The sequence below is a fragment of the Pangasianodon hypophthalmus genome, chromosome 20, assembly GCF_027358585.1.
Source record: "Pangasianodon hypophthalmus isolate fPanHyp1 chromosome 20, fPanHyp1.pri, whole genome shotgun sequence".
NCBI lineage: Eukaryota > Metazoa > Chordata > Actinopteri > Siluriformes > Pangasiidae > Pangasianodon > Pangasianodon hypophthalmus.
In genome coordinates this window covers 6,783,478-6,841,540 of record NC_069729.1, presented here as the reverse complement: position 1 = coordinate 6,841,540, position 58,063 = coordinate 6,783,478, and the positions used below count along the sequence as shown (strand labels likewise).

At 38.1% G+C, this 58,063-nt stretch overlaps 6 protein-coding genes and 1 long non-coding RNA gene across 9 annotated transcripts; 5 read left to right on the top strand and 2 right to left on the bottom strand.

Moving 5' to 3' along the window:
* The first annotated feature begins 5,879 nt into the window (after positions 1-5,879).
* fmoda (fibromodulin a) lies at positions 5,880-8,571 on the top strand. Of its 3 annotated transcripts, none has more exons than XM_026935633.3 (3): positions 5,880-5,999; positions 6,518-7,426; positions 7,875-8,571. In XM_026935633.3, the coding sequence occupies exons 2-3, from the start codon at positions 6,547-6,549 to the stop codon at positions 8,024-8,026; spliced, it is 1,032 nt and encodes a 343-aa protein (XP_026791434.1). In that variant the 5' UTR covers positions 5,880-5,999; positions 6,518-6,546; the 3' UTR covers positions 8,027-8,571. The 3 variants fall into 3 exon arrangements, with proteins under 3 accessions (XP_026791434.1, XP_026791436.1, XP_053083309.1); XM_026935635.3 differs by lacking the exon at positions 5,880-5,999 and adding an exon at positions 6,069-6,226; XM_053227334.1 differs by lacking the exon at positions 5,880-5,999 and having other exon boundaries at positions 6,487-7,426.
* A 3,063-nt stretch (positions 8,572-11,634) lies between these two features.
* On the top strand, positions 11,635-21,068 carry slc6a14 (solute carrier family 6 member 14). The gene is made up of 14 exons (XM_026935240.3): positions 11,635-11,720; positions 11,908-12,076; positions 13,918-14,049; positions 15,528-15,689; positions 16,070-16,205; positions 16,829-16,961; positions 17,177-17,317; positions 17,431-17,659; positions 18,150-18,275; positions 18,563-18,681; positions 18,775-18,874; positions 18,967-19,076; positions 19,192-19,359; positions 19,600-21,068. Exons 1-14 carry the CDS (start codon positions 11,664-11,666, stop codon positions 19,735-19,737), a joined length of 1,920 nt encoding a protein of 639 aa, XP_026791041.1. The 5' UTR covers positions 11,635-11,663; the 3' UTR covers positions 19,738-21,068.
* Positions 21,069-21,453: 385 nt separating this feature from the next.
* LOC113539624 (acidic mammalian chitinase) lies at positions 21,454-24,675 on the bottom strand. Its single transcript, XM_026935532.3, has 11 exons — positions 24,605-24,675; positions 24,152-24,181; positions 23,776-23,977; positions 23,595-23,651; positions 23,356-23,521; positions 23,032-23,156; positions 22,814-22,937; positions 22,544-22,729; positions 22,324-22,446; positions 22,052-22,190; positions 21,454-21,860 (listed from the first exon to the last, which is right to left on the bottom strand). The coding sequence occupies exons 1-11, from the start codon at positions 24,627-24,629 to the stop codon at positions 21,589-21,591; spliced, it is 1,449 nt and encodes a 482-aa protein (XP_026791333.1). The 5' UTR covers positions 24,630-24,675; the 3' UTR covers positions 21,454-21,588.
* A 6,758-nt stretch (positions 24,676-31,433) lies between these two features.
* On the top strand, positions 31,434-32,880 carry LOC113539502 (gastrula zinc finger protein XlCGF26.1). Its single transcript, XM_026935268.3, has 2 exons — positions 31,434-31,796; positions 31,987-32,880. Exons 1-2 carry the CDS (start codon positions 31,610-31,612, stop codon positions 32,664-32,666), a joined length of 867 nt encoding a protein of 288 aa, XP_026791069.3. The 5' UTR covers positions 31,434-31,609; the 3' UTR covers positions 32,667-32,880.
* A 1,698-nt stretch (positions 32,881-34,578) lies between these two features.
* LOC113539565 (zinc finger protein 761) lies at positions 34,579-57,731 on the top strand. The gene is made up of 9 exons (XM_053227275.1): positions 34,579-34,878; positions 36,113-36,876; positions 41,222-41,369; positions 42,734-42,943; positions 44,628-45,121; positions 49,434-49,746; positions 51,377-52,125; positions 54,728-54,821; positions 55,464-57,731. Exons 1-9 carry the CDS (start codon positions 34,698-34,700, stop codon positions 56,219-56,221), a joined length of 3,711 nt encoding a protein of 1,236 aa, XP_053083250.1. The 5' UTR covers positions 34,579-34,697; the 3' UTR covers positions 56,222-57,731.
* Positions 41,112-47,251, top strand: LOC113539563 (zinc finger protein 177). Its single transcript, XM_026935388.3, has 3 exons — positions 41,112-41,369; positions 42,734-42,943; positions 44,628-47,251. The coding sequence occupies exons 1-3, from the start codon at positions 41,165-41,167 to the stop codon at positions 45,470-45,472; spliced, it is 1,260 nt and encodes a 419-aa protein (XP_026791189.3). The 5' UTR covers positions 41,112-41,164; the 3' UTR covers positions 45,473-47,251.
* LOC128317095 (uncharacterized) lies at positions 53,251-55,486 on the bottom strand. Its single transcript, XR_008300583.1, has 3 exons — positions 55,111-55,486; positions 54,506-54,591; positions 53,251-53,448 (listed from the first exon to the last, which is right to left on the bottom strand). It is a non-coding gene; the product is annotated as an uncharacterized LOC128317095 (long non-coding RNA).
* Positions 57,732-58,063: the final 332 nt, after the last annotated feature.

The following is a 58,063-nucleotide window of genomic DNA, read 5'->3' as shown; positions in this document are numbered from 1 at the left end:
TCCAATAAACAGATATAAAGAATTTCCTTTACAAAAAAACTCTTTTCATAGACAGCTCTGCCGGAGTTTTTTCAGTAAGAACATTTTAACCTCATGTTCTACAGGACAGAGCAATACAAAAAAGCCTATCAAGTCCTTGTGACTCACAAATTACAGATTCTCTTGACTCTCCCATATGTGAGAACCAGAGGGCGCCCTATACCCCAAACTACAAGCACCAGGCTTTAAGGCTTATTAAACTCAGTATCTTTGTATATTGTGTGTGTTTGATTATCAACTGTCTTACAGTGGATTTTCCACCCTTTTGTTGCTCACATGTTTCTGATCTATTGCTTTTTTATGTTTTGGGGAAAGAATGAAGTGATTTTGATGGGATCATAATGATTACCACATGGGCAGGGAGGAAGTGTATATCCAGTTCAGAAGGGAATGTATATGCTTGATTGAACAGCACTGGGAAACTCCGCTTTGGCTAAAAACAGCTGTGAGAGAGTTGAGGAAATAAGACCTTATTTTACCATCATTATAAATAATAAGCTGCTTAGTGAACCATGTACCTGCTGCAAATACTGGCATGGCAGATTGGTTTAATTGTGTTATAAATATAAATAAATCATTATATAAATGAATTAGTGTAAAGTTTACTGCTTTTTAAGTTGTGCTTACAAGTCAAGCTCATTGTGAAATGATTTCAGTAACAGAACTGAACTGCCATGGGGTCTTTTTAGTCTTTAAAAACCTCAGGGGTTCAGTATACTGGCTTTATATGTGAATATATATAACGGTGTGTAAAACACAGAAAAAAATGAAACTAAACATGGACATTTCGTTCTGTGGACTATTTATCAGCTTTCTATTAATGAAATAAGAAAACATAAACAAGTCAGCTTTAGTATTACTTCTATGGAAAAATGCACAAACATACTATTGAAAATGTGTTTGTTTTGCATGTGTGCTGACATGGCATCTGAATGTTATGGACATGTGTTTTGTGTTGGGACTCCTATGGTGCTCTTTTAGGGGTCAAAGGTACACATTGCAGCTATGCAGTCAGTCTGTGAGCAGTGCTTACTGGCCCCTTGAGATAATCCTGAGTTGTGAGTACTTAAATATACACTGCCCGGCCAAAAAAATAGTCGCACACATTAATATATCATTGAGCTTTGATTATGGTGCACATTCGCTATGCCACTCTTTCAAAAACCTCATACAACGTCACAACATTTATTTCCATTCAGAGTTGCATGAATTTTTTGACAAGATCTTGTACTGACTATGGGAGAGTCGAACCACTCCATAAAGCCTTTTCCAGCACATCCAAAGACAGCACATCTCAAATGGGGTTAAGGTCAGGACTCTGTGGTGGCCAATTCATGTGTGAAAATGATTCCTCATGCTCCCTGAACCATTCTTTCACAATCTGAGCCCTGATTTTATGCCCATGCCATCAGGGAAGAAAAAATCCATTGATGTGATAACCTGGTCATTCAGTACATTTAGGTAGCCAGCTGACTTCATTTTATTGCCCCATAACGTTGCTGAGCCTAGCCCTGTCCAACTGAAGCAACCCAAGATCATAACACTGCCTCCAGAGGCTTGTACAGTGGCCACTATGCATGATAGATGCATCGCTTCATGTGCTTCCCTTCTTACCCTGACACACCCATCACCAAGGAATACGGTAAATCTGGACCTATCAAAACACATGACCTTTTCCTTTAGGGTTTTTTTATGGCCACCCACTGTTTAGTACCAACCCTGTGAGTTCTCATCACATTGTGAGTGCGGAAATGCTCTTAATTTCACTATTAAACTTAGCCATGAGTTCTACTGTCTATTTTTTATGATTTGACTTCACCAAGCATTTAAGTGATCTCTGATCATGGTCAGTCAGGATCTTTTCCAGCCAAATTTTTTCTATGAAGTTGGTGGTTCACCACTATCCTTCCAGGTGTTAATAATGCATTGGACAGTTCTTAACCCAATTCCAGTTATTTTAGCAATCTCCTTAGTTGTTTTCTTGCTTGATGCAGGCCACTAATTTGACCCTTCTGAAACACAGTAACATCTTTTCCATGAGCATGGGATACGTCTTCCAACAAGGTTGTTAAAGAAATGAGAAGCTACTAACTGCATCAGTTAGGGTTAAAAGAATTGTTATCAGCTGAAACACATTAATCACTATAGTAATTATCCAATCAACAGCTCTTAAGTATTTGCTGATTTAAATCCAAATGGTGACTTTTTTTTTGGCTGGGCAGTGTATATAATGAGCATGAAGCTAGATCCAAAGATAAACAGCCTTAACTTAGCTGGTTTAAGACTCAGCATTATATTTGCATATCTGCAAATTTAGTTAACTCATCCATCTAGAAGAAGAAGAAGAAAATGAAGAAGAAGAAGAAGAAGTCTCAATAAATCATAATGTTATATTGAAATGCACTGTAGGCACCTGGCACACATTATAACTTATTCTTTATTTTAATGTCATAATAAAGTGTATTGTACAAATGTTTTTACTGACCACCACAGTTCTCTCTATGTTCATGAGAACAGTAAAACAGTAAAGCTGTTCCAGTTATAGGCACTTTTCTTTTGTTATATAAAAATTGATGCACCAGAGCATGACATGTCCTGATGACTCACTTCAAATATGTAAACACCAGTCAATATGTGGAACAGTGTTTTTTAGGTAATTATCCTGCAATTCTGGTAGGGCCACATGCCTATGGCATAATTTGCTAGCACCACATGCCAATGACACAACAAGGGCTTCAGATTGTGAAAGTCCTCTGACGCGATTTGCTTTCCAGTAGATGACATCTGGCTGTTGCACACTTTTCCTTATCTTTAATGATGATGACTAAAAGCCCAGGTTTCCCCACTACAGTGCTATTATTTTATTTATTTTATTTATTATGCTATTATTTTTTTTTCTTTCATGAAGGCTAATTCATTCATCGATCTTCAGTAGCTATCCGGTTAGGGTCACAGTAGATCTAAAGCCTGTACACTGGACATGAGGTGGGAAAACACCAGGGCACTATGCACACACATATTCACACACTCATTCACACCTCGGCAATTTAGAGTAACCACTTACTGGCATGTATTTTTAGGAAACTGTAGAAGACCAGATAACCTAGAAGAAACCCATACAGATGAAGGAGAATGTGAAACTCCACACAGACAGTAACCCGAGCTCAGGCTCAAACCGGTTGCTAATTTTATTTATTGTATTTTTCAAATAGGTACTTTGTTATTTTCCTGGAGTTTTTGTTATTAATGTCACCAAAGAAGAAGTAAAAAAAATGTTAGCTACATCCTGTTTAAATTTTGAAATTATTAAAATGCCTTTTACCTTCAGAAAATCATCATTTAAACAAAAGTAACATGGAATGACAATAACAGTCTTTGGTAAACTCAGGAAAAGTAGGCTTATGGCACATTCGGCATTATGCATTTGAATAGTTAATATACAAAATAACACAACATATCAATGTTTTCTTAAAAAAACACTAGCATATAAGCTCACTCATGCTTTGCTTGAGAACAGTAAATGTTGCTTTAGTCAATCCTAAGGACCTACAGACTTCCTGTCGGCTGACTGCTTGTCCCATTGTTGCTGGGCCCCTGTGATCCATGTATTACTACCACACATGCAAATCCACACATCATTCACAAAGCTTGCGACTGGAGAGAGTTTATGGTCCAAAGGCACAGAGCAGCAGGAATATTAAGTGTTTCCTGATGTTGGTATTAACTCCATATGGGAACATCAGTGCCTGCATGATGGGGCCACTAAAATGGGAAAGCCAGAGGATGAATTTTGACACTCTTTTCTGACTGTTTTCTGAGACGACTGTTTATTGTCTCTTATTAGTGGTCTTATGTATAAATTAAGTGAATGTGGCCAATAAGTCCAAAAATCCATATCACAATACTTGGAAACATTTTGATATTCTCAAAATTCAGGGGGTGTGTTAGCATTTTGAAACAAACACTCCACAATTTGGAATATTTATGACACTTGCAGCTGGTTAGTATTATCATTCATTCATTCATCATCAGGAATGACTTTATCATCACTTTAGAGTTGTTGTGGACCCAGAGCCAACACAGTGATTTATAGCAATTGAAACAATTGAACAGTTGAAAGCTAATGGTGATTTATAGCAATCGAATTGACATGATTTCTACGAATAAAGATTCTACAAATAAAAATGCTCATAATATATGAAAGTACATTCCGATTATGAAGAGGATGAGAGAAGGCTATTCCCAGATTTGTAAGACAAGATACCTATATCTTTGACCATAGTCACAAGCTGTTAAGCAGATAGCTCTACATGTGTATATCTGGTCTGATGTGTCCAAGGTCTACATGACACCAGTGTTTATTGTCAAAACTGCATCTCATGTCACTATGTGACTTTTTACATTGAAATACAGTAGGATTTTTTTACTTGTGTCCTGAAGCCCATTTAATATTTAATAATTTTTTAACATTAAGGGCTTAGTAATTAATTAGCTGATGATTTCAATCATATGTGCAGGAGTAGTGGTCAGAACTGATTAAAAGAAATATAATAATTCATAATAGTATGTCAGTGAGACTTCTAAACACTTTCAGTAAACAATCATGAGTACTGGACCTTGCTGTTTTTCAGTTTACTAATACACATCTGTTTCATAGATAGTCATGGAGTCCCATGAGTTCAGTTATGCGAGCTATATAGATGTAAGGACTAGATTAAAATCTGAAATTATAAAGTGTCTATACCATAGTTTCTGCATTTGTCTCTATTAGAATGCCTGCATGTTGTTATTCTATTGAAAATGGATGGCTTTTGTGGCATTTTCACAAGGATTATGTATTTGAAAGAGATTTCTATTCCATTCTATTCTATTCTATTCTATTCTATTCTATTCTATCTCTTATGGTGTAAGATTATGGCTCTTATGGTGGTGAAATTAATTTCATTTCATTTCTGTCTGGACAGTGACCTGCCCTGTGTAAATTATCCTATTATGTTTAATTAGTCTGTTGATTCTGGTTTATGTTTCCTTGTATAATACTTCTGTTTTTAGTCATGTAGTATGCATGCAGAAACATGCTTTGATTTGACTTTACATCTCTGAAAATTGTGGATTCATGCCATGAAGAAACTGCAGGAAATTCCTCCAACCTGAGCCTCTGTCAAAATCTATTAAAGCCCAGCTCCCCTGCCTCCATAGATTTGCTTATCTGCTCCGGTCAGGCATTAAAGAGGCCTCTGGGAGTAGGGAGGGATGAGGCATTCCCCAGCAGGACAGGCAGCACATGTGGATTAAGGAGGCACATGGCAAATCAGACAGAGACTCCAAGAGAGACTTTGGTTGGCCACTAGCCAGTGACAGATCACTTTAGTTTTTATAGGCCAACAGTGTCTCAATAGGGGCTCAAAACATTTGAAAAATAATCATGCTTTAATGCCCTGGATAGTACACAGTGTAGCACTATAAATCATGATGCATTCAGGCATTCATTCTGGATTTTGCTGAGTTTATAAACACCTCTTTATGAGTCCAAACCCAGATGTTTCCTCCACCTGGTTGGCAGCTTGGATGGTACCAAACTCTGGAAATGGTCCTCTGGGACCATGTTAATGGGGCCAGTTCCGGCACAAGATCTACTCATTCCATAATGTGAAAAACCTGGCATGTGTAAGAAGAGCTGTCACTATATCACATATCTCACATGTCACTATATCTCAAGATGTTCAGCAGCTGGAAGTGAGCAAGACCAGCTACCCCACTGAGTGGACTAAGGATGGAGAGAGAAGTGTGCAATTATTGGGCAGGGCTTCTGAGGGGGGCTTCAGGAATTTTAGGGGGGTGGAGGAGAAAACCTTGAAAGGGAGAGGGTGTATTTATAAAGTTTTTGGCAAAGTCACAGTGTTACAGTGGCTTGCTAACTGAGTGGGCTAGAAGGAGGGAGTGCCATTTAACTTAATCAGGTAGGTGTGTTCCTATGTGGTCTGTAATATGTTAGAGGAAAAATTACAGTGTTTTATGGTTTTGTTACTCATCTGCATTAAGGCCCCTTTGTTCAACATCTCCCTCCCTCGTTTGTGGATTTGATTCCAAGAAGACTTTACACTCGTTGGCTGGATTTTTTTGGATATCGATGTTTTTTTTGTTTGTTTGTTTTTTTTTACATTGCTTGAATTCAGTGGGATATCTTGTAAATTTTTATATTTATTATTAATCTTGTTTATTTTGCAAATTTTTATTTAATGCACAACTGATGTATGAAGAAATGCTTTAGGGAAGCATATAGTGTTTCTGTATTCTCAGCTTGTATCTACACATGCATAACTCTATTGTTTTAGACTTTCTACTTTGTACTCGCATTAAACTCTATATTCATTTTATATATCTTGTGCACATTTTACTTTATTTTATTATCTCTTTTATTGGATTTTCTTGATTTCTTGGAATAGTTATGAAGGTGAACATATGCTTTCTTCTCCAGTTCCTGGGCGTCTTACATTTTTCAAGACAATGGACCCAGCTTCTCTCTTGCTGATGGCAGGATTCCTGCACCTTGCTTTTGCCAATGGGATTGACCAACTGTCCTGGTTCTACCGCATGCAACCCTTGGCCATCATGGATCCTGACAGCACTGGAGGAGACTGTCCAGCTGAGTGCGATTGCCCTCCAACCTTCCCCATTGCCATGTACTGCGACAACCGTGGCATGAAACAGATGCCATACATCCCTTCTCGCATGAAATATATCTATCTTCAGCACAACCTAATAACTACAGTCTCAGATGAAGCCTTTAAAAATGGCACCAACCTAGTGTGGGTTATGCTGCATGAGAACCAGATTGCAGAGATAGGAAAAAGGGCCTTTGCCAATCTGGTGAACCTAGACCGCCTGTACTTGAGTGGCAACAACCTGACTGAGGTGCCGTCTAACCTTCCTCACTCCTTACGTGACTTGCGCCTCAACCACAACAAAATTGATAAGGTGTCACCCAGTGCTTTTGAAGGCTTGGAGAATCTGACCACCTTGCTACTCAATGACAATTCCATCCAGGACATAGGCAGCACTCTGAAGGGCCTGAAGTCTCTCACCTTGCTCGATGTGAGCAGAAACCAGTTGAAGAAAGTTCCGGATGGCCTTCCCGCTATGCTGCACCAGCTCTATTTGGGCTCCAACTCCATTGATGCCATCCCAGGCAACTTTTTTAACCACTTCACCAACCTGCAGTATGTGCGCTTTTCCCACAATGCCCTCACAGATAAGGGTATTCCACCAAACACTTTCAATGTAAGTGGTCTGGTAGAACTGGACCTCTCCTTTAACAAACTGGAGAGAATCCCAACAGTTAGCACCAGCCTTGAACACCTCTATCTACAAGCCAACCAAATCAAAGGTATGGTTGTTTTGGATTTTTTATTGATGTTTTCAATTTGTTCTGTCAGGAATCTTTGTTTTGCCACTAATTAGTGCGTGATAAGTTTGTTTTTGAAGGTTGTTCTATGTCTCTGTGAATGTCTTAAATTGTGAAACAGAGGATTTCCCTTTAAGGCAGTGTTCCAAACTTTAGGAAGCTAAGTTTCTTTAGAAAGCTACTATATATATATATATATATATATATATATATATATATATATATATATATATATATATATATATATATACCAAGGTTGCCTCCTTAGTAATTTGAGCATTTCAGCATTTTCCACTTGGATGAATTGGGTAAATGCCCATAATTGATTAAATGTCATGTTTTGCCTTTGGATTACTAACTCATTTGCAAAATTCTGGACCTCTTGAAACTTCATAAATAATCTGATTCTGATTTCTCTGCTTGATCACAGAGTTTTCCCTGGGCAGTTTCTGCAGTGTGGTAGACGTGATGAATTTCTCCAAGCTAAAGGTCCTGCGTCTGGAAGGCAATGAGATCACACGTAGGGATGTCCCATCTGACTCGGCTATGTGCCTCCGCTTTGCCTCAGACATCGCCCTGTAACTGCTCCAACAGGGCATTAGAGGGCAGTCTCCTTACATTTGTCTTTTCTGTAACTATTCCACCAAATACCCAAACATTTCTTACTGTTTTGATTGTTTACTCCATGTATTGTGAAATTTAATGCTGTTTGTGTTTATCTCAACAAAGGAGTAACAAAGGAGCTTGTGGTGATACATGTGTATGGTTGGTGCATATGTTTTGACCTGATTTGTGGGTGTTTGCTTTAGTATGCTTTGCGTTATAGCTAAGAATTATGTCTGCAACATTGTTTGTATGTGTGCATGTATCTCTGCATGTTGGTCATGTTTTGAAGTAGGAGCAGAAGGAAAAGACATGATGAGTCGGTTTGTTTTCTCATTTTAAAATGATCTGTTTACTTTCTGAACATGTCGCTCTTAAGAATAACTTGAAGATAATGCATTTTTGGAATGTTTATTATGTATTGTATGTATTGTAGGCAGCATGTTAGGAGACTATGCTCTGGACATGTTTAGAGAACCTTAATCTGAGTAAACAAAAGTAATAAATATTTTTAGTAAGAAAAACTTCGTGAATTTTTACATTGCTTGTTTATTTACTGACTTTTATTAAACATAAAAGTTACAATTTGCCTACAAGCAATTAGGCAAACACCAAGTTCAGAACAAATCTGTAGGCAATACCAAATGTGCCTTCCTATACCTAAACATCAATAAGGAAATTTGGCTCCACCTTCTGGTCACACTAGTTTGCTTATGGCTAATGAAAGGAAAACATGACAAGGATGTAATAACTATACTATATTGCACTAAACTATACTGTTCATCTCATAGTATATCATATCTTTAAATTTATTTGTGTATCAGACAAATGAGGTGGAATGTAACTTTGAACATTACAATGCTACTACTTTAATAAGTTTAAAAAATGTTTCAGGGACATACAAATCATAAAAGAACACTAAATGCCCAATGAAATATTATTGAGTGGCACCTGTCAAGAGGTGGGATATATTAGGCAGCACTTGAACAGTCAGTTCTCAAAGTTGATGTGTTGGAAGCAGGAAAAATGGGCAAGCGTAAGGATCTGAGGGACTTTGATAAGGGTCAAATTGGAATGGCTAGACGACTGAGTAAGACTATCTTCAAAACGTCCCAGGAAGGACAACCAGTGAACCAATGAGAGGGTCATGGGTGCCTAAGGCTCACAGATGCATGTGGGGAGCGAAGGCTAGCCCATCTGGTCCGATCCCACAGAAGAGCTACTGTAGCACAATTGCTGACAAAGTTAATGCTGGCTGTGATAGAAAGGTGTCAGAACACACAGCTTGCTACATATGAAGCCGCAGACCGGTCAGAGTGCCCATGGTGACCCCTGTCCACCGCCGAAAGTGCCTACAATGGGCACGGGAGCATCAGAATGGACAATAGAAGAAGGTGGTTTTAATGTTATGGCTGATCAATGTGCATGTTGTGATATAATAAAACAGTTGTGTGAATGGGAGGTTTTTAGTTTTGTGCAGGTGTGACAGATCCTATATGATCATATATGATCATATACCCTGCTTAGGGTTGCGGTGCTTTAAATTAGGCTACTAGTTTGTTTACATTTTGTGAAATAGCATCAAAATATCATGGGCAGGTACAACAACAAAAAAATAACTGCTTGAATGGGATCATAAAAAACAATCCCACACACAACTACAGTTGAGATCAGTTATGAACAGTTATGACTGATGAGGAATCTGTCAGAGCCAGAATTCAAAAGCAGTACTGGCATTTCTACCTCTGTTTTTCTCTTTTTCTAGTGTTTTCCAGTGTTTCTAGGGGCATACTGGTTTTTGATCTCTGAAATAATTACCTCAACATTGAAAAATAAGATATTACTGAATGAAAGCATGATAAACTAATGAAATTGCACCAAGGGAGAAAGCAAAATGAAGGAATTTGGTGACACAGACATAATCACGTACTTAGCTGCAGTCTGAAGAATGTGAAATTGCACAATTGATACTTATCAGTTTACCAGTGTGTCTGGAAAAGGAATTTACTCTGTGCTGAGTGTTAGTCAAACACTTGTGTTAGTTAAAAGTTTTAGACAAAACATCTCACACAGCGGTCAGTCAGCATTTTGGACTTGATGTTGACAGGGTTTCAGGTCATTTGTCCATAGTAAATTCCTTAATAACACCTTGTCATGAGCGTAATAAGGGACCATCCCACAAAGGATTAGAGCCACAAGGGGCATAAAATGAATTGGGTACCTCACACATAAATATCTTCTGGAGTGAGCTGGACACATTGCCTACTTTTTATATTTAAACATATACACTAAAAGGTGTTTTTAAATTTGCCTGGAATAAGAGTTGTACTATATTAACACTGAGATTTCTACAGAATCTCTACTGAGAGTGTAAGGCAAGGCAGAAAACAGTGACTACAGACTGATGTCAAATTACTCTCTAACCTAAATGGTGTAAAGGTTAGTTAGGAGTTAATTTAGTTAGTTAATTCCATGATCTAGTTAATATTGACAATTTTACAAACAAGAATTCTTATACACACAAGCACCGTTTAATGCCTTCTTGGTTTTCTGATGTCACTGAAGGTTAACTATATTTTTCTAAGGCTGAAAATTACTGTAATAATGGCTTTACTAACCCACCATAATACCACGTTTGACTCATGTCAAACTCACATAACACTGTCACCAGGTGGTTTTTATGCATCTATGAGCACTATAATTAGCTGCAGAAAAAAACATTGAGTTTGATTAGTCATCTCCTTAGTTAATTGATTAGATTTTCACAATACAACTATTTTAATATTGTAATCATTAATAATTTAGATGGTACAAAGAATGAGTCTGCTTGTCAAGTACACAGACACAATTCAAAGAGCCTGGAAAAACCCAAGAAAGTCAAGTTCCAATAATTCAGACCTATGCCTCAGTATCTCAGTATTATCTTTTAGTAGATAAGAGACAGACTGATTTGCTTCCTTTAAAGTTATATATTAAAACTAAGTGTTCTTGAAATTTCTAACTTTTCATCATATAAAAATTTGGGGAAAGCAATTATAATCAAAAGATAAAAATGTGTTAGATAAATTGTAACCACTTTAAGCAATATAGCCCTACAATGGAATAGATAGTGTTACTGAGCTACTAGCATTAAAATATATTGGCACAAGCCTACATAAAACAATATTTTCAATCTGCAGAATATTTTTTTTAAACCATAAACTATTTGACTATACTTGACTCTATATTTGCATTGCAACAAAAAAAGAAATCATGAAATAATGATATTGAAAAGTGCCTATGTCCACTACTTCTTGACTTTAACCTTAAAACAGTTATGGGTGTTTAGTTTCCAGTGTCTTAAGTTGATTTATTAACCTGTTCCCAGCCCCCCCCGACCCTACACACATTCCAATAAATATATGTAAAAAGGGAAAAAGAAAGGAGGTGTCTGGAAAAGGTTAAATAATGAGTGTTTTTTCCCTGAAATATGTTAATATCCCTAACGTGTTATACACTGCCTAACTGAGTATATGCCTTCGGAGGGAGGAGGGTTGTGGTTATAAAAATGCCATGGCTTCAACGTACTGTTTACACTGCCATTCATGTTCATCATTACTGTGTGCTGCATTCAAGTATGAGGGAACATAACATCACACATTTAGTGCTCAAAAACAGCATTGCAGATGATCAGGTAAAAGCTACGAATTGTATTTAATTTATTTAAAATCTAATTTGTATTTAATATTCAAGGGTTGAATATGTTGGATCGAACATGTATATGTGTTTCATCACATGTTAATTGATATTCTATTTTGTGTGTTAATTCATTAACTGTCTATAGTTTATAGTAATATGTACACTTTGTTTCACTGCTTTAGGAAAACATTGCAGGTAAGAGCACAGACTCCCATGTTGGAAGCAAGGATGAAAACGCAGACAGGGGGAACTGGAGCAATAAGAGAGAATATCTGTTGTCTATGATTGGATATGCAGTCGGACTTGGAAACGTATGGAGATTCCCATACCTCACATACAAACACGGAGGCGGTGAGTAAGCTTGGTTTCATCATAGTGTATTTGTTACACTTTACTATAAGGTCAACAAATAAGCTATATATTAATACTTAATTAATGCTTACATAATTATGAATTAATATATACACGCTAATCCTTAGCATAATGTATACATTAAGAACCTCTGAATCATATATAAATAGCCATTCATAATAGTAATAGTTAAGTATTAACATGTCATTAACACATTCTGTTAATTAATATCATGACTTATGCAGTATTAATAAAGATCATTTACATTTTGTAAACAATGTGGATTAAACAAACCTTTAGGCTATTTAAGTAACTTTTTTCAGTTTGAAGCCAACACCACTAATGATCCAGATCACTTTATCAGTGTGTGAAAAAAAAACGGCCATGAGGATGATCTCCTCATCTTTATATCACACTGATAAAGTGATTTGGATCATTACTTTTATATATATATATATATATATATATATATATATATATATATATATAACATATGCCTGGAAATCAAAAGGGCCTACTTAAGTGCCTATTTAAACCTACATTACAGCCTATAATTTGAGATAATCTAGATTGTTTCCAAACAGACACTTCATAATGTAAATTACCTTTAGCAATACTGTGTCATGATATTTACAGAATGAACACAATGTGAATACATAAATATTACTTTATGAATGGCTATTCATACTGTATATGACTCAGAGCCTGTTAGTAGATATGATTCATTATTTCCTGATGTGCTATGGATTCGTGAATGTGATTAGTTCATTATTATCATTAGTTTAGGTATTAATATGCTGCTTATTTGTGGACGTTGTAGTAAAGTGTTAACAGTGTGTCATATTCATATGATAGACTCTTTCCATTATGTCCATATTTTTCCATTATGACCCTTGGTAACCCTTTAGCTCATAACACTTCACTAGAACCCTGCATCATGATACAGACATAACCATGTGATACACATGACTGATGCAATACGTTGTCATAAGCTGATGTACGGTAAAGTTTCCATGAATAGTAATAGTTATGATAGTTGTATCTAGAGCAGACTTGACCTAAGCTGTCAAGTCATCAAATGTTTTTGGCCTATCATTATAATTACAGATAATAGTAACATGACACTCATATCACTAGACATCAGCTGCTTATGACACCATGTGACATCAGGCGTGACAAGCATATAACATGGTTACGCCTGTGTCATGATGCTGGGTTCAAGTAAAGTGTTACCCACTTAAACTAATGGTGGGGTTAATGGAGATTAGACACCTGAAGTATGTTATGTCAACTGACATAAATCTGCATAATCATTTAAACAATTTATGATGGTTTATTTCAACAGGCATATCCTACTGAAAAGACTTTTGTCAATTTTGATGTCAAGTTAACATCAAGTTATAATGTGTTATATTGTTATGGTTGAGTTATTTTTTAACCTTTTGCATATCAAAAGCATGTAATGGTTATAATGTGAGGTAATTTGCAAGTGAGATTAATTGGGAGGTTAGTCCTAAACTCAGGACTTGGTAGTTACCTAAACATGAACTCCTGCTTCATAATACTGCTGTATAGTGAAGAATTTAATAGTGACAATGATGACACTGTAATAACATTTATTCATCTTCATTAACTGCTTTATTCTGATCAGGGTGGCTCTGGAATCTACCCGGAACACTGGGTGTGAGATGGATGGATCTGCAGAGCACTGTGCACACACACAAACACACACTCACACATAGGGGTCATTAAAAGCCAAACTCCTCACAGACTTATAAACAGCACCTTTCAGTAAAGTATTAACCAAAATTGTACAATTTCCCTTGATTCTCTGTTTTTAGGAGCCTTCCTCATTCCCTACGTGATCATGCTGTCAGTCGCAGGGCTGCCACTCTTTTTCATGGAGAGCTCCATTGGACAGTTCTGTAGCCAGGGACCCATTAATGTGTGGAAAGCTGTGCCAATATTGCAAGGTAACAAATTCTTGCTGCCTAATCAGTGATTATGATATATTACACATCTACTGTATAATATTTTACACAGTGATTGATAATATTTTCGTCTGAGTGATCTGTTTCTCCTTTATACATATAACTCAATATACATACAGGTGGCAAATCAAGGCAACATTTTTAAAAAGTGGATCTGTTATGCTATAAGGGGAATTCTACTGGCATGGTTTTGATCCAGGTGTCCCTTTAAAAGGGAAGAGGCACCGCAAATCAATACAAGGTTCTTTTGACCTTTATCTTACAATGAAACATCACTTCCTGGATGACCCCGCCCCATCCACAGGACGTGAGAGTTTGAATTGTTTGTCACTGAATTGTTTGATCAGCATGAAAATGATGTAAATCATATGGCGTATGGCATATCTCAACTCAGTTATTCAGCTGTGAAATATTTTGGAACTAAGTGTTAAAAAGCACTCCACCATCATCAAAACACCAACTTGTCAAGTTTGACTTTGACAAACTTAGACAACTACAGGTTAAATATAACCAAATCAGGTTTATCAAACAAAGCCCAGAATGGCAGAAAAAAGAGTGTTCTGAGAACAGAGCAGGAATGAAAACCAGGAAAGAAACAGTAACCAGGGTGTATTGACAAAAGAAAAATAAACTGTGAAAATCCAGAGCAAAGATCATACATGTGCAAACAAACCAATAGAGAAATATTAACACAGCTGCAGAGCAAAAAAACGAGCAACGAAGTGAACAGTAAAGAGAATTGGCTAAAGATGTGAGCAATTAGAAAGCAGGTGAAATTGAACATGGGTGACTACAAGAGCCCAGGTCTAGAGGCTGAGGGGTCTCGGAGTTGAGGTTCCTTGGGGTTAGAATAGCTGTTACACAGTTGAGGGAATATCTTTTGGAAGGATGGTGTTCATTCCAGACACTTGTAGAATGTTATAACTGTTGTTATTACTTTCATTTTGCCACCTGACGGTATTTGCGAATAGGGTACATGATTCAGTCTACAGAAGTAACTGGGTGATATGAAAATGTAGTCAATTTTTAAAGTGCTTAGGCACTACAAGAGCACTTTCTTGTTGTTGTTTAGGTTAGAGGTTATGTTTGGAAGATACGTAATGGTTAGAGAAAGGAGCAATAGTTTAGAATGTTTTACGCTTGACATTTCAAAGTGTACTATGGTATTCTTGTATGTTGATTATAGCTATCGGCATGTAGATAAAGAGAAACTTGAAAGAATGTGTTGCCATTTATCCCGAATATGCTTTCTGGATATTTAAACAGAATGAGAATACTGATTATTCTACATAAAAATTAATGTGCATTCTCACCTTGATCACTCCAGTAATGACTTCATTAAATGCATAATAATGTTATGGCTGTTTAATTTACTTTTGAAAAATAGAATCAAATGCAACCCCCAAATAAAAGTAATACTTGCTATACATTTGAACTGCCGAATGTCATATCTTTTTCAGGTGTTGGAATTACCATGATGCTGGTTAGCACTTTTGTGTCGATCTACTACAACGTCATCATCGCATATAGCATCTACTACATGTTTGCATCATTTCAGTTCCCATTGCCATGGAGTGATTGTTCAAGCTGGTCAGAGATGGATTGTAACAACACTGTTAGAGGTTTGTCAAGCACTTGTCTTCTTCACTGTTACTGAAATGTCACATTATTCAGTGCAATGCTCTGTAGCGTGTACTTTCTCAGAAATCTCATAAATTTGTATCACTTTTAATTTAACATAAGTAAACAGCATTTCTCTTGGTTGGAATTTCACTCCTCATATTGACCCATTGAACCTAAAAACATTAGATTAATGGAAACTCCCTTGTAAACAGAATGTTTCCTTTAAAGAAAAGGTTTGGAAAAAATGTGACCATCTGCTACTTATTGAAACTCCCACAGGCAATTGCAGCACCTGCATGTTATGCTTAACCATGGCCAGGGGCTACCGCTGTTTAAAGGATCCTGATGATATTCTGAATTTTGCTCTTTGTCTCACCAGAATATTGCAATATAACTGCCTACAACTTGAGTCTTGTGGCTGGGAATGTGAGCATGATGGCTGATGGGAATCAAAACTGTTCAGAAGAGTTCTGGATCAGTGCACCATTACAGAGCGCCAGCGAGCATTATTGGGAGTGAGATCCTCTCTATCTCGCCTTCTTTCTCTCTTTCTCTCTTTACCTCCATAATGAGAAGGAATATATTGTAAAGGAATGAATGATTTGAAAGAAAATTGTGAAGTTCTCAAATTTTGTATGACAAAAATTCAGCTTTTATTTGAAAAAAAAAAAAATCAAACAAAACCCCACAAGGACAAGAATATCGGACAGTTTTCACCTTGATCGTTTGATAAGGGACAATGCAGTTTTAACTAAAACTGCAACTTTTCTTTAAAAAAAACTAAAAGAGCCAACAAGTTGGGTTTTTTTTTTTTGGTTACTGAAGTTAAGATTAGGGTTAGATTTAGGTATACTGCTAGTGCACTGCATCTAGCAAATTTCTAATTATTATAAATATTATAGGGTAAATCTAATAATAATGTCAATGGAAGGTCCTCACAAGGATAGTAAGACATTTGTGTGTATTATGTGTCTCCATTTTTTATAACTGATTAAGTAAAATCAGTTCACTTAGTACTTTACTGAGTTTTGTGCCGTACTAGGTTAAACTTCTTTAGATAGAAAAGTACTCATGATTTCTTATCCCAATTTTGTTATGAGAAGGAATTTAAAGTTATGATGAATAATCTGTCGTTTAGCCATGTGGCCCTCCAGCGCACTAGCAGTATGGATGAGACAGGGCCAGTGATCTGGCACTTGGCCCTCTGCCTGCTACTGGGCTGGATATTGATCGCTGCCGCTCTTTACAAAGGCATCAAGTCTTCTGGGAAAGTAAGTACTGCATTTTCTTAAAAATTAATTTTATTAACAAATATTGATTTGAACAGTTAATATACTGGGTTAAGATCAGTGAGGCATTAGGTGAGTATACAGTATATACACTGCAGACTGAAACAAATTGGAAACAACACATCACTGGTATTGCAGTAAAGGCTGGTTGATGGAGTGAGTAGACTCATGACAACCTAACGTTCGTTTATCTTCAGGTTGTGTATTTCACGGCCACATTTCCATACGCTGTCCTGCTCATCCTGCTAATACGTGGCGTTACTCTGGAGGGAGCAAGAGATGGCATTGAATATTACATTGGCTCCCAGTCTAACCTTACAAAACTGGCTGAGGCAGAGGCAAGATTCAATATTCACAACTGAGTCTCTAACACCAATTTCTCTCTAGCTTGTAAAATAATTTATATGCTTACAATACTTCTGCATTATGTCGGGTTTCTTTACTCACACAGGTTTGGAAGGATGCAGCCACTCAGATATTCTTCTCACTGTCTATTGCATGGGGTGGTCTAACAGCACTGGCTTCCTACAACAAATTTTATAACAACTCCTACAAAGACTCCATTATAGTGTGCATCACAAACTGCAGTACTAGCATCTTTGCTGGCTTTGCCATATTTTCCATCCTTGGACACATGGCACATATCTATGGGAGACCAGTTTCAGAGGTTGCACAGGCTGGTAAGCTTTTTGTCTCTCTCCCTCCATTTCTCGCTCTCTTTCTCCATTTTTTTCCTTTACCTTGCAAGTGCATTTAGTATTCTATTTTTATTCAAACCAACTCAATTTTATTTGTATTGAACTTTGAACAGTACACATACTCACAAAGCAGATATACAGAAATATGGATTTAGCTCAAGATTTCTAGTAAATCTATAAAATTTTGATTGGAAAACTTGCAAGATGTTAAACAAATGTTAAGCAAATTCTTTGGAAAAAAAGAGTGATACATAGAACAATTTGTGAAAAGAAGAATAGGTGGTCTTATTAATTCTATTAATTATTAACTATTAATGGCTTCCAAGCTTGGACTGAATGACAATAACTTAAAAAATAGTACTTGGAACTATACTGCATGTTTTCTGAAACCAGGTTACATTTCAGAATCATTGACTGATTAATGTATATCACAAGAAAATAAGAATATGTTTGTTCTCTTGCTCATTTTAAGGGTTTGGACTGGCTTTCATTGCCTACCCTGATGCCCTTTCCAAACTTCCTATATCTCCACTGTGGTCCATCCTGTTCTTCTTCATGCTCATAACTCTTGGTCTGGACTCTCAGTTTGCTGGAATAGGTAGGCTTATTGCTTACATTCAAGAATACATACAAATAAAAGATAGATGAAATGCATAAAAATAGGATTTTCCTTGCAGAACATATAAATACACTATGTAAGTGCATGTGTGTTATTATGCCACAATTTGCAGACAGGAACTGTTGTACTTAGATACTTTTCATCCATTAGTTGCTTTAACACAAGCCTATCATTGCATGGCATTTGTAATCTGCAGACATTGTGTCTCTGGAAGAAAAATATTAATCTGTTTCAATTCTCTGAATCAAACATAATCTGTCTGGCAGAGGTGATCACAACATGTCTCCAGGATGCCTACCCCAGAATCTTAAAGTCTAAACGGGGCCCCATTACTGTAGTCATCTGTATCATTCTCTTCCTGCTTGGTCTGCCATGTGTCACTGGGGTATGTCAGTTGTTTCAGTTTCCTTTCTAAATACTCATGGGAAAATATTGGGAAAAATGGGAAATATTTCATACAGACTTATTGTCTATAAAGGCAGGTATATACTGGGTGAATCTGATAGATACCTTCTGTGCTGGATGGATTCTTCTGTTCGCTGGATTGTTGGAGGTCTTCGGTCTCACCTGGATATATGGTCAATATAAAAATTCAAACATGATTGTTATTTAACTGAACTTATGATTTTGCACTGGTCAGTTTAATTCAGAACTGAAATGCTGCTTTCAGGTGGAAACCGGTTTATCCGAGACATTGAAATGATGATTGGGACCAAGAGTACCCTTTTCTGGATGTGGTGGAGGGCTTGCTGGTTTTTCATCACTCCTGCTGTTCTCCTTGTGTGTATAATATGCAAACTATAGAAACCGTTATTTGAATATTAATAATAATAATATTTTAGAGGGATTAACGAGTTTGCTTGAGACAAAACATTTACTGCTTCATATCCTGCAGGTCATTCTTGTCTGGTCAGTGTACACGTTCACTGCTCCTACATATGGCTCAGTGGAATATCCGCAGTGGGGCATTGCTCTGGGCTGGTGTATGACTGCCTTCTGCCTCATGTGGATCCCAATTGTGGCTGTCTGGAAGATAACAAAAGCCAGCGGAAGCTTATGGCAGGTAGGACAGGAACATCTTGTGTGTGTGTTTGAAAAAGGGAATGCAACAGTACTTCAATAATAATAATAATACATTATACTGTATCACTTTAAAAGCCATATGTGGTAACTCTAGAACTGAAATATATCTGATAAATATAATACACTAGAATACTATTGTCAGCATCACGTAAAGCAGTACTACTGAGCTCTATCTTAGATACCACAAAGACATTTGACAAATATGAATATTTCCCCACAGCGGCTGAAATTAACATCCTCGCCCACTGAAGACTGGGGTCCTTACCTGGAATGCCACAGGACTGATCGCTATGTTCGCCGAGAGATAAAAGACACAAATGTCTTTGTAATCTCAAACCAAAATACCACCAGATTGTAAGATACTGTTCAGAGTCATATTTGTGTTTTTACATCCATATTTTTGTAAGTTAAGTTGGCAGTGTTTTGTGGATGGTTCTGTATCATTAAACCTTAAAGCACAGTAGTGCTCAGTGCGAGTGTATCATCTACACCTGCCATATTACTGACTGTAGCCATACACTGTCTACACCTGTCCACCATCTACACCTGTCCACCACCCACATAATATCTGCTCATCAGAAACAAATCAGTGAAAGTCAGTAACTGTTTACCTACAAAATGCCCCTACAGTATATTGTAGGCTTATCCAATAAACTGACAACTGAGTGTATAAAAAGCATCATTAAAAATTCCCCTAACTTGGGACGCTATTTGTGTTCATAAGGAATCAATACAACAGCTTTACCTCTGTTAAGTGCTTACATAATTATTGAATAAATGTCTCCAAGCTTCATCATAGTAACGATTAGACATTTTCGTTGTTAAATAACTACACATTTTCAGTACAAAAATCAGTGTGACAAATCAGAAACTGTTACTATAGAAACAATACCATACTAAACAGAGTGCATTAATATATCTGTGAGTTGCCTTTCAGATGGAAATACTCTCAGATCTATGTTTTTATTAAGTTAATCACCACCTACTAACCAAGCTGATCGGATACAAGAATAAAGTTTTATAAAGTTTGAAGTAAACTCATAAATGAGTAAAACTCATAAATGAGTTTTCAAATAAAAGCACTGTAATAGCACTTATCATTGCTTAGCGCTTATGGCAAGAAGTATTTAAAAGCAAGCAATCAATCTGATACAGTTCCCATCTGTGATGCAGCATCTGTGAAGCTGCATTGTTGAACCAACAGTCAAGTCCTTCCTTTTTCTACAATGTATATACTGTATGTGAAGCTTCTATTTAACTTCTATTTAACTTCCTTGTTACGGTAATTTTTTCCTCCAGTTTCTGGAATGGATGAATGTTTTGAATTCATGGTTTTAAAACTGACAGTGTTTAGTGTTTTGTTTTAGTGTTTAATTTAGAGTCATTTTTGTTTGGAATCATTAGCATAAAAATACTATTAAATGGCATTTGTAATAAAATTGTAACAAATGTGTTTTTTTTTTTCATTTGCATTGGATAGGATCTATATGACATCAAATCCTTTAGTCTCCTTCAGAATCTGAACTTTAGACTCTTTAGTGTATGCATATAAGTACTGATTTTGTTGTCCAGCATGTTTGATCACAATTAAAAGCTTTGGTAGAAAAAATGTTATTGCAAACTCCTTGAGAATCCTTTTGTAAGGATTGTGTTGTGCTGCATACTTCTCCACTACACAGATTAATCTGATGGCTGTGAGAGGCAAGTAATACACATTCAATTAGAATTCAGGGCTTCACCGCAAAACACATTGTACACACTAAATAGGACACCTAAATTGCAATGACACCATTGGTGTTCTGACATACTATTTAGTATGCTAGTATATGCCTTGTGAATTATCACATAGTCATTGATGCCATGGTCTGCAAAATCAAAACACAACACAGAGGGGATGATAGTAAGCTAGCTGGCTAATGCTTGCTAGCTAGCTACAACACAATGCCTTATTGAAGTGGAAAGGTGTATATTTGTTATATTTGTTTGTCACCGTGCTGCTCGTCTCTCAGGCAAATAGTAGTTACTAACAGGATTTATAGCAGCTTCTGACATGGACATTTTTTTTCCTGACTCAACAGATGAAACCACAAGTACAGTTTGGCTTTGCTGGTTTATTTTTATTTCAGAATACAGATTAACATGACTAAAGACCAATCAGATCAATCAAGACAAGAGCACTTCATAGGTACTCAGATTTATAAACTTGGATTTAAGACCAGTTGCAGCAAGAGCAGCTAGCATCAAAGACCAGGCCAGTGGCGCAGTGCTCTAAGTAGGTCTCGCCACTGTTGCAGTTGTAGAACTGGTTATTGTTGCTGGGGTCGGGATAAAGTCCATTAGCCTTGCCAGCACAGAAGCCGCTGCCACTGCTTGAGCCACTGCTGCTACCACCACTGCTGCTACCACCACTAGGAGGAGCAGGGGCAGCAGTAGCTGGGGCAGGAGTGACAGGGGGTAGAGGCTGGGCGGGAGCGGAACAACCTAGAAGAGGAAGAGCATCAGACAAATGAATGGGACTGCATATGTGTGTGTGTGTGTGTGTGTGTTTGAGATTCGGTATTCTTTACTAGATGTAAGAAATAATATATGCCGAAACAAGCTCAGGGGTACAGAAGGTGCAGCATCAGGGTTTATTAATGCAGTAAATTTACTCTTGGACTTGTTCAACTCACTCTGGCCAGTTCCCAGGCCACTCTTGATGGTGTTGATCAGAGGGTATTTGCCCTGATTGCAGAAGGTGCCACTGAAGTCATCCAGGTCCAGAGACCACACCATAGCACCTCCAAAGTTGTTTTTCTTCAACCAGTCAATCTATAGGTTTTTGAAAGAATAACAGAATCTCTGTGTACTCTAGATGCAGAGCCATGTATTCATAAACTATGTATGGTCCAAAATGTCCTTTGATCAATCTATAGATGTTTATTACCATGTGAATAGAAAATACCTTGATCTGGAAGCTCTTAATGTTGTCATAGCCAACCCAAACGTTCTGGCTGTTGTAGGCATATGGCACATCCTGAGGTGCATCCCAAGCCTGAGTGGCTCCTTGAGACAGGAAGGTACAGATCTGGAAAGAAAGGATTGGATTAAAATGTGAGGTCAAGCCAAATTTGTGATTGTAGCAAAGAATTTCAAAGTACATTACATGAAATCTTGATTCTCACCTCATAATAAGCCCAGAATCCACTTTGCCTGGTGTAAGGCCCAGCGGGTCCAGGTCCAGCAGTGGGAGCTCCCACACCAGTGTTTGCAGAGCCAGCCAGCATGAAGGTGTGTCCATAGGTGGGGAATCCAACAAGCAGTTTCTCAGCAGGAGCACCATTGCTCTTCCAGTAGTTCATAGCATAGTCCTGAAGTGGTAGAGAAAGAAATTCAGATCCCACCAGAATCAGACATATTACTATTTAATGGCTTTGGTATTGAGGTACACTTACCACATTGAAGTAGACGTAAGATCCCTGATCAGCTGGTCCACTGTACAGAGGGCTGTTCTCACCAGTCTGCTGCTCCCAAGACCCATGGAAGTCATAGGTCATGACATGGAAGTAGTCCAGAACCCTGTGGAAGACAGATATAGAGGTCAACTTACTTCTTCTTTAGAGGAGAAACTGTTGATTCTCTGTCAAAATAACTAAAAGGACTCTATACGAACTGGCCAATCTGGGCAATCTGGTATCCGGAGTCAATGGTGGCCTTGCCAGCAGAGACAGCAGCGGTCAACAAAAGACGAGGACGGTTGGTCTTTTGGCCCTCAGCCACAAAGGCAGCCATCATTTCCTATTGAAAACAGTTATGGCAATATCAGTAAGCAGATAGGAATGAGAACAAAAACAGTCTCTCATGAGATTGGTAAGATGAGAGAAATCTATTGGGCAGAAACTAATCCAAAAATGATTATAACTGTCTGGTTAAGGCCCAAGAGCTTCTCACATTGAAACATACACGTTTGTAGGCTGTTCTTCATGCCAGTGAATACCTGAACCAGGGTGGTGTAGAGCTGTTTGTCCTGAGGAGGACTACCACGGGAACCAGGATACTCCCAGTCAATGTCCAGACCATCAAACTCATATTGCCTCAGGAACGTAATGACAGAGCTGATGAAAGTCTGACGGGTAGCAGAGGTGGCCACCATGGCAGAGAACCTAAGATAGTAAAGAATTAGGTGACCAAGCTGCCTTTTACATTGTTTTAATCAGGTCACAAGACTTTACATACTTGGCTGTGCCGAAGTTCCAGCCACCGATAGCTAGAAGGGTCTTCAGGTTGCTGTTCCTGTTGAGAACATAAAAAATATTTAAGTTTCCCCTTAAAAAAACAGTTTTAACTTTACGGATTAGAAATACTTAAGTTTAATCAACCAGCCAGTTGGATGTCAAATCAAAATAAATCAACATACTGGTTCTTCAAGGCCTGGAACTCTCCATAAAGCTTCACATCATCCCACTCATAGGTTGCAATCTCATTGTTGTTCATTCCAGCAAAAGCATAGATCAGATGGTCACACAGGCATGGGTCAACGTTGGTGGGGAAGTACTTTCCTGCTCCAGGTCTGTACTGTCCCCAGTTGGTGAAGTAACATGACAAGATGTAGGAGGATCCTAGGTTAAAAAAATAATAATAATAAAATAAAAAAAGTAAGAGGGTAAGGGATTTTTTGAGTTATTTAAAAAACTCTTAGATTTAAATTAGTTTAGAGCTTTATCTGCACAGTGGTGATGAACCATGTAAAGAGAAAATTACATATCTGGATGCTATTTCAACAAGAAGCTTACCAAGCTGCACGTGCAGCAGGAGAGCCAGTCCTAGAAATGAAAAGAAGACACTTTATATCTCAACATATTCTGACACAGTTCTACAATTCTTCCACATATTGCATGCAGTGAAATATATTAACAGGGTCAAATCATAGGTAGATAATAAACTGACACTACAGTAAGGGTAATATTGTCATTTTACTTATTTGTCTATGTTGTACAGTTGTTAGCAATACTCAAGCCTACTGTTCTAAATAAGAAAATACAAAGATATAAATATATTATATAGAGAGATAATATAGATATAGTATAACTCTTGCAATTAAATATCTATGTTAAGGTATGACAACATCATAACAATGAAAGGTTTAACATTTGTGTCATTTATTTTTCTAGATATTTCAATCATAAATATTCTATTATAAAATCTTGTGGTAAAGAAAGTAAAGGCATGCTGAGGTTCCAACTCACCAACACAAATCAGAAGCTTGCCCATGGTGCCTGTGTACAATTCACAGGAAACATCTACCCCTTTATATACCCCTAACTAACACCACTTTCCTTATTTCATTGCCTTTCACTTATTTACCCAGACTAAAATGTCATAGCTGTCAGCACTTTAGTAGAGATTAAACAAAGATAAGTGGCTAGAAATTCTTTATCTGCCCTTGTGTTCAAAGAGCTGTGCATTAAATGTTAACTGTTTTAACGTTGGCATTCATGAGTGCACAGAAGGTGACGAATTCTAATATAGTTTCTTTATCATATCATATAGAAAAAAATAATTGACCAATTGACATCGTATTTAAAAAAGTGCTTTACCAGAGCACATAAAGCACCAGAGTGAAAAAAAAATTATTGCCAAAACTAAATACTATGTTAAATGTTAAAACTGATATACTGTAAAACAATATGAGGCCATAAAATAAAACTATATCTGTTTTGATTTTGGGTGTTAAATATTGATTTACTCCTTTTTATGTTTTATTTAAAAAAATATATAAATACTGAACGTTAAAAAAAGAGCACGAAAACCATCAAATTTTAAAGTCTCTACTATATAAAACAGACATTAATTGTAAAGGTGCTAGATAAAGCTTTACACTGTACATTGAAATTGTACTCTGTAACATTGTAGCATTGAAATGATAATAAATACCACTAATAATTTTCCCTCTAATACTAATAGTTTAATAGATTTATGAGTAAAAAATATGGAACATGATATTCCAAATGAAATAATACAAATGTCAAAGTTTCACACTATATATTTTTTTCACTTTATGTTTTTTCACTTTATGCATCAGTTTCACTTTATGATGAGAATTTTTACTTGCATGTACTTTGCAGATTACTTCCCTCTTTATTTCATATCTGTTCAAATAATTTTACTAATTTACCATGGATTCAGAAAGTATTCAGACTGTTACTTGTTTACTTTATTGTGTTGTGGATTTGATTTTGAATAGATATAATTGACATTTTTACCCATCATTCTAGACTTAATCTCTCATAATGCTGAAGTGAAAACTTGTTTTTAGTGATTTTCAAAAATTACTTAAATATCAAACACTGAAATCTCTTATTCACAAAAGTATTCAGACCCTTTATTCGATACTTTGTAGAAGCCCGTTTGGCAGCAATTATAACTATGGGTCTTCTTGGATATGTCTCTACAAGCTTTGCACACCTGGATTTGGCAAATTATCCCATTCTTCATGGCGGATCTTCTGAAGCTCCATCAGATTGGATGGCAAGTGTCTGTGAACTGCCATCATCAGGTCTCTCCACCGATGTTCGATGGGGTTTAAGTCTGGGCTTTGGCTGGGCCACTCAAGGACATTCGGAGACTTGTCCTGAAGCCACTCCAGTGTTGTTTTAGCTGTATGCTTAGGGTCGTTGTCATGTAGAAAGGTGAACTGTTTCCCCAGTCTGAGTTTGCATGCACTCTGGAGGAGGTTTTCTTCGAGGATGTTCCTGTATTTGGCTGCATTCATCTGTCCCTCAATTATTACCAGTCTCCCTGTCCCTGCAGCTGAGAAGCACCCGCATAGCATGATACTGCCACCACCATGTTTCACCGTAGGGATGGCATTAGCCAGGTGATGTGCCTTTATGCTGTCATATGCCTTTTACTCAACAGTGCTTTCCATCTTGCCACTCTGACATGAAAGCTTGATTTATGAAGTGCTGCAGAGATGGTTGTCCATCTAACAGGTTCTCCCATCTCTGCACAGGACTTTTGGAGCTGTTTTAGAGTGACGGTTGGGTTCTTTTTTACCTCCCTGACCTATGCCCTACTTTCCCAGATGCCCAATTTGGCCAGATTGCCAACTCTAGGAAGTTTCAAAGTTGTGCCATTCTTCTTCAATTTCATAATTATTGTGGCCACTGTGGTCCTGGGGACACTCAAAGGCTTAGAAATTGTTTTATATCCTTGCCCTGATCTATCCTTTGCCACAGTTTGATCGCAGAGAGCCATAGAGAGTTACTTGGACTTCATGGCTTGGTTTTTGTACGGACAATACAGTGTAAATTCTGGGCCCTTTTAGACTCTGGTGTGTGCCTTTCCAAACTATGTCAATGTCAAAGGGTCTGAATACTATGAATAACTATGTCAAAGGGTCTCAATACTTTTGTGAGTAAGAGATTTCAGTTTTTGATATTTTATTTAATTTTTGAAAATCTAAAAAAAAATGTTTTATGGGCTATTAAGTGTAGTAAAAAAAAAAGAAGGCAATTATATCCATTCAGAAACAAATCCACAACACAAAATACTGAATACTTTCTGAATCTATTATATTTATCAAATGCTAATTTACTAAAGTTACTTTTATTATATTTATTAATTCAAAGCAACATGTATCTATTTAATTGTAAAAGTAGAATTACTACTAATTTGTACTTTTTATATATGATGACATTTTGTATATTAAAGGTCATCATGCTATAAAAACGCACAGACGTGATAAACTTTTCCATTACAGATTAAGTGGTATATATATATATCAGCTTATCAAATTATAAAAGTGCTTCTAATTCTGCAGCAGGTCTGGTTCATGCACAGAGTAAATAAAAGTAAATGTGTAATCAAAGATAATAAAAGTATATCTAAATGGGGGAATACATTGAATGGAAAAAACTTAAGAGTCTTATTTACTACCCTCTTTATTTGCTATTACATTTGATCATGCTACGGGAATGAATATAAAAGCAATATAATAGTCACTTCAAATGGAAAATAAATGCAAGCAAATGTATATCTGGAATTTATATATTTGTGTAAAGCTGCTTTGTGACAAAGCAACCCATTGTTAAAAGCGTTATACAAATAAAATTTAATTGAATTTAATTGAAGCAGATTTAATTTAAGAAAATATAGAGACTAAAAAGTCTGTCACGGATACTGGGTTCTGAGGACTACAGGTATTGATGTACACAAATTTATGTCTGTTTTTATTTTATTAAATTACCTGAGGACAAAGGGTTCAAAAGGAGTATAATTAAAAATTAAAGCAAAATCAGTGGCTCTGTTATGCTGTGGGAGATATTTTGCTGGCATGTGTTGGGTTCACTTAGAGAGAAAACTCACTACAAATCATTACAAAGTTCTTCTGACTGATTACCTTCATCCTATGATTCAATTCAATTCAATTTTATTTGTATAGCACTTTTAACAACGGACATTGTCACAAAGCAGCTTTACAAAAATAAACACATTCAAGATAAAAATTTAAAGTGTATGAATTTATCCCTAATGAGCCAGACGTATTAAAGGGAAAAGGCAAGAGCCAAGGAAAACCTCCCTTAGACGTATGAGGAAGAAGCCTTGAGAGGAACCAGACTCAAAAGGGAACTCATCCTCATCTGGGTGACAACGGATAGTGCAATTATAAATAATTTCCTTCTATAACTGTGTACTGCATGGTCAAATAGTGCAATTGTGTAACCAGGAAATTCATTATACTTTTCACATGAAGTCTGTTTGTTGAAGTTATCAACTGTTCAGTGACGGAGACTTGAGTGTGGCAATTGCAGTCCTAACGTTATCATAGCATAACTGTTCATATGAATTGTGTTCCAAAGCCATCTTCATGGTTTTTAAGTGGCACCATCCTCAATAATCTCAGTGATCTTCAGCACTGTCCATGTCAGGCCATCTTAAGCAGCTTTGAGTGATTTCCAGTTGATGAGAACTCCAACCAGAAGTAGGGCATCAGGATGGATCAGGCAGGTCCGAAGAACAGAAGGGGTCAAGATCACTGGTATCTCATGAGTAGCATGTGTAGCTCGACAGAAAGAGAGACCGAGAAGGAGAGAGAAGGAGAAATTATTAGGTATGCTTATTGTCCCGTAATGTTCAAGGAATATATAAATGATAGGAGTCTTCTCTTCCAGCATGACTCCGCCCCCATTCACAATGCATGAGGATTCACTAAATGGTTTGATGAGGATGAAAATTATGTAAATCATATGTTATGGCCTTCACAATAACCAGGTTACAACCCAACTGCACACCTATGGGAGATTTTGGGCTGAACTGTTAGACAGCATTCTATAGTACCTCCATCAACAAAATATCACTTGAGGGAATATCTTTTGGAAGAATAGTGTTCTTCACTCCAGTATTGTTCCAGACATTTGTAGAATACAAGCCAAGGATCGCTGAAGCTCTGCTGTTGGCTTGTGGTGGCCCAAACACCTTACTAAGACATCTGATGTTGGGTTCCCTTTAATTTGTCTGACTATATTTTTAAAAAATGGCTAAAAGTGAATGTTCAACTACAATGACAAACGTACTATAGTATTTTTTTTTCTGTGGAAGCAGAGAGAAGGAGCCAGATATCTAAATACAATATTGGTCTGGAGCTCTACTTTTTTATATACTGTAGCTACATAATTTTACCCTGGAAAACAATTATGGCTTAGGAATGGCTTAGCACAGAAGCTCAATATATGTAGTTCTGTAGTTTGTTAAAGTATGCAGAGAACTTGCTGCACCAAAAAACCCAGATTACTAATTGGCATCATTTTATAAATTCAGTGAATCACTCAGCACTGGATGATGAACTCAACTCGAAATATCTGTTTAGGGTTATCAAAACATCTGAGGGAAAATGCAAGTCTACTTTATTATGCTTAAAACAATTCTTTTCTTTTAAATTTGACTGTACTTTGGAGAAAAATGTAAAAGCAATGTAATGGCCATTTAAAATGGATAGCAACGGCAAGGAAACCAAGGAAAACATGTTCTTCTGTTGGGGTCAAACTCTATGGTCCACTTTATAACAAAGTGGAATAATAAGTTTTTCTTGAAACTGTATGTGTTTTACTTGACAATCAACATTTATAAGTTTATTTTCAGTCAGGTGTCAAAACTGCATCCAAAATGACTGGACTTTGCACTTTGGCTACCAACTTGTTGATTTGTCAGTAAACAGTGTTGAAAAAGGTTTTGACTGATATTCAGTAAGCAGCTCTATTGTTGTAAGGAACTTCCAGAATAGGGAGCTCTGCTAGTATTCCTCTTGCACAAGTAAACCGAATTATAAACTCCAGACTGAAGGGAGGAAACTCAGCATCTGATGTCCATGGGTTCCAGACTTCAGACAGTCATTAACAAAAGGATTTGCATCCAAGTATTATAAATAATCCTTATATTTATGTAAGTTTGTCCAATTACTTTTGAGCCTGTGAAAATGGAGGAACTATGTAACAAATGGCAGTAATTCCAAAATGGTTAATGCAATATTTTTGCTAAACCCCTTGAATTAAAGCTGAAAGTCTACACTTCAATCACATCTCGATTGCTTCATTTCAAATCCATTGTGGTGGTGTACAGAGGCAGAATTACAAAAATTGTGTCACTGTCCAAATACTTATGGACCTGACTGTATCTACACTTGAGGACCAATTACCTACTACGATGAGGACCAATTACCTGCTCATAATGTACTGTAGATAGAAAGCAGAAAGGAAAGAATTCATTAGTTGGAGAGAACAACATGTTATAACATAATGGACATTTTACAGAGAAGGTCAGGAGAACAGTGCATCTCGTCTATCCGTTATATTAGGTGGAGGTAATGCACCAGTCTGGTGTTTGCCAACCTCCAAAAAAGAAGAAGAAGAAGAAGAAGAAGAAGAAGAAGACAACGAAAACATACAGAAGGGAAATTTCATTTTGAAACTTTGACAGAACAACATTTTCTACACTATGTGGCCTAAGGTTTGTGGACACCTGACTGTCACACCCATACGTGCTTGTTGAACATCCCATTCCACATTTAGTCCCTCTTTGCTGTAGTAACTTCCACTCTTCTGGGAAGGTTTTCCACTAGATTTTGGAGTGTGGCTGTAGGGATTTGGGATTCAACCACAAGAGCCTTAGTGAGATCAGGCACTGATGTTGGGCGAGGAGGTCTGGGATGCAGTCAGAGTTCCAGTTCATCCCAAAGGTGTTCAGTGGGGTTGAGGTCAGGGGTCTGTGCAGGACACTCGGGCTCTTCCACTACAACCTTGGCACACCATGCCTTGTCTTGTCACAGACCTCACTTTGTGCACAGGGCTATTGCCATGCTGGAACAGGTTTGGGCCTCTAAGTTCTCCGGGGAGCCTGGAGCCTATCCCACGACACTCCCACGGCACACGGCACAAGTCGCTGGACACCCTGGACGGGATGCCAACCCATCACAGGGCACAATCACACACACACACACACACACACACACACACACACACACACACTACAGACAATTTAGAGCTGCCAATCTTCCTACAATGCATGTCTTTGGACTGAGGGAGGAAACAGGAGTACCCGAAGGAAACCCCTAAATCACAGGAAGAGCATGCAAGCTCTGCTCACACAGGCGGAGGCGGGAATTGAACCCCCAACCCTGGAGAGCCTAACCACTAAGCCACCATTTCCACAAAATTGTACGTGGTTCTTCCCCAAAATGTAGCCACAAAATTGTATAGGACATCTTTGTATGCTGAAGCATTACAAGTTCACTTCACTGGAACTTGTAATGCTTCAGCATCCAAAGATGTCCTATACAATTTTGTGGCTACATTTTGGGGAAGAACCACATATGGATGTGATGGTCAGGTGTCCACAAACTTTTGGCCATATAGTGTACAGTATAACCTGAAGGACACTTTACAGAGAAGGGCAGGAGAGCAAAGTGTCTCGGATAATACTTCAATATCTTAAATAAAGTTGGTTGTTTGATAGTAGTTAGGTAGTTAGTTAGTTAGTCAGTCAGTCAGTCAGTTAGTCATTCAGTTAGTTAGTTAGTGTCACTTTTCAGTTGGTTTGTTTTTAGGAAACAGCCACACTCTAGACCAGTAGGTGGCGGTAATGAGCGCGTCTATTGTTTGCCAACAGCTTTGAAACGAGAAGAAGAAGAAGACGACGAAGAAGAAGAAGACGCGGAAGAAAAAGATTCAGTCGTAAGCGAAGTGACTCGGTTTAAAATGAGCCATTTGGAGAGTTTGAATAGGTTTTTGACAGAGCGCTTAATGACAGTCGCTGGAGAGATATTCCAAGTGTTTAAAGACGCCTTTAGTGATTATCAGGGTGAAATAGAGCGAATAAAACAGGAGAACCGGTGTCTAAGAGAAGCCCTGGCTGAAATTTACAACAGTGTACAGGAGCGAGCAGGTACTCACTTATTATAACGAATTATAGTAATAAACACCATCAGACAGGATTCTAACATTTGTTCATTAAACCCATTATTAACCTTTAAATGTCTGTCATAAGGAAATGAATGTGTGTTTACTTTCTGTATAGATTCTTTGCTTATGTTCATCTTGCCTGTAATTAGTGTCTGATCTCTGTTTGTATGCAGATAAGCACAATTTAAACCAGAAAGCCCTGAACACTGATATTTCCCTTATACAAGTGAACCTGGAACTTGCTAGTCCAAAGAAGTGTGATCCACAGCAGTCTCAGAGTCATGCACACACATGCACGTCGAAGCCTGAAAAGCTTGCAGAGGATCTGGACCCAGAATCGAGTTTTTCAGAGAAACCTGGGTTGAGGGATGAAAACGAGCACAGCAGCAGCCTGCATACAGGCTCATCAGTCACGGTCAAAGTGGAGCCGTGTGATTCCCCAGCTGTCTTCTCTGCTGAAGTGAAAAATGAAGCTGAAGTCGATCAAGCAAGAGACCAGCAAGAGCCTCTTTCCTGCACTTACTGCGACCAAACATTCACGGAGCTTCCTCAGCTAGCATCACACGTGCAGACTCACATGGCTTTGTTTACCTGCGAAATCTGCGGAAAGTCCTTCAAGCAGAAAGGAACGCTGAAAACACACATGATCGTACACCAGAAAGAAAGACCTTTTGGCTGTGGTTATTGTAAAAAGCGGTTCAAGCTGAAAAGTCACCTGAAAGAGCACGAGAGGATACACACGGGTGAAAAACCTTTCAGCTGTCCGGTGTGCAGGATGTGCTTTACTCGCTCCAATCCTATGAAGATACACCTTCGGAATCATCATCGGGAGCAGTTACTACTCAGCCAATAGAATAAGGCTGGAAAATATTAGACTTGTGGATAAATTTCATTCTCTGTTATTCATGTGTTGTTTCTTTTGTTACTTTGACTGTCTTTACTAAGTGGTTAGTTTTAATATCTTCATAGTTCTGCTAATTATTTGTTTTACATGTTTGACTACTGGTTGTTCATTTATTATTCTGATTATTGTCTACTTACTGTCCATGATAAACAAATCTTATTTACTTTGTGAGTCTGAATTCTACTGATACCTTTTTTTATCTTGGAGACAGAGGTTTTACACATTTACACATGGATTTTATAGAGAACTGAATATGGATGGTGTCAGTGGCGGTTCTGGCTTACTTAGTGCCCTAGGCGAAATCAGACCTGATGTGTGATTTAGATTATTAACATTGTTATAATGCACAGTCCAGACTTTCACGTAATTTGGTTTTATATTTATTGCTGACTATTATGGCGCTGGCATAACTAGCACTGCATAAGAACATTTTAATAAAGTTACTGCAGAACGTCGTATGAGATGACATACACAGCATCCCGTTTCTCACCCGCTCTTCTCTTCTGTTTTTCCGAAATTGAAATCCTGATGGCTTTGATCTTTTCATTCTCAAATCGTTCTTATTCACAGTTTCTTTTTTCATTATGCTTGTAAACATCACCCTGTCAATCAATGGTCAAGACTAAACCATTCCACGTTAGTGGTGTACAGTGCGTCAGTCTCTCGTTGTCATTTATTAATATTTTAACTGTACATCATTGGATGTACATCAGGAGTAGGGAAGCATTTTATTTTATGGTTTTTGTGTGATATTATTAAAATATCATCCCTCCCGTATTTGAGGCTTCTAGCAGGTTACTTTTTATGAGCAGACAGACAGCAGCAGAGGTGTGAGGAGCAGCAGAATGGGGAGGTGTCTCACAAGGAGCCGCTAAGGAATTAATTTTCAGTGAGTGAGGCGAAACAGAGAGCGGTCACGATCCTGTGTGAAACTGCCTCCGGTGAACTATAAAGAAGTGAAGAACGTGTCTGAAAGTTGCCCCGTGCCACCACTGAGTGGGTTGCGCCCCCCTCCCCCCAGGCAGCTGCCTATACTGGCCGATGCCGGGATCCGCCACTGGATGGTGTACACTTTATTAAACATTAAACCAAGGTGTCTGATTTTTTTTTCATTTAATATTTTTAGTATTGAATAAAAGACTTTTTATGTGATTGTTTTTCCTCATTGTTTAAAGGACCATGATGATAGTTCTGGTGCTTTAGTAAGTAAATGCGTCAGTGGTGTTGATCGTAGGTCCATCTGATGCTCCAAAAGTACAGATACAAAATGTCTGCAGCTCGCATGTTGTAGGTAAAATACAGGGCCTGATTTTTAAAAAGCAAGCATTTAACCATTATTTAAGCCGAAGTAAATCGTACAACAAAGGCAAAACATATATTATTGCAAGTGATTTTGGTATTGAGTCAATGGGATCAGGAAGACAGCTATCCACTGTCAAATGGAGTTTCACTACACGTCGTACTGTGTATGGTTGTGTGTGCGACAAAATTTTTTTGAATTTGAAATATTCACAGAGGTCAATAGAGGTCAGTGTGATTAATAAATACATACCGTTACTAAGTGTACAAACTATCATTTGAAAAAGCTGGTGGAAAATCAGCTGGATGCATCCCTAAAATAACAAAGGATAAAAGTCTAAATTTGTTGGAGTCATAAATGTCATTTTGAGTGTTTCACTATTTATATCTGTAATATTTGTGTGCATTTTTGTTTATTTGTGATAATAAAGCAGCTTCTAGTAAACCCAGTTCGCATCAATGTGTTGTTGGATCATGCTCTTTATTTTCCTGACTGTAAGGATGATTGTAAAGTGATGACTTCCTGTATATTTGCATGAAGATGACACTGTGTGCACTACCTTGCCTTTCCGGCAGGGGGCGATCTAACGCTGTAACGACCCCGAGCCTTCTACTGTTACAACTGAAAAACACAAGAAGAAGAAGCAAAGTAGCACTTTCTTACGAGTCTACACTGGGAAAATGGCTCACTTGGAGACGCTGAATTCGTTTTTCTGTGATCGTCTAATGGCTGCAGCAGCAGAAATCTTTCAAGTGGTTAAGGACACTGTTTCTCAGTATCAGGAAGAAATAGACCGCTCCAAACAGGAGAATATTTATCTGAGGAAAATGCTAGCGGAAGTTAGCATCAACAATGGACCAGGTGAATGAACCGCTCAGTTTCTGATGCAACATCGGTGTGGTTTGTTTCATCTATGCAGCTGTTGATGTGCTCTTTGGTTGTTTATTTCGGATTCCGCTAGTGCTAGCTCTTGTTTATAAAACTAATGTGTGACCGCGACTTAGTAACGCGACAGAATGAGATCATTAATTCGTGGCTTCAGCTGAACAAGGTGTGATCACTGTGTCCACAACACAACACACTGATCCACAGCACAGTGATCCACATCACACTGATCCACAACACACTGATCCGCATCACACTGATCCGCATCACACTGATCCACAACACAGTGATCCGCAGCACACTGATCCGCATCACAGTGATCCGCAGCACACTGATCCGCAACACAGTGATCCGCAACACAGTGATCCGCAGCGCACTGATCCGCAGCGCACTGATCCGCAACGCTGTGATCCACAACGCTATGATCCACGGCTCACTGATCCACGGCTCACTGATCCACAACGCACTGATCCACGGCTCACTGATCCACAACGCACTGATCCACGGCTCACTGATCCACGGCTCACTGATCCACGGCTCACTGATCCACAACGCACTGATCCACGGCGCACTGATCCACAACACTGTGATCCACAGCACACTGATCCACAACACAACACACTGATCCACAGCACACTGATCCACAGCACAGTGATCCACAGCACAGTGATCCACAACACAGTGATCCACAGCGCACTGATCCACAGCGCACTGCATTATTGTGAATTAGAATTATAGGAACATCAACTGTAATGATCATTATTATTAGTGTTATTTATTTGGTGTTGTACAACTGCGTGGTTTATAACCATAAAAATAATCGAAACAAATCCTGCATGTTAATAAGTCATGGCCACTTATTATTTTTTATTAGCTTTTAATACTTAATAATGCAATAGATAGTCCTCACTACAGGACTAAAAGTCCAGGGGATAGTGCAGGACCTGATCCAACTCGTCCTAACTCTAACCCACAAGATGCTATGCAACACCCCCTGGATATTTGGTATGACTCCGCCCAGGTAGGAGGAGCTGGATCAGGGCTGACTCCACCTCCTGGACTTTTGGTTCTGCAGCAGGAGGTGTTTGCTCCTTATGTTCCTCACATAGCATGAATATCCTCCAGGATGGGCAGATCAGGGTCGAAACGGGATGTCTTCTTTTTAAAGCTGTTTTTGTCTGATGTGTTTTATGGTCATGCTTTGCTGCAGTTTCCACAGGTGCACAGACCAGCCGGACAGTTGGATTTCCTCCAGAACAGCAGAACAGCAATCAAGAGGTGGTGGACTCAGAAACCTCGCTAATACAAGTGAAGCTGGAGCTTAGCACCATGCAGCAGGATCTCAGCACTGAACAGCAGGATTTTGAAGAACAGCAGCCAGCAAGGGATGTACGTACATGCCATGTCCCTTCAGAGCCTGCTGAGGACGTCACGGTCAAACTCGAGCACAGTGACTCCCAGGAGGTTGGCAGTGACGAGTTATCTTCCTGTCCAGCAAACCCTGAAAGTGTGTCATGCAGTCATTTCGAATCAAACCCCCAGTCCTTCTCCCAGCATGACTTCTCTAACCTGCCGTTTCACTTGCAAAGCCCGGCTGCGGAAAGACTGTTTCGTTCCAAGGTGCGCCGCAAACCTCTCAGGAGCGAAGGGAATTCGAAAGGGCGTAAGCTTACACGCAGCAAAGAGAAAAAACTCCGCTGCGATCTGTGCGGGAAGTGGTACAGCACTCGTCACTCGCTCAAAATCCACCTGAGGACGCATACGGGAGAGAGGCCGTTTCCCTGCAAATTCTGCGTGAAGACTTTCCACCAGAAAGCGCACTTAAAGGAACACGAGAGGACACACACTGGGGAAAAACCCTTCAGCTGTTCAGTGTGTGGGAAACGTTTCAGTCGGGCTCAGCAGGTCAGAGTACACATACACTATCATCATCAACACCAAGCGGCAACGATTATTAAAAACCAACAGTGCACGTGATACTTTTTAAAAGATCGATCAAAGAACAATGGCAAGTTCTCCAACTTTTTTTCTTTTGCTTGTGAAAATATTTATAGATTGCCTTGACACGTCGAATGAGTGTGAGAGAGTGTGTGAGAGAGTGTGTGAGAGAGTGTGTGAGAGAGTGTGTGAGAGAGTGTGTGAGAGAGTGTGTGAGAGAGTGTGTGAGAGAGTGTGTGAGAGAGTGTGTGAGAGAGTGTGTGTGTAAGAACACAAACATTTTATTCCTGCTACCAATGTGTATTCTACCAGATTTTCACTGCTGAAATGTTTAACAGAGAGTTTAGACAATTTTAATTTTTTTTAAGTTGTTTTAAGCTAAGAGTGCAAAAGTTTGCATACCCTTAGAAAAAAAAAACATCTTTGTTATAGTGACAAGACATTCAAGAATAAAACCACTCTGAACAAGTTGCATGTTATTACTTCTAAGTAATGTGATCTTCAGTGATGTCGAAGATTAATTTTGTAATGAATTTCTGAGTTGAGGATTCATTTAAAAAATTTTCATCGACATGTGTGTTTTCACTTTGGTTATCAATGCCGTTCAGCTATTTGCAGATGACTTCAGAGCCAAACATCTCTGTCCATCTGGTATCCAAATGGAACTGTACGTTTCATGCACGGTGATGTTAAACACACTGCCGAGCTCCGTTTCTCTCGCTGTCGACGTGATTGTTGTCATGATCTGCGTCTCAAATAAAAATCCCTGACCATACATTCAAAAGTATTTACTAATCTAGAAAATCTAGAAGACAGATACGCAAAACAGTCCTTTCAGTGGGTTTAAGAGGTTTTTAAAATTCAAACACTAACTGTAACAGGAAAACCGTTCGTGTTCTATGCTATTCTAAACCGTTATTTAGTACTAAGTGTGCGATTTCAGACACAGTGTTAGTTTATTTAGTCAGTTGCGGACACAGCATCACATGGTGCTATACTGCCTCCATTATTTACATTGGACCATGTGGATGTGTCGCATTAATTTGAGTACCTGCACAAGCAATGTGCCAAACGACCAGAGGATGGCAGCATGGCATCCGTCTTGTGTATGCATAGGCAGAGTTAACTCAGGATAAATCAATTCAATTCAATTTTATTTGTATAGTGCTTTAACAATGGACATTGTTACAAAGCAGCTTTACAGAAATAAATACATTCAGATTAAATTAAACCAAAATAAATTGTAAGTATGTGAATTTATCCCTAATGAGCAAGCCAGAGGTGACGGTGGCAAGGAAAAACTCCCTGAGACGATATGAGGAAGAAGCCTGGAGAGGAACCAGACTCAAAAGGGAACCCATCCTCATCTGGGTGATAACGGATAGTGCGATTATAAATAAATACCCTCTGTTACGGTGTACTAAATGGGTAAATAGTGCAGTTGTGCAACCAGTAAATTCATCACGGTTTTCACAATAGGTCCGGGTTGTTAAACTTATCCGCCTAGACACCAGCCTTTAGTCGAGTCTCAGCTGTAAATCAGCGCAAATTCCTTGTGTAGCTGTGTTGCATTCTGAAATTTAGAGTCAAGCGTTTGCTGTCTCCACTACACCTACAGTGGAAAATGGTGCTAGAGAAAAGCAACGTCCCCCTGTGACATCAGTGCAGCACACAACCTCACAGGAGTTACAAAAAATACAGCACCAACCAAAACAATTAGCACCACAATCTCTAAGCATGTCACAGATATTGCAATATAAACACATGTAATGTGTTTCAGGGTGGAATTTTCCTGTGCGTGTGTTAGGATGTTCTTTAAGCGTAATGATAGCTTGTCATATGTGCAGATTGGCGTCTTGTTGCAGGATATACCAACATTTCAATTTTAACATTCTGGAATGAAGTTCAAATGATCCATTCACAAATAAGGGGATGCAAAATTTTGCCCTCAACTGTATATTTAGATGTGCACTGCTGATTGTTTATATTAAAGCTACATAACCATATCAGTTTGAATCTTAAAACAGTGTTTTTTTGGTTTGCCTACCACACTTTTGTAAATCACATTCGTTCTGGTGGATCGTTTTGTGAAATACAAAATAAACTAAATGTTTGAGGTGTACAGTGTATTGTGGTCTGTTTGTCCTGACTTGTCATCTTTAATACCATGTCTCGAAAGTAAATATATGTACAGAACATGTTACTCAGACACCAAACAAAATCTTCAAAAATGCAGCACAGTGCTGATTGTTTCTACGTTACTGCTTAAGGGAGACCTTATAGTTAATAGTACATGATTTTTTTGGGGGAAAAAATGCCTTAGTGACTCTTATGAGCTCTGTATACAGCAACCAAAAATTTTAAACCAGTCATCTTTTATGAATTTCTCATTCAGGCAACATCTCTTCAAGGAGATGCTTGTTAATTATTTTTCATCTGCACAAGCAGCCCATAAAAGAGTATACTAGAAATAAACAGGAAGCAAGGCACTAGCCTGATGGTGCAGGAGATAAGTCTATAATTCTGACAGAGATATGGTTATATCTGAGTGAATTCGATAAAGATCTGACCACAGAAGAAGATATTTACCCTTTATTTATTAGCCTCTGACTTTATGAACTAGCTTTATGCATACACTATATGGCCAGAAGTTTGCGGACACCTGACCATCATACTCATATGTGCTTGTTGAACATCCCCCTCTTTGCTGTTATAATAACCTCCACACTCCTGGGAAGGCTTTCCACTAGATTTTGGAGTGTGGCTGTGGGGATTTGTGCTCATTCAGCCACAAGAGCATTAGTGAGATCAGACACTGATGTTGGGTGAGGAGGACTGGGGTGGAATTGGGGTTCTAGTTCATCCCAAAGGTGTTCAGTGGGGTTGAGGTCAGGGCTCTGTGTAGGACATGTGAGCTCTTCCACTCCAACCATGGCAAACCATGTCTTCATGGAGCTCGCTTTGTGCATAGGGGCATTATCATGCTGGAACAGGTTCCAGTGAAGAAAAATTGTAATGCTACAAAGTATATAATAAAAGCATACAAATATATATTAGACAATCTGGTTTTTGCTTTGTTATTATGGGGTATGGAGTGTAGATTTATGTGGGAAAAAACAGTAATTTTAAGCATTTTATCATAAGGCTGTTTATATATGTATATATGTTTTCAAAAATCAGGCAGATCCAGTAGCAACCTTTTCCCTTCCCATGACCTTCTGACATTAAACAGTATCTGCACCGAACTTTATTCCTGTTGTCATGCCCCCCTTTGTCAAACTCCTTTTCTGTCATACTTACTGGAAGAATAGCCAAGTAATAGGAAAGCAGTAGTGACAATGAGTCTGCATTCAGGAAAATGGGTAAATCCATGAAAAATAAAGAAATTGCCTTTGTCATTTTTCTGTACTGCACTATCAAACATTTTACAGTTCCTCATTAATCCTAGTGTACATCCCATCACTATCAGGCACCTTAGAAGATACATACAAGGCCTGCTCTTGGTCTCTCACTAGTTAGTGTCAGTGCTGCATTTTGAGAGCTTGTCAATCAAACAAGCCACACTGCTAGTTCAGAGTGACATTACGGCACAAGACAAATCTCAAGAAATGCTACTTTGTGTAGATTTAGCCATGATTAAAACAAGATAAAGTTTCAGACAAGATCTTTTGTCTGGTTGTGCTTTAAAACAGTAAACCTGTCTGCAGAACTAATGCTCATCATATTCGAGAATCTGTGAAGTTAACTGTGATCGTTTTACCATACACAGGGAATCCTGCCCCACTGAAAACTGCATTTCAGTATGAATAGTGCAATGGGGAATTACATTCACTTCTGACACCAAGTCAGCATTTATTGCTTAAGCACTGAAGAGATCGCGTCATGTCAGAGTGATGCAGGGAAGGTTTTGCTTTTCAGTGTGTAACGTTTTCTGCATGTCACTAATTCCTAAGCAGTTCTCAGTTTACTTTTTTGATTAAAGGGATCAAGTATGGTAAGAGCAATGCAATGTTTTGTTTTTCAGTGCAGTATGTTTTCTGCATGTCACTAATTTAAAAAGCAGTACCGGGTTTTTTTATATTATAGATCACTTTAAAAAAAAATAAAAAATAAAATACTAGTAGCATTGCATTTTGCTCTGGCACGGAATAAATCCATGACTTCCAAGTAAACAGTGATGAAAAATGCATCAAGTGCCTCAGTGGCTGACTGTAGGCCTCTCTGTCCTGCGCTAAATTTCTTCACGGGTCTTTTATTTTGAAATCCGCTGGGACAAGCAGCTCTGTAGGCTACATCCAGCGGAATCTAAGGTTATATATGCGACATGGCGTCTACTACTCAACAGCGTCAAATTGACTCTCTGAATGCTTTTATCCACCAGCGTTTGACGAACATCGCAGGAGAAATATGTCAGGTTTTCCAGGAGACTCTGGCCGCGTACCAGGAGGAAATAAACCACTCCAAACAGGAAAATGTTTATCTCAGGAAAATGCTGGCTGAAATCACACTCGACAGAACAGACAGGCTAGGTATGGGGTTAGCTTAGTTTGCTAATTACTACATAACATACCGCTTTGTGTTTGCAAGCTTTGTTAACAAACTATTGCTTTATAAATGGTTTATCAGCATTTGAGCTTCTGTCACTGGGCTTTACCTAACAGGCTAAGAAAGCGTTGGGTTGCTAGCTAATGTTGTTGATAAGCGTAATGCTGCAGTCAAGTGCTACCTTAATTAGTAACGTAAATATGAGTTTCCGACCTGCGACCACTTATTAATCATCATGAATATGGAGGGAAAGTTTTAGTGCTCGGTGGTTACTAATTCTTTTAATAGATAGATAGATAAATAAATAGATATTATTTCCACAATTATAAAAGAAAATGTAAGAAGATACTACAATAGTTCATACTTGCTAGCTAGCTGACATTAGCAGCGCATTTGAGTAATTAATACTCCATCATTACAGCCTCCCAAGTGAGAAACACTCAGATTGAAGGAGAACGTGAAGGCAGCATTAACCTCTCTCTTCTTATTTTGTCATTATGGTTTTAAATACAAAATATTATAGTAATAGGCAAAATATTAAGCTTTTAATGGTCTTAACAACAAATCATTGGTCAGGAAATTAGCAAGAATTAAACAAATAGATAAAGGAAGTTATTATGGGATAACCTTTCCATTTGATTTCTTTAAATGTTTAATCCTTGTGGCCTTTGGTGAGCATCAGGTGTGGCAGATACCCAAATAATGTCTAATCTATTAAGGAAAAAACACCCCAGAAGATATTTTTGGAACATTTTATACACCCAGACATGTGTTAGTTGAATTTTACATCAAACATTTTAATCATTATCATGATTTTACCTTTGCATACAAGAAGACTATATAAGTGAATTTCACTGTTTCTAGCTTTTCCCCAAACAAAATAGTTCACTGCAGCAGAAGTAAACCAGCAAATGGTGGCACAGGAGCTCTCAGGAGTGCATTTCGTTTAATTCCTGCTCATTTTCTGACCAATGATTTGTTGTTAAGACCATTAAAAGCTTCATATTTGCCTTTTTTTTCCTTTTCTTTTTTTGCCCAGGAGTGTATGCTCATTTTTGGTTTTATCCATATCCCTGAAATTACTTGAATAGATTCCTTTATGAACAAAAGGATTACATAAAACTTCAACAAGTTAGATATATCTGGCAAAATTGCACTTAATGCTGTTGCGCCAGTCAGTAAGCTTTCTTCAACTGGGTTTCAGGTTAAAAAAATAAATAAAAATCACTCAGGAATAATGAAATTCATGTCTAGACTTCCAATTTAGAAAGACTTGTGGCTGAAATCAAAACTGTAACCTTTGTGTAGTTTGCATACACATCTGTTTGCCTTTCCATTGTATTTGCAGATGCACCGACCAGCCAAGCAGACGGATTTCCTCCAGAGAAGCAGAACTCCAGCCAAGCACCAATGGACCCCGAGACGTCAGTAATACAAGTGAAACTGGAGCTTAGTACCACGCAGCAGGATCTTGAACTACCAAAGCAATCATGTCCTACTCTTGCTTGCAGCCTTGAACGGTCTGACAGAGCTGAAGAATCACATCGTGATATCTCAGGTAAAAGATAGAGGTGCTTGTGTACATCCATATGCGCTCGTGGTACAGTCAAATTAGAGCACAGTGAGTTACATTTGACCCCAGCGTGAATTAAAATTGCATTATAAGAGAGAAACCTGACCTCCCTCCTTTTCCAAACAACATCTGACTTTTTTTTTTTTTCCCACCCGTCATGCACCTTTTGAAAACCTCATTACAGAAACATCGTTCATTTGCAAGGTTCGTGTTAAGTGATTCCTAGTGATGACGTGCTAGTGAATCCTAATGTTAAAGCAAAAAAAAAAAAAAAAAAAAAAAAGTTCACGGTGGAGTATGTGGAGAGAATTTCCATCAGCGGTACCTAAAATTTTTCTTTAAGCAGCATCACCACTCAGCTTATGGCCTGAGATTTTTTTTTTTTCACTCACCATGATTAACTCTGTAAAGTTTGCAAAACACACTTAACTTTAAAATAATTTTATTAAAAAAGTTCTAAACATTAACAGGTATGCTTTTATGTTAAGGACCAGCAGATCATTTCCATGAACAAACAAAGCAAATATTGTTTTTATATTGTGGCTTGGAAGTTGAGGCTTCTCTCTCCAAGATACATTCCTTTAATTTTAATTTATTATTAAAACCCCTCTGAGAGCCTAGTTATGTGGAATTAGCTTTGAGTGGTTTTGCCCGTGTAATGTAAAGAGTAGTTTTGTGTTGCCAGTTCAACCAAACACATTTGGTTGTCGCTAGTCTAGTAGTAGTGCTATCTTTTACATAGCAGCACATTTAGAAAGCTGATATCCACCTCTGCCTATCCCAGGCTTGTAGTAAATATTTAGTGGGAAAATTTGTAGATTGTACTTTTGAAATTGAAATCTTAAGCTGCAGTATTTGGAATTAAGCATGTAATAAATTCAGATCTGGAAAAACTGGTAGTGTGCCCCATTTTTTTTTTTTTTTTTTAATTTGAGAACTCCGAGAACTCAGCTTATTATATTTGTGTCACTCACTCTCAGTGTCTCTGCTTAGGAAAGTTTCAGGATTCACATGTGGGAAAATATTAGCTCAGAGTGGAGCCACTGACCTCAACCATCCTGACCATGCGGGCAAAACTTGATCTTACCCACATAGAGAGACGTGCCAACATTGCTCACAAATAACAAAAGCAGGCAGAGAGGAAACATTTTACCAGGAAAAAAACCCTAGCGTATACAGAGTACATACAGAACCTGAGGCTTGTTTATTCACAGGTCGAGTTTACAAGTTGGTGCGATGCAAAAGTAACCACTCCTAGACACAAATGCACCTCTTTCACACCCTGTGTACATTCCCCTTGAGTGAATTGGCTGTTTTTGACAGGCAAATTTTGTTCACATTTGGTCTGACTGCTGCCTTAGCTTAAAAAAAAAAAAAAGAAGAAAAAAAAAACAATCGCAATAATAAGGGGCCAGAAGTTGTTAAACTATAGATGTTGGAGAGCTCTGAGAGAGTCCTGCTTGGATACTAGTCTCTAGACACTGACAGAGGATTTTGTGACTATAGTATTAATACAGTGAGCATTAATAGATGACCATGAAGGATCATTTGGATTGGGACTTCATCATTCATTGAAATAATGTGATGTCTAGTACTGTATTCTCTGCATGTCATTTTTTTTTATTTTATTTATTTATTTTTGTTTAAATGTATTCTTTGTTCCTGACAGATGAACAGCGAAGTCAGACTGATGTAGTTCCTGTTCCTCTTAAACAGCCAAACTTCAACCAGGAGCCACAAAACTGTGATCCCTCACAAATCCGAGTGAAGCTGGAACCTTTGACCGGACATGAGAAGGCTGAGTCACAAGAGCAATCAAATAACGCGTCTTCATTCAGTTCCTCCCCTGTAAGGACTGCCAGTAGACAGGAGCAGCCTCACTCTTTCTCTGTTAAAACGGTGAATGTTCTGGCAAAAAAGGGTCATGGGTCCACCACAGCCTCAACCATAGCAGTCTCAAGCAAACCAGAAACGTGGAACTGTACAGGATTCTCCTCTGATATTTCAAGCACACCTGGGAAAAGTGAAATTCAGTTTGAGCCTTCTATAAAAGACGAGCCCGTTTCCCACCCCACTTCTCAATACGAGAAACCGTCAAATGACATTTCTCGTCTAAAATCTCGCTTGCCGAGTCACGTTCCTTACAGGCCGCTTTACTGTGACGTGTGCAGAAAGACTTTCCAAAACGAATGGCAATTGAAAAGGCATTTGCTAAAGCACCAGAACAATAGACCGAACTGCTGTGAGTTGTGTGGGAAGTGCTACAGTACGCCACACGTACTCAAAATCCACCTTCGAACTCACACAGGAGAGAGACCGTATCACTGCAAGTTCTGTGAAAAGACGTTCAGTCAGATAGGTCACTTGAAGGGGCATGAAAGGATTCACACTGGAGAAAAAATTTACAGCTGCTCAGTATGTGGGAAATGTTTCACTTGGCTGAGTCAAGCCAAAGAGCACATTCGGAGCCATCCCGGTCAGCTGGCTAGAGTTCAGAGAAAAATCAATCAGTGATTTGTAAAAGAAAAAAAAAAAAAAATACAGGCTACATGTTGCTGATGCGTCATTTGGATTTTTCTGACTTTGCTTACTTTTGAATGGAAATAGAAAAGATTTTGAGTGTGAAAACTGATTAAAAGTCCTGTAGCTCAAAAGAGATTTAAATTAAAAGCTTAATGAAGAGAATACCTCTGTTCCTGTATCTCAGCTTCCAGTGGTTTAGTTGTTATAACTATAAGGACTAGAACACAGCAGGGCATGCTGTTATAGGAAAATAATCAATAGCAGGGTGGTGTGCTGGAGCAGAGTTACCACCTGTTACCATCCCGAAGCTGAATATTTTCCCCATAACAACTCATCCAGAAGTGTTTTATTCCTCTTATACCACAGCGATTTAAAAAATGTAAAATATAATTTCTAATTTATTAGTTATCATGTCATTCCTTTTTACCTGTTTATAGTTACATTTAGTATTGTGTAACATCTGCAAGACAAAATAATTCCTGTTATCATGACTTAGGTTATAGCAGCTATAAACAGCTGTTCCCTCACCAGGTTATAAGACATTAAAAAAAAAAAAAAAAGGCAGAAAGAGTAAAGTGTTAGCACTTTATGGATTATAGGACACAAGATGCTTCCTAAATATTCCATCTGATGTATAATTGACTCATCAATGCTACATTCTTGAGCCTGTGACCTGGAAATCAAATAATATCCACCATCAAGGTTGCATCACTTTGTTAAATAATTCAGAAGAATCAAGAAGTGGAGAGAGATGGGGCTTTCTGGGTCAGAATAAATGGGTGCTTCGAATGAGGATTTTTTTTTTTAATTTTATTTTTATTAGACCATCATGTAAACCTAATGTTTAACTTTTCCACTTCCTCCAAAGAATAAAGTCCTACCAGTGATGTGATGATAATGACCAATATTAATAATAATAATTAAATCAGAAACAGTAGGTACAAAAAAAGTCAGGTGATAAGTAGAATCTTATATTCCCTAAAACTAAGTCACTCTTTATGCACGTGATGTACACATGCAAAAATATTTTGATTGCGTTAATCGAGTGTGTAATAAGACTCTTATGTATATGTTATGCTCTGTGTCAGTTGATACACCTGCGGAAGTCATTGATGAGTAAGAAATGGATGTGTCTCATTTGGCACATTTTTGCCAGTGATTCCTCCTGTCCTTGTTTCCTGTCTTCACATCATGCAGTTAAGCTGGGAAGCATATTAAAGAAAGGAGAAGCATGCTCAGTGTCACTGATGCAAAGCACCACTGTTACTTACTTATCTCCTACTTGTTGAAAATATTCAGCTTAATATATTTTTGAGGGAGAAGGCGGGGTGATGGATCTGCTGTCAAATGTCCGACTGTGAAAGGACAGAGCTGTGCAGGTCTTTACAGAGGAGAGAGAACCTGACTGCAGCACTGATAACCTGAAATTAAGCTGATTGACTCTACAGCCACAAATATTCTACTTTTCACGATGTTGGTGAAATGCGTCGGATGTTATGAAGCGCTTTTTTTCAAGCATTAACACAGTTGAACCAGCTGTTTTTGTAAAAGGGTCAGTGTTTTGAATTGACACCAAGAGTCCAGTTCAATTTCTTAAAGCAATTGTTGTCATTGTCTTATTTGAGTGTTAATTGACAACACTAAACTTATGATCATATGAACACCTTTTATCAGAATATAATATTAAATGAATATAATGCCAAAATATGACTTTAAAATGCATAATCTTTTAAAAGAAGATGATAATAAAGTTTATTTTCATTATTAGTATATTGGCTATTTGCCTTTTTTTGCTTGCATTGTTAAGTCTGATATTAAATACTGATGGATCATATTTTAATATTTGTGGTAATAACAAGAGTTTTGTTATCAGACAGGAAGCGCATATCTAACATCATGCCGGAATCAGCAAGTGTGAAAACACAGCTAGATGTTTCCTCTAGTATATGAATGGGTCTGCTGCTCTCTTAAGATAGGTATCACTTGAGCATCTCTTCTACTGTACAGTGACAGCAGTGGCACTTTGAACCGTTTCTGTAGGTCCAGAAGGCTTGCAGAATTGTGAAAGTGTGTTCATGGCTTCATCAGATAAAGGGATAGTTGGCTGAAACCCATCATGGAGGACAGACAAAAGGCCAAGTTAAACAGGGCAATGCCACGGATGTCAAAATGAACTGACGTACTATTAACAGCCTATGAACATTATTTTATTTCTTTTTCTAATAAACGTATGTAATCAATGCCTCCCCTTGTGGAAATACATCCCTCCTGCTAGGTCCTGTGTATTCAAGCATTAGTGTGAGTGAGAGACTAAAATAAAATATGACAAAGCACAAGGAATCATAAGATACTGGGGAGAAAGTGCTACTAAAATAAATGTTTTAAAAATATTTAACATGTAAATTAAAGTAAAACGTTCACTCTTTCATGTCTTCAGAAGAGCAAGAAAAATCCCCCTCAACATCTTGTTATTGCAAGAAAAGCATCTCAGTACAAGAAATCATCTAGTTATTATGAGAGAAGTATCTCTACTACAAGAAATCATCTCATTATTATGCAAAAGGCATCTTGTTATTATGAAATAAATGGTATAAAAACTACATAATTGATCTTGTTTTTCCAATACAGCCTACAAGGTTCTGATAAATGGCACAGTTGACAGAATTTGTGAAATTTTACTTCATGCCTGGCTTAAATTACAATGAGATTTTAATGTCAATGAGCAGTGTAGAGAGTATTAGCATAGTATATATGTATTACAAAGGATTCTCAAATCCCAGTGTTTAAATGTTTATATTAACTTCATTAATAAAGTAACTGGCAATTATCTTTGGATTGATGTTAGCGAGTATCCAAGTGATCACTGATGAAAAGCCATGATGGATGACACCGTTAATGCAGATACCATATACACTATAGGTCCAAAAGTATGTGGACACCTGACGATCACATCCATATGTGCTTTTTGAGCATTCCATTCCAGATTTAGTCCACCTTTGCTGTTATAATAACCTCTACTCTTCTGGGAAGGCTTTCCACTAGATTTTGGAGTGTGGCTGTGGGGATTTGTTCTCATTCAGCCACAAGCACCTTAGTGAGATCAGGCACTGATGTTGGGTGAGAAAGTCGGGGTGCAATCAGAGTTCCAATTGATCCCAAAGGTGTTCAGTGGGGTTGAGGTCAGGGCTCTGTGCAGGACACTCAAGTTCTACTCCAAGCTTGCCAAGCCATGTCTTCACGGGCCTCGCTTTGTGCACAGGGGCATTGTAATGCTGGAACATGTTTGAGCCTCTTAGTTTTAGTGAAGTAAAAATGTAATGCTAAAGCATACAAAGACATCTTATACAATTGTGCACATCCAGTTTGGGGAAGGCCTGGTGTTTTTCTCTTGATAACATGCTGTTCTCCGGGTTCTTGGAGGACTAGTGGTTAGGCCACAGCACTCTCACCTCTGTGGCCCTGGCTCGATTCCTGGCTAGGGAACCCTAACCTGGATAAAATTGGCCAAATCAAATACATGGACCATTGATCCTCTGTGGTGACCCCTAACGGGAGCAACTGAAAGAGGAATAACAATGAGACGTTATCTCATAATAATGAGAGCCAGTGTTGTTTTTTTTTTACCTTGTGTGAAAGAAGTGTGCTTCCGTTCTTGTCTCTTGAACCACTAACTAATTCGAGATGTGTGCGACTGTGAAAGGGAAGGACAGAGCTGTCCAGGTCTTAGAGGAGCGAGAACCTGACCGGAGCACTGATACCCTGAAGCTAAGCTGACTGACTCTACAGCCACAGTCATGTCTGAATGGTGAATTGTGTTGGCTGTTGAAGCTTTTCCAGCATTAACACAGTTTTTGTAAAAGGGTCAGTGTTTTGAATTGACACCAAGAGTCTTACAGGGATGGCTGTCATTGTCTTATTTGAGTGTTGATGTTTTTGTGCTTCTGTACTTCAGTACTTCAGTACTGTTTCCGGATCACCGGGTGGCAGTAATGTGTCAGCTACTACAGTGTTGTTGTTGTTCTTCACAAGCGTTAAGCGAAGAAGAGACTGTTCATTTGAGAGCTGTGGATTTTGCCACAAAAAAATGGCAAAGTTTGAGTATTTAAATACGTTTTTTACCGAGCGTCTGTTAGCCGTTGCGGGAGAATTATTTCAAGTAGTTACAGACATTATTAGCGAGTACCAGGAGGAAACAGACCGGACCAAACAGGAAAACACGTACCTGAAGAAAATGCTAACGGCTGAACGCTTGGCTAACGGACGAGGTGAGACGTCAAGATATGAGCTATGTCTCAATGCAGCGCATACAGTGCATCCTGTGTAGTGCTCTAGATGGATTTAAGAGTTTGTGTGAATTCTCATGTTAGTTTCTTTCTACACCATCAAACTAGTCCACTACAAGAGTACTGATTCAGAAAGAATTTTATTGGCACAAGGAATAAATTTATATTAACTGAAAAAACAAAACAATAGAAACCATGACAGAAATTCTAATGGTTTCCACTACAAATACCATTACAAACCATCAGCTAACCATTAAAACCATTACCATTATTGGTCCTTAATGGGGTCCACTATACATGGGTCCCTGGAGGACTAGTGGTTAGGGCTCGGTGCTCTCGCCGCCGTGGCCCAGGTTCGATTCGGTTCGATTGTCGTGTTGGGTTGCACATGACAGTGTATTCCCATAAACTTATGGAGGGTTGCGTCAGGAAGGGCATCTGGCATAAAAACTGTGCCAAATCAAACATGCGGACCAATGGTCCGCTGTGGTGATTCCTAACAGGAGCAACTGAAAGAAGTGAAGAAGAAGTGAAGTGACTTGTGGCCAAGTATGGTGACCCATACTCAGAATTTGTGCTCTGCATTTAACCCATCCAAGTGCACGCACACGGTAGTGAACACACAGACACACACCGTGAACACACACCCGGAAGAAGAAGAACAACAACGCAGTTCCTGGAGGACTAGTGGGTAGGCCACGGCACTCTTACTGCCACAGCCTGGGTTCGATTCCCAGCCAGGAAACCAACCCCAGCACATGACAGTGCGCTCCCAGTGCCAGTCCCAAACCTGGATAAAAATGGTGAGGGTTGCGTCAGGCATAAAAACTGTGCCAAATCAAATATGCGGACCAATGATCCGCTTTGGTGACCCCTAACAGGAGCAGCCGAAAGAAGAACAACAACAATAATGGTATCCACTAGACATAACATGCCACCAATAGAAGGCAACAAATTACCGGTAGAGACCCACAGGGACCATTACAGTAAAACCAATTCATTCCATTAAAACCAATTTACTTTCCATTAAAACCAATACAATTCCCATTATAACCACTAAAACCATTACAGATTCTATGAGAGTGTCTATTGATTTTTTTCAGCAGGGTTTTGGTTGATGCTTGTGGTGCTTCTAGACATCAGACTTGACAAAAGATAACAAACAAAAACATAGCCTAAAAGAAACTCCACAATGCTGTTATTGATATAGTCATGTTTATGGGGCAGTTTAGGACATACATCCTCTTTTCAAGTTTGCTTCCCACTCCAAGTCCTGAGAAACAGCAGTTCCCAAAAAAAAAAAAAAAAAAAACAACAACAACTCAAAGGTTTCTTAGGCTATCACAGTCTTGTCCAGTAAGGTAACCTTTTATGTTTCTTTACTGAAACCTTGCTTAATTAACAAAATGAAAAAATTGTATTCCGTCTTACATACTTTAATGCTCAAATTAGATTTGGGTGTCCCCTTAACAGATTCATGTTTGAAAGAGTTAACAGATGTGGCAGTAAAGCTGGGATCATTCAAGGTCTCAACTAGTTATTATTGAAAATGTGATCTCTTGGCACATGTCCATAAATTCCTATTATTATTATTATTATTTTTTTTTAACAGATGGTGCAACTAATCAAGCAGTCCCCCAGGAGCTACCAAACATCTCCCATGGACCCCTGGATTCAAATTCCTCAGTAATACAAGTAAAGGTGGAGCTGTCCACCACGAAGCAGGACATTGTGCCACCAGAACCAATAAGTGATCCTTCCACAGTGACTACACCACACCATTTCTCAGGAAAGACTACAAATGAGGAAATAAACAATGATTGTCTCCATAATAACTCAGAAGTCACAATAAAATCTGAGCCAAGGGACTCTCAGATCATCATATCTGATGACTCAAACCCTGCCATGCAAAGTGAAAGTATAATTGACTATAATTTGGTAGGTTTAAGAGATGATCAAGGTCCTGATCCCTCTTCACATGACGCACTGCAAAGTGAGACAGCTGATAGAATTGTTTACTGCCAATATTGTGGAAAGCCTTTCGGAAACCGTGGCCAGCTGAAAAGGCATATGGTTGTGCATCAGAAAGACAGGCCAAGGCCGTATCGCTGCGACTTGTGCGGAAAGTGCTACTCCTATGCACAAGTGCTTGAGGTCCACCGTAGGACTCATACAGGGGAAAGGCCGTATCACTGTAAATTTTGCGGAAGACGTTTTAATCAGAAAGGCCACTTAAAGGAACATGAAAGAATTCACACTGGTGAAAAGCCTTTTGGCTGTCCAATTTGTGGAAAACGATTCATTCAGTCCAGCCAAGTCAGAAAACATATCAATTACCATCATCCTACAGTGCAACTGTCATAAAAGCAATAAAGTAGCAGATGAAGGTAACTGCAAAAATATTTATTGTTAGGCCTCAAACATGCTAAGCGACAAGGCCTGTGATTGGAGCATTCAAAATGCGATGCAAAAGAAAAAACAAAACCTTACAGAGTATACAAGCTTGCAAATGTGGTCTTGACTCCTCACAACCCTAGAGGACTTTGCTTTGCTGAAGGTATACCAGGGTGTTTACGCCTTCACTGAGTGACATAGTCTATTGAGTTAGTAGTGTGTCTACATAGTGGCATAGCAAATCAAGTGGTTAGTTCTCTATGTGACATCTTTTATTATTTATTTATTTTTTATTTAATTACTTAGCCTTAAAATGATCTCCCGCATATCCCATCATTCTTGCATTTGGTATCTTCTTATGCAAAGAAATACAGGAATTCAGATTAGAGACAATAGCTTTTATGAAAAGGAAATTTACATGAAAATTATTTGTCATTGTTATTATTACACTAATAGCCTGTCAAAATTGCTTTGAACAAGTTTACCTCTGTCATGTCCATTGTGCCTTTGCTCTTTGTATATAAAAGTTAATTAAAGGCTTTTTATTTGTTTGGAAGTTTTATCTTTGTTAATTTGAGATGATGCCAAATGTCTAGTTAGTATACAGTTTTCATCTGTGGGTAATTCTAATTGTTAGTGATAAGAGGCAGAATATAAAATGCAATGTTGCCAAAACTGCCAGGTTGTTCTTGAATTTGTGGAAGATTTTCTAGTGAATGAAGAGAACATGGAGTATGTCAGTTCATAAATAATAATACACGAAAAAAAAAAATAAAATGAAGTGTTTGTTGGTTACTAAATAGTAACAGCATCTACTCCACATCAGTTAAAAACAACCACATGGCACTTTGGTACGCCTTGTAGGTGTAAAATTAGAGCTCTTATACCACAGCACTGTTGAATTCTCCAGTCTATTTGGTCAGAAGCTATTGATTCATTTTCTATAATATCAGTTCTGACAGTAGTTCCTGCTGTAATTCAAATCTGTGATTTGAATAAATAATGAATTAAAGATTTATATTAATGCACTCATTACAATATATTATTGTTTCTAGTAACAACTCACTCACCGGGACTTGTACGGCAGACAGTCTACAAAATCTAATCTTAATGTTAAATGGATTTTTAAAAATGTGTTATGTAAGAACGAAAAACATTATCGTTGTTCTAGTGAACATTTATGGAAGGAGTCTCCAGTGCCAGTAATTTTTTTCACCATGTGAGCGTCTTCAGGATGGATGGAGGACTTCTCTGGGTTCTCAGTAACATGGCAAGCTGTGTTCTTATTAACTTAAAGGGAGAGAAAAAAGAGAGCTTAATGAGGGAAAGGCTGTTTATAGCTATAAAAATGTAACAGGAACTAACTTGTTTCCAAAACATTAAATATAGCTATAAACGATTATAAAGCATGATGTCATTCATTAATAAATTGAAAATTGTAATTGTTTTGCAAAAAGCTGTGATTTATAAGGAGAATAAAACATGTCTTGATATGTTGTTTTTGGTGTTTGGGGGGAAACATCTTTGCAGTGACGACATTAACTCTGCTTCACCTTGTTCTTCATCACACCACCCCATTTTGTACACATTGTGTACACAATATACTGATTCACGATATATCGTGTACACGAGTTCGGGCACTGGTAAGGACCTTGGCTCACTACACATTTGGACACTGATGACTCAATTTCCAAATGACTACTAAAACGTCACCAATGTCATTTATCAACAACAGGCAGGACCGATATCTTTCTGACATTAATCGCACACGTTTCTGTCATGGTACTTCAAGCAGGATTGTAGGCTAGCTAGTGGATTTTTAAAAATCATTAAACACTTAAAAGTTGTTAGACAAACAAACCATATGTAGAATGTCAAATAAAGTTAAAAAATCGCAAACATAAGTAATCATTTGAGAGCTACAACAGAGATAACAAGCTACTACATTTGTAGACGAAGTTTGCTGGGAGTTTGTCCACCATTTTTTTATTCGAGCTGAGAGGCTTCAGAAAATATGATGTCATTTCAAGTAAGGGAACATAGTGAGCATCTATGCTCCCTGGATTTTGCGGTGCATTGTGGGATTTTTTAGAGAGTGAAGGTTCCAGTGAAAGATTTTTGAAACAGGCCTTAATAATAGCCGACTCCGATCAGTGCCCTGGCTGCTGAACTGGGGAGCTTATTGAGACGCACCCTTAAAGAAATCAAAGGGAAAAGCCATCCCATATTAAGCTCCTTTATCTATTTGTTTCATTCTTGCTAATTTTCTGTCCAATGATTTGTTCTTAAGACCATTAAAAGCTTAATATTTTGCCATTTGGGGCACGGCCCAGGAGTGTATACCTACACTGCGACCTACAGTACATGGTAGGTCACTTGTCAAGCGTTGGATCCTTTTTAATAGACCTGGCAACCCTGATGGCAACCCTTGTCCTGAAAACACCAAAACACACAGTAAGCTTTCAAAGTGACAAGAATGGAGAGCTTGAATTCTTTTTTCATCGAGAGACTGATGTCGGTGGCTGGAGAGATATTTTTAGCAGTTAAAGACATTGTTTCTGAATATCAGGAGGAGATAAAGAGGACCAAACAAGAGAACCGCCGTCTGAGGCAAAAACTGACTGAACTGAACATTAGCATTAGCTGTGAGAAGCAAATGCCAGGTAGTATGTCTTTTATTTACACTTGTAAGTGTTTACATAAGGGTAATGTGTAATAATTTTTGTGCACGGTTTGTGTGTAAACCTTAAAAGTGCATTATGATTCAGTGGAATCCTTTGTAAAAGTGGTTTTCAATCTTTTTTTTTTTATTTTAGCTCTCGTTAGCTACATATGTTGAAGGCTAGGTGTAAGCTTCATTAACGGTGGTGGGTAGATTATGAATAATGTGAAAACTGCAAAGTATTTCAATTAAAATGTAAGAATAAGAGCAAATAAAAAGTCAAAACTTACCCTCCGTTTTGTCTGAAGTGTATAACTTGTAGCTAATGTCAAGTAGCTACCTGTTTTGTTGTTTTGTTTTGTTTTTGCCTGTTTTTTTTTTTTTTTTTTTTTTTGCCTCAGCCTCAGTTTTCTTTTTTTTTTTTTTTTTTTTTACCTCAGCCTGTTTTCCTCAGTTTTCTTTGCCTCAGCCTCAGTTTGCCTCAGTTTTTTCCCTCAGTTATTCGAAATAACCGAGGTTCTCAAATTAATATCTCCAAGTATTTAATACCTCCAAGTCTTAGCATGTTTAACTTCTACTTCAAGTATTCTATATTTCCCTCTCTTTTCTGATTATGTTCTACCTTTGCTGTATTTAACTTCAGCTTGTCATTCTTCAGAGCAGCACAACTTCACTCAGGCACACTTGGACTCTTGGACTTCTGTAAAACAAGAAGCTGAGCCACAACATCTAACAACTGATGTATCTTCCTTCAGTGGAAAGAAAGCCGAGTTTTCCTCAGTTAAACCAGTTATCATTGAGAATGAGAATGAAGATGATTTACACATGAACCACATGACACTAGTCAAATTAGAGAATCGTAACTCACAGCTCTTCAGCTCTGACACTGTTTACTCAGCTTTCGGTCCAAGTCATGATCTTGTGGGAAATGTTAACGAAGACTCATATCCTTGTCCTCATTGCAAAGAAACATTTGTTGACCTACATCATCTGATCTCCCACGTGGAGAGCCATGCAGACAAATTGTTCGAATGCAAGGTTTGCCATAAGCCTTTTGCAGATTGTGAGTGCTTGGTGAAACATGAAACCATTTTGTATGGAAAAAGCAAACTGTACTGCTGCAAGCTCTGCGGGAAGTCCTTCACCTACCCCAGATCTCTCATGGTCCACCTCAGGACTCACACAGGAGAAAAGCCGTATTGTTGCAAGTTCTATGGGAAAGCGTTCACTCAGAAAGGCCATTGTACCGAACACGAGAGAATCCACACGGGAGAAAAACCGTACACCTGTCCGATATGTGGAAAGGGTTTTGTCCAGTCAACTCCGCTCAAGTCACACATTCGCAGCCATCATGATGATCAGCTGCCGTTTTTACAAAGACGAAGAAGTAAAAACAGTTAAAATAAAGCCATTTGTTTAAAAAAAAAAAAAAAAAAAAAAAAAAAAAAAAGGAAGTACTTACAGTTGAAATAAAGCACTAGACATTCCATCAGTTTACAATGGAGTAGTTTCAACCTTGTAAGTTTCTGTCATTCATGCACCTTCTTCCATCTATTAGGAATTTTATCAATTTTAATCCATAAGAACGAAAAAATCAAGAAGTTGACAAGAACTTTTATGATTCTTTGAATTTCAGTGGTAATAAATAAAGATTCAGTGCTGTTGATCCACAGTTCTATGCTAATTCTCTCTGGGGGTGGGAGTGGGCTATGAATTGTAGAGCAGATTGTATATATGTCATTTTTCTTTTTGGAATTGATAGAACTTTTTTCAGTTTCCAGTTTGAGTAATTCCTTTTCATTTGATATTTGTTATTCTCTTCTACCCCTGCATATCCTTCAGACACACATCCTAACCATGTAGACAGACTTCTTCCTGTACACCAAAACTCCAGCCTGGAGCTGCAGGACTCCGAAGCCTCACTAACACAAGTTATCATGCATGACTTGTCGGTTACATGACTCTAACTGGGCTGGGATGAAGGAATTTCCTTGTAGATGGTCATCACTTTTTCTCTCCATGTCCAAAACATCCAGTAAGATCGGCTGAGGCGACTCATGTCCATATGCAAGGTTCTCTGTTTGCAAGTGCTCTTGATGCACATTTCAAATTGGAGCTTGCACCCATAGAAGAAGGAAATGTGCATTACACATTTACACAGGTTACACATCACATGGAAAAGCCCTATAGCTGTGACTTGTGTGGAAAGTGCTGCTATCATGCGCAGATGCTTAAAGCCCATCTCAAAACCCACAGTGCTGAGAGACCGTTTCAGTGCAGCGTCCGTAGTAAAACATACAAAATGAAAAGTCATTTGAAAGATCATGTGAGGACACACACGGGTGACAAACGCTACAGCTGCTCAACATGCAGGATGGGTTTTGCTTGGATAAATCAGGTCAAGGTGCACATCCAAAATCATCATCGTGGTCAGACAGCTACAGCTCTAAATAAATCGGTAACGCAAACGTACTTTTTTGAAGGTTTAATTTTTGACTGATTTGAAGGTTTAATTTGTTTCATTTGTCTTTACACTGTTTAAACATTAACTAAAGTTTGGTTAAATTTTTTTTTTGGTTTGGATTTTTTTTTCCATTGGATATCAAGCAGTTTTATGCAAGACCAATAACATAATCTAAGTCACATCTTAGAACACATTCTTATTCAACACATTTTCCGCATCTGTCAGGTCTCTGGTCAGCTGTCTGTCTGATTTTGGCCAAAGAAATCATATCGTACTCCAAATGAACAACAGAACTTGACTCTCAAGCAATTCGATTGTTTTGTTAAACTAGTTTTAACTTACTGTCTTAACTGTTTTATAGGTCTTAATTCAAATAATTTGTAACTTCTTGGATCTTTTATTTGTTTGTAGCTCAGGATGATTTCAAAGATTAAAGATTAAAGATTTTATTCCTGTGGTTTTTAAACTTGAAAAGAAAAACTGCAGTTCATTTCATTTGTGTGCTACAAGGAATGATGAGCATGGTTTGCTGCAAATGGTTATAGAAATTCTTAGACATCTAATTAGTAAGTTGTAAGGTAATTGGTAAGGTTTAGTTGTTGTTATTAATTGCTTTTTATTTGTTAATGACTAATACTTAATAATGGTTAGTAGGCTATTAATCTTGTAGAAAAAAATGGCAATATTTCCTGGTATAACTGGTATATTTTTATTTAGGAAGATAAGGAAATACTCAGCTTTGTACTGACACTAAATAAAAAATTATAAATTATCATCAA

Bases quoted from the DNA above. Each gene is read 5' to 3' on its own strand.
- LOC113539565 (XM_053227275.1), top strand. From the start codon at position 34,698: ATGGCTCACTTGGAGACGCTGAATTCGTTTTTCTGTGATCGTCTAATG. The intron at 41,370-42,733 runs GTATGGGGTTAG...TTGTATTTGCAG, and splicing joins CGACAGAACAGACAGGCTAG to ATGCACCGACCAGCCAAGCA. The intron at 54,822-55,463 runs GTAGTATGTCTT...ATTTAACTTCAG, and splicing joins CTGTGAGAAGCAAATGCCAG to CTTGTCATTCTTCAGAGCAG.
- fmoda (XM_053227334.1), top strand. From the start codon at position 6,502: ATGCTTTCTTCTCCAGTTCCTGGGCGTCTTACATTTTTCAAGACAATG. The intron at 7,427-7,874 runs GTATGGTTGTTT...GCTTGATCACAG, and splicing joins ACAAGCCAACCAAATCAAAG to AGTTTTCCCTGGGCAGTTTC.
- LOC113539502 (XM_026935268.3), top strand. From the start codon at position 31,610: ATGAGCCATTTGGAGAGTTTGAATAGGTTTTTGACAGAGCGCTTAATG. The intron at 31,797-31,986 runs GTACTCACTTAT...GTTTGTATGCAG, and splicing joins CAGTGTACAGGAGCGAGCAG to ATAAGCACAATTTAAACCAG.
- LOC113539563 (XM_026935388.3), top strand. From the start codon at position 41,165: ATGGCGTCTACTACTCAACAGCGTCAAATTGACTCTCTGAATGCTTTT. The intron at 41,370-42,733 runs GTATGGGGTTAG...TTGTATTTGCAG, and splicing joins CGACAGAACAGACAGGCTAG to ATGCACCGACCAGCCAAGCA. The intron at 42,944-44,627 runs GTAAAAGATAGA...TGTTCCTGACAG, and splicing joins ATCACATCGTGATATCTCAG to ATGAACAGCGAAGTCAGACT.
- slc6a14 (XM_026935240.3), top strand. From the start codon at position 11,664: ATGAGGGAACATAACATCACACATTTAGTGCTCAAAAACAGCATTGCA. The intron at 12,077-13,917 runs GTGAGTAAGCTT...CTCTGTTTTTAG, and splicing joins CACATACAAACACGGAGGCG to GAGCCTTCCTCATTCCCTAC. The intron at 18,682-18,774 runs GTATGTCAGTTG...TTGTCTATAAAG, and splicing joins GTCTGCCATGTGTCACTGGG to GCAGGTATATACTGGGTGAA.
- LOC113539624 (XM_026935532.3), bottom strand. From the start codon at position 24,629: ATGGGCAAGCTTCTGATTTGTGTTG. The intron at 24,182-24,604 runs GTGAGTTGGAAC...TTTCATTTCTAG, and splicing joins CAAGCTTCTGATTTGTGTTG to GACTGGCTCTCCTGCTGCAC. The intron at 21,861-22,051 runs GTGAGTTGAACA...TTCCTCTTCTAG, and splicing joins TGGCCTGGGAACTGGCCAGA to GTTGTTCCGCTCCCGCCCAG.